This window comes from Lemur catta, chromosome 2 (genome assembly GCF_020740605.2).
Source record: "Lemur catta isolate mLemCat1 chromosome 2, mLemCat1.pri, whole genome shotgun sequence".
NCBI lineage: Eukaryota > Metazoa > Chordata > Mammalia > Primates > Lemuridae > Lemur > Lemur catta.
Window position 1 is genome coordinate 78,294,772 of NC_059129.1, and position 72,089 is coordinate 78,366,860.

At 38.2% G+C, this 72,089-nt stretch overlaps 2 pseudogenes; one reads left to right on the forward strand and one right to left on the reverse strand.

The window, feature by feature from the left end:
• Window positions 1-22,699: 22,699 nt before the first annotated feature.
• Window positions 22,700-47,984, reverse strand: LOC123632106 (annotated as a pseudogene).
• Window positions 47,985-50,862: 2,878 nt separating this feature from the next.
• LOC123632182 lies at window positions 50,863-52,096 on the forward strand (annotated as a pseudogene).
• The last annotated feature ends 19,993 nt before the right edge of the window (window positions 52,097-72,089 follow it).

Below are 72,089 nucleotides of genomic sequence, written 5' to 3' on the forward strand. Positions count from 1 at the left end.
GCATAGCTCCTTTCGTGACTTTGTTCTGAGTGTGACTTTAGCAGACTTTTCTGAAAGTTCAGACATAGAGTCTGTTTCTTTAGTTCTTCCAACTATCCCATAAGCTATTGAATCTTTGAATTTGCCTTCTTAAATTAGAGTTCTGTTCTATTCTGTTCAGGGTTCTGTTCTCTGCAATTGAATCCAGACCTTCAGAGCTTCTTTTACTGTTGCTAACCAAATATTTCCAGCTTTAAGAGGCATGCTCTCTTCCCAATGGAGCTATGATTACGGAAACAGATGTTGAGATGGAGATTGCCTATGTATGGCCTTGAGTGACTACAGTGAAGAGTCTTTTGAAGACCCCTCCAATGGACATGCAGCACAAGTGAAAATAAACCTTTTATTTAAGCTACTGAGATTTGGGGGAAATTTGTTACCACAGGATTATCCTGAAATGACATAGAACTTAGAACCTAAGAGCTGAGTGCTGCTTTAATAATAAAATACACTCTGAAATATGTGGCATCGACTTAACAGCTGGTCAGAGGGAATCAAGGAAACTATTACTGAAGTCTAGGGGAATGGAAATCCTTTTTTTTTTAGTAGTGAAATATTTGGTAAAACTGTTGTCTGTGGTAAATTGGAAGGCAAAAGACATATCTAACTTCAGGGAGGAGATTGAAAACAGATTATTACTGCTTATTGGTTGCTATTAGCTGGATTTGACATGATATTGTAAGAAAGAGATAGGTTCAGAGAAGAGTTGTCAGTTTATAACGATAAATAAGAGAGACTAGAGAGTCTACAAATTCAAGGATTTGTAAGGTTGGAAAAGGCAACTGCTTCTGAACCCAAACAATGAAAGATAAAATTGATCCTTTGAGCGACAAAAATCTCTCAGAACTCAGCTTTGAAGCAAGGATCAGATCACTGATCATGGATTAGTGTGTGGTGCCTTGTAATTCCTTTCAGTTAGAACAAATGGCTCAAGGTAACTTAAATTGGTTTAGGGGAAAAGGTGTAACTCTCACTGCTAGGCTCAGGGAACCTAATTGATGGGGGGAGGAGAGAGAGAGAAAGAAAAGGAAGAGGGAGAGAGAACAGAGAAGCAGTGGGGCAGAAAAGCACAGAAATATGTCTAGAAAGGAAGCATGAGAGTAGGTAAGAAGTCAACTAAGTTTAATTTTGTAAGATACTTTTACTGCTAAAAAAAGCTCCTACCTGGATTGAATGTGATTGTAGCTATTTGAGACTTAAGATGACTGTTGGACTTTACCATTTATAGGCAAAAAGTAGGCTGGGAAAGCTGCTTGATTTCTAAGGCAGACATATTCTTCAATGCCTACTTCAGACAAGCCAAAAGAGGACCTTCCCAAAAGGAGAATCCAAGAATCATGGAGATCAACGGACAGGGGAGCCCTTCCTAGAGAACCCAAATGGACATTTCACACCTCATGGGTAGGGAGTTTAAAACTTCTGCCTAGTCTAACATCAAAATTGTTTCAAGCTAATGACTGCCGTGTGTTTTCCATTCTTCCTATTTTTAATGTGTTTTTTGAAGTTATCCTGACTCTATTTTAACACTAAAAGTGTGTGTGTGTGTTTGGAGAAGGGCAGGTCTCTGGATCAAGAGAAGATACACATGGACCTATTGTAGAGGCTACTTGCACATTATCCCCTAACATAAAGACTACCATGCATCCCAGATATCCTGGACTTTGAGGTTGATGCCATCACTGAGACTTTTCAGTTATCATCCCTTGGAAGAAGGTGAGTGGATGCATTTTGTTTGCAGGAAGGAGGGTAAAAGAAATGTTTCACACCCGGTAGAGAAGACTCTGATAGTCATTAGTACTATTCACCAACTGTTTCTGCTTTACTCGTTCATGATAGGATTGTCCTCCCCCTCCCTCTCTTTTATTTTTTATTGTTTTTTAAAATATAATTTTATGAGGTACAAATGCAATTTTGTTACATGTGTAGATTGTGTAATGTTCAAGGTAGAACTTTTAGCATACTCATCACCCAATGTAACTGAGGTTAAAGTCTGAAAAAGGGCAATGAAATGTTTTGCAAGTTGTCTCTTTAGAACCCCCCACCCTTTTAGGGGAATTAAAACCTGCATTCCTTCCCAAAGCCAGTAATCAAAGGGGCAGAAAAATGTTGTTTCCTGTTTGTTTCCTACTATCTTAAACCACAGGAGATGGCTCAACAGAATTGTCTGGACGAGGGTCACAAAATCATAGTCACTGGGGATAAGGTCAACCAAAACCACCAATTAAAGTTAAACAACAATAGCCCGAAGCCATGATACTGGTCATATAGACCTGAGCACAACTGCCAAAAACTCCCCTCTAAAAAGCCCTGTATTTCTGCTGAAAGACAAGATGGCAGTCTTTTGAGACACTAGTCTACCACCCTCCTCACTTGCCAGCAAGTTAATAAACTTCTCTTTCCTTTTCCTCAAACCATTTGTCCTCATTCATTCTCATGTATTAGTCCTTGGGGACAAATACTGAACTTTCAGTAACACAAATAATGTACATTGTACCCATTAAGTCATTTCTCATCATCCACACCCTCCCTCAACCTAACCCTTCTGAGTTTCCATTGCCTATTCATTCCACTCTCTATCTCCATGTATACACATTTTTAGCACCCATTTATGAGTGAGGACATGTGATATTTGCCTTTGTGTGTCTGGCTTGTATTGCTTAAGATAATATCCTCCCATTCCATCCATGTTGCTGTATAAGACATGATTTCATTCTTTTTATGGCTGAATAATATTCCATTGTGTATACATGCTGCGTTTTCTTTAGTCAGTCATCCATTGATGGACACATAGGTTGATCCCATATCTTTGCTCTTGTGAATAGTGCTGCAATAAACATACAAATGCAGATATCTTTTTAATATATTAATTTCATTTCCTTTGGATAGGTACCCAGTAGTGGCACTGCTGGATCAAATGGTAGTTCTATTTTTAGTTCTTTGAGAAATCTCTGTACTGTTTTCCACAGAGGTTATACTAATTTATATTCCCACCAATAGTGTATAAGCATTCCCTTTTCTCTGCTTCATCACCAACATCTGTTGTTTTTTGTCTTTTTAATAATAGCCATTCTTGGGCTTAGCATGGTGGCTCATGCCTGTAATACTAGCACTTTGGGAGGCCAAGCCAGGAGGATTGCTTGAGCCCAGGAGTTCAAGGCCATAGTGAACCATGATTGTGCCACTGCACTCCAGCTTGGGCAACAGAGTGAGACTCCATCTCTGATAATAATAATAATGGCCATTCTGACTGGTGTAAAGTGATATCTCATGGTTGTTTTAATTTTAATTTCTCTGATGACTAGTGATGTTGAGCATTTTTCATATACCTGTTGGGCATTTATATGTCTTCTTTTGAAAAATGTCTATTCATGTCCTTTGTGCACTTTTCAATGGAATTATTTGGGGTTTTTGTTGAGTTGTTCGAGTTACTTGTAAATTCTGGATATTAGTCCCCTGTTATATGAATAGCTTGCAAATATTGTATCCTATTCTGAAGGTTGTCCATTCACTCTGTTGATTATTTCTTTTGCTGTGCAGAAGCTTTTTAGTTTAATTAAGTATGATTTGTCTATTTTTGTTTTTGTTGCCTGTGCTTTTGTGGTCTTAGTCATAAATTCTTTGCCTAGACCAATGTCCAGAAGAGTTTTCCTTAGGTTTTCTTCTAGTATTTTTGTAGTTTGGGGTCTTATGTTTAAGTTTTTAATCCATTTTGAGTTGATTTTTGTATATGGTGAGATAAAGATCCAGTTTCATTCTTCTGCAACACGACTATCCAATTTATCCAGCACCTCGTCCACCAACTCCTCTTTTAAAGTTAGGCATAACGATATAACTAGTTTTGGCTAATTAAATGTGAACAGAAGTGGTGTATGTCTTTTTTGAACACCATTTTTAATTGCTGTAAAAATATATAACATAAAATTTACTGTCTTAACCATTTTTTAAGTGTATAGTTTAGTAGTGTTAAGTACACAACATTGTTGTGAAACAGATCTCTGGAACTTTTTAATCTTGCAAAACTAAAACTCTATACCTATCAAACAACTCCTCTTTCCCCATGCCCCAGTCCCTGGTAACTAACCACTCTACTTTCTGTATCTATGAATTTGACTGTTCCTTGTCCCACGTATGAGTGGACTCATTCAGTATTTGTTTTTGTTTTTGTTTTGACTGGCTTATTTCACTTGGCAAAATGTCTTCAAGGTCTATCCATCTTGTAGTATGTGAGAGGATTTCCTTCCTGTTTTAAGGCTGAATAATATTCCATTGTATGGATATACCACATTTTATTTATCCATTCATCCATCAATAGACATTTAGGTTGCTTCTATCTCTTGCCTATTGTGAATTGTGCTGCTATGCTGAGCATCATCATTAAGAGTGAGTATGTGATTCACCATATTTGCTTTTTCCTGCTGCCTTGAGTAAGGAGGCACATACCAGATGATCTTCTCTTAGCCTGGGTCCCTCAATTATTAAAACGAGCGGAGCTCCTGGCTAACCCAAGATGGACATGGAGAGTGAGTGAGATATAAGCTTTTGTTATTTTAAGACACCAAGATTTTGGGATCCTTTTCTTTCCCTAGTAAATACTGATGAGTTTTTCACTTTTAAGACTAAAGTGTGACTTCCAAAGTTTATAGAAAAGAAATTTTGTCAGAGACTGCCATAATGGGAAGGCTGCTATATATTTGAGTGCTGTACTTCTTTTGTGTTGCCTCAGTTTACAACTTCTTACAGTTTTGTTTTTTTTTTTTTTTTGGCCATCGCCATACTCATGACTTTTTTTTCTTTAACTGGCCAAAGCCTAGAGAAATGCCAAATCCTCTTTTTTTTTTCATTCCCTATCCATTTATCTTGTTTTCTATACTCTACATTGACCACTTCTTTGCGCCATGTGTATTTGATAGGATTAGGCTTGGCTATGAGCATCAACCCCCCAAATAACAGCGGCTAAGAAAATAGAAGCTAATTTTTTTCCCTCACATGAAAGACTCAGAGTTGATACGGTGGTTCCATGACCAAATGGGACATAGTCTCCTGTCTCTTTGCTCTTTTACCCTCATTATGCACCTTCCATGGCTTAATTAAAGATGCCTGATCCACATTCATTCCTTATACGTGCATTTTGGCTGGCAGGAAGGACTAAGAGAAATAAATGCCTTTCCTCTATAAGGTAACTTCCAGAAGTTGCCTATGTCACTTTCAGTTCCATCCTATGGTAGAATTTAGTCACATCAAACACAGCAAAGGAAGCTGGGAAACATGGTGTTTATTCTGGGTAGTGATAATTCCAGCTTTTAGTAAATAATGTGGAGATTCTGCTTGTGAAGAAGAGGAAAATTGATATTGCAGTGTAAGTAGCTGTGATAGGCAGAATAATGGTCCCCCAAAGACGTCAACTTCCTAATTCCCAGAATATTTCTGTGAATATGTTACCTCTCATGGCAAAAATATTTTTCAGATGCAATCAAAGTAAGGACCTTGAGATGGGGAAAGTATCTTAGATTATCCACGTGGGCCCGATCTAATCACATGGATTCTTAAAAGCAGAGAATTTCCACAGCTGTGGTCAGAAGGGAGCTATGACTACAGAAAGAGGGTCAGAGAGATTCTGTGTGAAAAGAACTCAACCCACTATTGCTGGCTTTGAAGATGAAAGGGGACCATGAATCAAGGAATGTAGGTGGCCTTTTGAAAACAGAAAATTCAAGGGAACAGATTTCCCCCTAGGGTCTCCAGAAAGGAATGCAGCACAGCTAACAGTGAGATCCACGTTGAACTTGTGACCCACAGAACTGAAAAGTAATACATTTTTGTTGTATTGTACCACTAAGTTTATGGTAATTTGTTATGGCAGCTGTAGAAAACTAATGCACTAGCAGTCTCAGCCACAGTGACTCCTCTGGCCACTCAAATATCTGCATACTCTTCTTTTCACACATAGAGCAAGCTCACCTTCTGTCCAAGGAAGAACCCCATAAAATCCCATCCCTCTCTTCCAGTTATGGTGTCTAGCTGGAAGTCCAAGACCTCCAGGAAATGTTCAGTCCTTTTCATCAGGTCTGCATGTGGCCAGATTATCTGCTCCCCAAGCATCTAATGTACTGCAATGGGATAGAAAAGCTTTGTTCTCTAGCACTAAGTTCCTTGACTGGCTCATCTGGAAGCCTTGATGACAGGTTCTCCTCTTCGGGAGGATTTGCCATGGGAGATCATGACTTATCAGAACACACAACTTTAGAAGGATACATACTCTGCCAGGCTAGCTCTAGGCCTTGATAACCTGTGCCCCACACAGAATCACCATACGGGGACCTTAGAAGCTAGAGGTCCTCCCTAGATTTTTGATCTAGTCCAAGCTTTTACCCTACTTTGGCAATCCTCTTCCTGGACCAAAGAGAAAAGTCTCTAATGAGGTTGCACATCTGCTTTTGATCCTAAAAGAAAACTATAATAAATTTTAGCTTGACGGTGAGGATCAACTGACTTTATGGCAGAAAGATTTAAAGAGACTTAGCCCCACACAATCTGAGAATCAGCATTGTCCCAAGTGTTGGGACCCATTTGTAAAAAATCCATATTGGCTGCTTTCCCCTGTATGGAAACTCCCTTTAGAGTAAATTGCCCAATGTGTCAGTGTCTTTAGACTAGAGAAGTAACCCTCACCTCAGATGCTGACGTGCTCCTTCTTCCTTATGAAATATATAACATCACTGTATCCTGTTGATTTTTTCTCTATGACAATGGCAAAATTAAAATAAATGGCATTCTGCTCTATTTAGGATATAGACTATTGTGACAGTCACTTTCACCTTTAACTGGAAAAAAAAATAAGATAAACTAAAAAAATCATTTTAAAAAAGCCAGCTACTGAATGCAAAAAATTCTAAAGGAACTAAATTCAAGACAGGGGACAAATCCTAGATATTTATATAAATACATAATAATGATAGCAATGTAATCAAATTTTTGAAAAATCACTCAGAAGTGTTTTTTCCAGCAAAACAATCAAAAAATTAAATTAATTTCTTAAAAATTATTTTTAGGAAACTTTAGACTTTTGCTGTATATGAAAATGAACTTTTAACTTAGTTGCTAAATTTTATTCAGATATTGTTGACTTTTTAGCACCTAATGTAACTAATAATGGATCAAATAATTTTCACCAAATTAAATAATAAAATGTAAACTGTTTTTATTTAGCTTTCAAAGCCCAACTCACACAAAAAACCATGAGGAACAAATATAAACAGCATGCACAAGGCCAACACCAACCTATAGCTGTTCGCAGGCCACTTCTCAAAATATGACTTTGAGGTTGAGCAATTGAGCAAGAGAAAGTCCTGGATCCACAGTCATCTATGCAACACAGTTTTGTAGCATTGGTCTGGCATGTATTTTGTGACCTTTCATGAATTCAGTGTCACTGATGCTCATGTGATATCCCCCCAAAACCCAAAACCCAAAACCCAACAAGGGGAATTAAATAGTATTAAGTAATGAGATTTTGTCAGATAGGGCTGAGTTTTGGATGGCCACAATACCATTGTAATATTGCAAATTTTTTAACATCCCCCAAGTAATAATTTTTGCCGAATTGGGTACAATAGTGGTCCCACTGAGAATGCATAATGTAAATGAATTTAAACCACTGATAGTGTATATTTATAAATTAATTTTTGAGTATGTATTTGCAAGAAAGATATATTTTCCCTTGAATTGTATAATTTAATTTTTGTCTTCTTACATGGAATTTTATATGTGCAAGGGATAACTCTCCCTTCCCCTCAAATAAACCATTTTTCTAATTTGATTGCAGAAGTTAGTAACCCAAAGCTCATTTAATAGAAATTCATTTTGGAGCATACTTTTCCTAGGGACCTCAGGGATCAGCTTGTGCCATCGTGTCCAGCTGGAGGTCTTTGAATAATTAAAAAAGTAGTAATGGGGTGTTGTGAGCTATTTTCAATATTTAAAAATGCCTAGATAAAATCATACTCTTGCTGGAGTTTTTTTCCCTAATATGCTCAGTCATATAAGTTTTTGTTCCATAAAAATGGAACATCAGTTACCTGAGGAGACTGACATCTCCTAGCCCAATTGCCAACCCTGCCTTCTGCCTCCGACAGCTTCCCTTTTTTTGTTTACCACCATTCCTAATCCCCCTTAGAGATTTGTCAGAATTTTTAACAGAACAAAAAATCAAACAGTTATTGTTCAATAAGTGAATTTTTCTAAGCGTAGTATTTTGAAGCTTAAGATTCATAGTTAAAAATTATTAACAGGAGAGCTTAGTAATGAAAATGTTTCAACTTCTTATCTAGTTTAAAATTCTACAGAGGTATACAGAGGTCAAATGCATTTTCCAAGGTCATGCAACCGGCTAATAATAGAGGCAGGATTAAATCCCAAATTTTTTGACTAAAATCTGTTATACTTTTCTCCACATTAATTGTCCTCAGCATGGACAGCATTAAACACTTGTACCCTAAGTGGCATGAAGGCCATTTTCTGTGGAGAGAGGTTAATGTCTGCCTTCACACCCTAAGGCTTGTGAGAGCCAATTGTGCCTGCTTGTGTACCAGGGTGTTGTGTTCAGCCCAGAGCACAGCAGAAGACTGGGAGGCAAAATGCTGGTGCAGCATTTTTGACAGACCCCAAAAGGAAGCCTGTGTTTTCTGTGACCACTGAGTTGTGCTGTGATAATTGTGGTTCACAATGATGTCCCTAAGGCACTGCAAGTTCCCAGGATGTGATCTGATGTATCAAAGAGTAATTATATTTAGAACACTTTTAGCATTCACTATATGTGATAGCATTCTAAGGTGATAATATGACAACTCTCACACAATTTGTTTAATTGGATTTTAAAATATGATTTCTGGAATACAATTTAATAGAAGATTCCAGGTCTTGAGTCATATTACTTACTTCAGTTTATACTTACATTGGTTTTACTTTTGCCTCATCAAGACTTTGCTGATTACTATGGTGTGGTTCTCATTGATTTTTTTACTTCTTTGCACCACTTGAACTCTTTAAAACACAATTAATTCATAAATTATGCATTCATTCAATAAATTTATTGAGCACCTACTATGTGCCAGACTTGTGCTAGATACTAGGGAGATATTGGTGGAAAAAAATAATTGTAAAGCTTAGAGAATATAAAGCTTATAGCACAAATAAATATAAAATTACAGTTGTGATGAGTGCTATTGAAGGGAGGGTATGACTGTTTGACAGTTTATTAAAAGCAGATTTGATGAAATTGGGGATAACCTTAAAGGATTCCTCGAGGAAGGAATGATTAAGCAAAATTCTGAAGAAATAGCCTTTAGGTAAGCAAAGAAGGCAGAGAAGAAGCTTCCAGGAAGAACAGCATTACAAAGTCCCTGTGGCTTGAGTGTGGTTTAATGAAATAAAGGCCAGTGCTGCTGGAGTGTGGAGAGGGATGGAGGATGTTGTATGAAATGATGCTAGAGTTTGGAGCAGATCATGCATGATTTTTAGGCAGTGTTAGGCATTTTGGCTTTATTCTGAGAGCAGCTGAAACCATTGGAGGAAGTTGGGTGATCAGGTTTATGTTTTAGGAAATCATCTGACATCATTGTGAAGAGCAGATCAGAGAGGCTGCAAGGAGATATTGAGACTTATTAGAAGATATTTTAGAAATAGGGGTGATAAATGATAATTACTTTGAGCATGAACTCTCAATGGGGATGATATCTTCCTTGATAGGGAAAAATTGGTTCATAGGGGGGCAAAAAAAAATCTTAGCTATTACCATAGTTTGTGACTGATAAAATTATATTCCTTAGAATTCAATTTCCATTGTTGGGTTTTGGTGTTGTTTTGAGGTATTTTGAGCAGCGCTGACATTGAATTCATGAAAGATACACAAAAATGTATGGAAGATCAGTGCTACAAAACTAGGGAGAATAGATGGCTGTGACTGGAGGACTTTCTCTGGAATGATTATTTCATATTGAAGTCATATTGCAAGAGATGGTCTTAGCGTGGCTCTGGACTACTATTGGCCATCTTGTGGATGCTGTTTATGTTTGAGCCTCATGCTTTTGGGTGTGCATTGGGCTTTGGGAATTAAACTAAAATAGTTTATGTTTTATTATGTAATTTGACAAAAGTTAATCAGCTCATCACTCATTTTGTCAAATGCTAAAAAGAAAAACTGTCAACCATATCTGAATGGATATCTAGCAGCTAAATAAGTTACCAGATTTTCTCATATCAAGCAAAAATCAAAAGTTAGTTTCACTAAAAATAATTTTTAAGACATTAATTTAAATTTTTCAATAGTTTTGCTGGGAAATACAATTTGAATGATTTTTAAAACCTTGATCCCCTTGCTCTTATTGTATATTTCTCTAAATTGTTCATTTGCATATATAATTTGATATATTATAATTTATTTAGGCATATAAATTATATTTAAAGGTACTTAGCATATGCAGTTTTAAAGTTAAATGTTGATAGTTTTATCACTTTTAATTTACTTTTTAACTTGAAAACTTTACCTAGTCATTCTTAATCTTGCATTGAATAAATCATGGCTATACAGTATATCAGTGTTATTAACATTTCACAGGTGGGGCAATTAGAAAAAAAATCTAAAAATGCTTTTTTGGAGTGACAATGAAGAAAAGGCTGATAAACACTTGTTTAGCTAGAGTAATGGAAGTACAGAACAATGGGCAATGACACAGACTTTTTTGGAGATAAATCACAAGGCTTCAGTGATGAATCTGATTTGGAGAGTGAGAGAAGGTAAAGTGTTACATATGACTGCTAGGTCTGGCTTAAACAACGACAGAAGGTTCTGCCAGCCACCGAGATAAGGAAGCACTAGAAGAGCACCAGGAGTTTGTCATTTGTTTGTTTATTTTGTAGGACCTGTTAGTGTGTATGTAGATTGTGTTTGTGTGCACATGTTTAATAAAAGGGTCTTGGACGTATTGACTTTTAGGTACCTGTGGTAGGCAGAATAATGCCCCCGTCAAAGTATTCACAACCCAGTCCCTGGAACCTGTGAATAAGTATTTTACATGGGAAAGAGGAATTAAGGTTACAGATGGAATTAAGGTTGTTAATCAGTTGACCTTAAGATATTAATAGTAATCACAAGGAAAACCACTAGGAAAATAATTCAGAAGTAGATAGTAAAAGATAACTACTATAAGGGAATTAAAATGGTACACTAAAAATATCTAACACAAAAGAAGACAGTAATGGAGGAATTGAGGAACGAAAAGACACAGCACATAGAAAATAGCAAAATAACAGATGTAAGTACTATTTTATCAATATTAAATGTGTAAATGAATTAAATTCTCTGGTTAAAAGACAGATTGGCCGATGGATTTTTAAAATGTGATTCACTTATACACTGCATACAAGAGACTCACTTTAGATCCAAAGGTACAAATAGGTTGAAAGTAAAAGGATAGAAAAGAGATACCTGGAAAAATGACCAAAAGAAGCCTGTAGCAGCTATATTAACGTTATACAAGTGGACTTTAAGACAAAAATTGTTACTAGAGACAAAGATGGACATATTATAATTATAAAAGTTCAATCCACTGGCAGATACAACAAATATAGACATATGCATATGTACCTAACAGACACTTGATATACATGAACTAAAAGCTGACAAAATTGAACAAAGAAATAGAAAATTCAACAATAATTAGAGACTTCAATACCCCACTTGCCATAATCAATGGACGAGAAGAAAGAAGATCAGCAAGGAAGTAAACTTGAACATTATAAACCAACTATGTGAGTTGACCTCACAGACATCTATAGAACACTCCACCCAACAGCAGTATGCACATTCTTCTCAAATACTCATGGAACATTCATCAAAATAGACCATATGTTAGGCCATTAAACAAGTCTTAAAATTTTGAAATAATTGAAATCATACTAAGTATGTCTTTTTGACCACAATGAAATGAAATTGAAAATCAAAAACAGAAGAATATTTGGAAAATTCACACATATGTGAAAATTAAACAACATACATCTAAAGAACCAATGATTCAGAGAAACCACAGGAAATTAGAAAATACTTTGGGATGAATGAAAGTGAAAACACAGCATATCAAAACTTATGGGATACAGCAAAAGCAGTGATCAGAGAGAAATTTGGAAAACAAAATTTTAAAAAAGTAGTATCTTAAATAAATAAATTTACACCTTAAGAAAAAAGAGCAAACTTATCCCAAAGAAAGGAGAAGAAAGGAAATGATAAAGAATAGAGCTAAAATAAACAAAATAAAGGAAGAAAAATAAGAAAATCAATGAAACCAAAAGTTGGTTCTTTGGGGAGATCAACAAAATTGATAAATATTTACCTAGACTGACCACAAAAACAAAAGAGAGAAGACTCAAATTATGAAAATCGGGAAAGAAAAGAGGGGGACATTACTATTAACCTTACAGAAGTAAAAAGGGTTGTAATGAAATACCATAAATAATGATATGCCAATAAATTAGATTACTTAGATTAAAACAGACAAATTCTTAGAAAGACACAAACTACCAACGCTGACTCAAGAAAAAATATAAAATCTGAATTGACATCAATAAAAGATTGAATCAGTAATCAAAAACCTCCCATCAAAGAAAATGCTAGGACCATATGGCTTCACTGGTAAATTCTACCAAACACCCAAAGAAGAATTGGCAGCAATCCTTCACAAACTCTTCTAAAAAATAGAAGAGAAAGGAATACGTCTTAACTCATTCTGTGGGGCCACTATTATTCTGATACCAAAGTCAGACAAAAAAACATCATAGGAAAACTACAGACCAATATCCCTTGAGAATCTTCAACAAAATACTAGTAAATAGAATCCAGCAACATATAAAAGGAATTATATGCTATGACCATGTGAGATTTATTCTAGGAATCCAAGGTTGGGTCAACATACAAAAACGAATCAATGTAATACAGAATATTATAGAATAAAGGGAAAACACTTCACATGATCATTTCAATAGATCCAGTAAAAAGCATTTGACCATATGCAACAACCTTTCATAATAAAAATTTTCAACAAGCTAAGGGTAGAAGGGAACTTCCTCAAACTAATAAAGGTCATCTATGAAAAACCCACAGCTAACATCATATTTATAGTAAACAACTGAAAGCTTTCCCCCTTAGATCAGGAAAGCCAAGGATGTCTGCTCTTACCACTTTATATTCAACAGGAGAAAAAAAGGCATTCAGATTGGAAAGGGAGAAGTAAATTTATCTCTATTTGCAGATGTCATAATCTTATATATAGAAAACCCTAAAGAATCCACACACACAAAAAAAAAAACCATTACAGCAACAAACAAGTTCAAGTTCGCAGGGCACAAGATCTATATACAAAAGTGAGTTGTAGGCCAGGTATGGTGGCTCACACCTATAATCCTAGCACTCTGGGAGGCCATGGTGGGAGGACTGCTTGAGGTCAGGAGTTTGAAACCAGCCTGAGCAAGAGTGAGAACCTCTCTCTACCAAAGGTAGACAAAATTAGCTGGGTATGGTGGCATGCACCTGTAGTCCTAGCTACTCAAGAGGCTGAGGCAGGAGGATCACTTGAGCCCAGGAGTTTGAGGTTGCAGTGAGCTATGATGATGACACTGGACTCTACCCCAGGTGACAGTGAGACTGTCTCAAAAAAAAAAAAAAAAAGTGAGTTTTAATTATATACACTAGCAATCCAAAAATGAAATTAAGAAAACAGTTCCACTTACAATAGCATGAAAAGAATAAAATACTTAGGAATAAATTTAACCAAATAGGTGGAAGACTTATACATTGAAAACTATAAGACATTGCTGAAAGAAATTAAAACAGAAATAAATGGAAAGACACCCTGTGTTCTTGCATTAGAAGCTTAATATTATCAAGATGACAATACCCCTCAAATTAATTACAGATACAATACAATCTCTATCAAAATTCCAGCTGTGTTTTTTTTTTCAGAAATGGACAAAGTGATCCTAAAATTCCTGCAGAATGCAAAGGAACCCAGAGTAGTCAAAATAATCTTGAAAAAGAACAAATTTGGAGGATGCATACTTTCTGATTTAAATGCTACTTCAAAGAAACAGTAATTCAAACAGTGTAATAGTGGCATAAAGATAGACAAATAAACCCATCCATGTGTGGTCATTGATTTTTCACAAGGGTAATAAGACCATTCAATAAGGAAGACATAGTCTTTTCAGCAAATGGTACTGGGACAACTTGATACCCACTTGCAAAAGAATGAATTAATCAGAATACCTCAGTTCCCAACATTTCTAGATAAAGGAAATTTACTATGACATGTTTGTAAAAGGCAAATAAACTAGACATCTCCCTCACGTTCTGATTTTAATAGAAGTCTTCCATTTTAAAATGTGGCAGTTATAAAATATCTGTTTTAAAGTTTAAAAGAAAAACAACAACAAAAAAGACCTAGAAAAAAAGCTTTAACCCTTTCATTTTTATTTTGAGGTTAATAATTCTGCTCATTTTCTAAGTTTATAGATCCATTACCAATGGAATAAACATTCAAACGGGAGTGTTGAATATTGAGAAGGCGAGATCTTTTTTGAGGAAGCAGACGGTGAAACAAGACACTCGGGATGACTCTGGGCAGAGATAGAGGACTTCTGCCAAAGTCCTTTCCTGCCTGTTACAGTCCACAAATATGTGTGTGGTTGCAGTTGAGCTTCCCTAAGGCCCTGTTCCATTCCAGAGGCTGATAAAAAATGTGACCATTTAGCTACAAATGGAAATATCAGAGTATACAAAGCACAGCAACCAGGAAAGCGTCCCAAGGAAATCACTCAGCAACAATCAGAAAGTTAAAAACAAAGCAACATGGTAACCAAAACATAACCCAGGCAAACTGTGGAGCCAAGGAAAGAAGGAAACACTCCAGGCAGGGTGAAGATGCTCTGTGTTAGATTCAATTCAACAGTCACCAGACTTGTATTAATACTTTTGCACTCACACGTAGCGGATACCTACTGTGTACCAGTGCTTTGCCAGGACCTGGAAATTCAAAGTTAAATAAGAAATAGTCCCTGTCTTCAATGAAATAATGATATTATGTACTTTTAAGCCCCAGCAGTACAGTGTGGTAAATGCTAGGGTAAAGCATCTGCAATGTGCCATGGTGGCACAGAAGAGTTGGGGAGTTTGGGGGTATGTTTGAGATGTCTTTGGGATTTTTGAGTAGAGCTGTTCATTTGGCAGATTTATAGGCCAGAGGCTGGAGTAGACAAGCTGAATGGTCGTATAGATATAGGGATGTGTATAGATAGTAGCTGAAGTCACAGGTTTGGGGAAAGTCATGAGGGTATAATGAAAATAAGTGTGAAACTCTAGGGTGCATGGAAATTCTGAGATGAGGAAGATGCAAGGAGGTAGAAGTAAACTAGGGAAGCAACAGAAATGGCAGGAGAGAGCACCAAGAAGTAGCCCATGCTGCACAGCACTCCAAAGTATATGTTGAATTTGGAAAGGAGGTGGTCATTGGGACATTCATTAGAGCAGCTTAGGGCAGTGCTGGGAGGAAGTCCATGAAAATTTAGGAAAGAGGGAGAACAACTGAAAATATTTTCATGGCATTATAAAGAAAAATCTAGCAAGCTTTGTATTTGAATAGCACACTTGGATACAGGCTTCAAGCAGCTATTCTAGTAATCATTTTAGGTTCTATTTTAACTCTTTGAGCACTTTTCCATCATTCACATGAAATCTATGGTCAAACCCTAAGAAGCCAGGAGAGAGAGTATGAAATGAACAGACACTTTGAGTAACTATCAGGTGCAAGATCTTTTATATACATGATTTCACTTAAATCCCACAAAACCATTTCAAGAAGTTTTCATTTGTAGTTTAAGATTCAAAGGCATGATAAAAGTGAGGTATGAGTTGGTAACATTGCCTACTAAACTCAACTCTTATTATGTTGCTTTGATTTTAGAGCCTCAGCCTTTCATTTCTCTTGTTTATGGCTCTCCCAGGTTTTGAAAAGCCTTGGGACATTGGCTGTCTGTGATCCACCTGAATACTTCTTTTAGAGTCTACCTCCCTTCTCTTGCAAGCTGCATTATAGGAGCATCGCCTACCTCCAAGCTACCTGCTGTCATCGGTTCTCCTAGCTCGTCACTTAGCTGATCTCTCTTCTGCTAGTCACAAGGGATCCTCAGACTTCAACCTCTTTAATCTTTTTTTTTTCTCTTTTAGTCATAAACCGAAAAGATCATGTGGATTTACCTAGAACCTGTATGGAGTCCTTCCATGATTTTAGTCTGACTGGAAAGATGTACTCTGAGCAAGAAAGATGTTTCATATCGGGTTGAACTGTATGAAACTGCCATTTTTGAATTTCAGAAAAATTGAATGTCAGTAGTTCCATATAGGCTTTAGGTGATCACCTGAGCTTTGTTATGGACTGGATGTTTGTGTTTCCCCAAATTTCGTATGTTAAAACCCTATCCCCCAAATGGGACGGTGTTAGGAGTTGGTGCCCTTGGGAGGTAAATAGGATTAGATGAGGTCGTGAGGGTGGGGACCTCACGAATGGTGTTAGTGCCCTTATAGGTGTCATGAAAGAGCTTGCCTCTCCTCTCTGCCCTTCACCATGTGAGGATACAATGAGAAGCTGGCAGTCTGCTGTCTGGAAGAAGTCCCACACCAAAGCCTGACCATGCTGGCATCCTGATCTCAGACTTCCAGCCTCCAGAACAGTGAGAAATAAGTTTCTGTTGTTTATAAGCTACCCAGTGTATGGTACTTTTTATAGCAGCCTGAGCTGACTGACACTGCTTCATGGAAGAAGTGATGGGAATATTGATTCTTGGTGCTTTTCTTTGATTTAATGTTTATGCAATTTTTGTGTATTTTAGTTCTATTTTAAAATTTGTTATTTACATATTGTTAAGGTCAGTTGACTCTTTTAATGTCTAGGAGAGGTATCAACTTTTGTAAAACAGGACCCCAAAATGGTATAGATTAACTGAGGCTCCTCTTTAAAGCTCTCTATTTTTTTGAGGGTACATATCTAAGAAGCTGAGTTTTTATAGCATGGTTTTTGAGATAAGACACTATCAAGAACTGGTCTTTTTAGTCCACATGTGGACGGCTCCAGGCACTTTAGTCAGATCTCTGTGTTGCCGAATAGTGTACTTTATACAAATTCATATCTGGGGCTAAACCTCAACCCATTTCAATTTCTCAAGCAACATGTGAACAAAAACCATATTTACTTTAAATATTACAAGCTTTGTGTTCATGTTGACTTATAATATTAAGATTAAATCACATAGCCAATGCCTACTTTTTATTTGGTTTAAAATTTCATTTAAATACTATCTTATTTCCTAGAGGCTTAGACTCTTAAATCAGAAGGTCCATTTTATGTTATACTCTAAAATCGAGCTATTAGATTTAAAAGTTCACCAAACATGAACAGAATGCTAATACCACTTTCATATGATTCTGAAGTAGAATAAAAGAACCTCAAACTGGAAGGTCATTAAATTCAAATCCCATGTCTTTATACTTAAAGAGTCTATAAAACAGGTCTTCAAGCATAAAGGTATAATGGTTAATGTAAATATTCCTTATACTTTAAAAATATCTAATTCATCTAAATATAACTTTAATCCATTTGTCCTAACTGTAATCTTTGGTTCCATTATAAACATATTATATTTAATTCACTTCCAATTGATAATTCTTCTAATTTTTTAGGAAAACTCTGATTTCCTTCTAAAGTCAACTTCCTTATATGATTTTGACAGGTAAGGCTCTTTGGGGGGGAACACACAATATCCTTCTATTCCCACTTTTCCAGCATTGGCATTGAATCTAGAAGGAAAGAAATAAAAAGACTGAAATATCTGTGAAAAATTCCAATGTAGAGTTATTTAAGAAATGTTTTCTTATTAAGAAATTCAGAAACAGCTGGGCGCGGTGGCTCACGCCTGTAATCCTAGCACTCTGGGAGGCCGAGGCGGGCTGATTGTTTGAGCTCAGGAATTCGAGACCAGCCTGAGCAAGAGTGAGACCCCGTCTCTACCAAAAATAGAAAGAAATTATATGGACAGCTAAAAATATATATAGAAAAAATTAGCTTAGCATGGCAGCGCATGCCTGTAGTCCCAGCTACTGGGGAGGCTGAGGCAGTAGGATCGCTTGAGTCCAGGAGTTTGAGGTTGCTGTGAGCTAGGCTGATGCCACGGCACTCACTCTAGCCCGGGCCACAGAGGAGACTCTGTCTCAAAAAAAAAAAAAAAAAAAGAAATTCAGAAAAAGAATGAATTGGAAAGATGAATGTCTAATTGACTGTAGAAATGGTCATTTGTTGAAAGTAAGACAAATCTCCATCAAAAGAAGGAAATGGTTGCATATGGTCTAATAGTTTTGTAGCAAAACTCACAGGTATTACAAGGACAGAACTGTGAAATCATACATATCCAGTTTCAGTCTGGAAAGTAACTGGGCTAGGTAGGTGAAGGCTGAGGGTTGTGGCCTATCAGAGAATATGGCCTCTCTAATGGTTTGGGAATGGAGTCTTGTACCAGAATTTAAAATCCTTAGTAAATTGCCAAAATTGAGAAACAGAGAAGCCTTGGTGATGGGCACTGTTAGTTGAAGGTTGTCATGGAGCAAATACAACTGGGTGAATAAGACGAGATTCTAAAGGCATAAAAGGAGACAGCGAGGGCAAGCCTTGCCTTTCATATCTGTGCCCTTATTACAGAGTGGTGTAGTCAAAGAATGTTAGAGATGCTTCTACCGTCCCATTTTCAGATGACAAAATTAAGCCTCAGAGAAGAGCTATTTGGTGGTAGAACTGAGATTTGAACCAAGAAACTCTGTTCCCAGTTGTGGGGGACAATTTGTATTATTTAACATCACCTATTATGTTCTCATTAGTTATTGGTAAGGTACTATTATAATAAAAGTGATGCTGTAGTTTCATGTAAATCATACAAATGAATAACATCATCATTATTACTATTTTTACTGAGCATTTGAAAAGAAAACTCTTGCATCCACCCCAGATAAAAGACTCAAATAATCCCCTAGAAGCCTGAGGACCAAATTCTAGATCAGACTTCTAAACTGGCTTGATTCCTTATCCAGCTCCTGGCCTCCAGCTTTCTTAGCGGAAAATGATTACTGACCCTCCTCCATGAAGGCGTATTGACAGAACGTAGGTTTTTTTGCCCCTCCATTGGATGTTGCATGGAGAGTCGGTGCTGTCAGTCTTCTTTGCAAGCGAGAGGCCACGATGGGAAGAGAGGGGCAGGTACCTCCAAATCCTTGGATTTTCCTAGTTCCCCTTTTGTAAGTCCTCATGGTTGTGTGCAGTCAGCCGGGCCCCCGAGGCAGGCCATTGCCCAACATCTTGGCAGTACTCTTAGCAGCAGTGCTCAGCTCCGAGGGACCAACCCAGTTAGTGGTAGCTCCTCTTTGTTCCTGGTGACAGGGCTTTCCTGGGGCTGCTCCAGTTGCCAGCCAGAGCTGCTAAGCAGAAGCAGCTCTATCAGAGTCTTCCAAGTCCCAAGCTCCAGCTCCTTCAGTGACAAGACAGCTCTCCATTATTCTTTCTAAAGACTCTCATGTCCCAGTTCCTACTGAATCTAGCAGTGTTTTGCAGTCTGTGGATGTCAGACGCCTGGGAAGTCATTGGATTGCTGCTAGAACAAGCGAATCAATACGTATATGAAATCTGTCTATAAATGAAATAAATAATAATTATTGTGCTATATATCCTATACTGTGCCAAGTCCTTTGCATACATTATCTCATTAAATCTTTACAACAATGCTATGAGGTAGGTGTAAGGATCACCCCCATTTTACAGGTAAAAAAACTCAGCCTCAAAGAGATTAAGCACATTGCTTAAGATCATGAAATGAGGAAACAGATAAACTGGTTTTTAAGCCCAGGTCATTTAAATGCCTAAGTATTATATAATTTATAGTAGATTTTTGTTATTTTTGTCTTTTCACTATTTTTCTACACTGAAAGTACCTCAACTACCAAATGACTGGTATGTGATATGGTATTTTTAAAGAGCTCTTTCAAGGATCTTGCTCAAAGGTTTTTAAAAATATGGTAGAGAAAAATGACTTTGTAAATCAATGTAACATCATATTTTGTTACCTACGATGTAATATCGTATTTGCCCCTGCTCTTTTAGCAGCACTCTGCTGTTCCGTAGGCAGGGACCCCACCACGGATTGTTCCCTTGAATCAAACAAGCAACAAGACACCTCTCAAGATTTTGAGTTACATTAAAATTGTAAATTCTGACACAAAAAAATGAAATAAAACAAGGTAAAATTAGCTTAACTGGTTGGCTATTTCATTCATTTGTTTGTTCACCCATTCAGTAAATTTTTACTGGCTCCTACCAGACATTGTGTTAGGAGTTAGAGTTGGAACAGCCTTGGAGTAAGCAATGGCGTTTGTCAACTGCAAGAACATGTGATACCTGACTAGTTACTTTGCGTGTTAAAACTCTTTCATTCTTTGTTTTTTATATTTATATTCTAGATACCCTCACACAAAAGAAATTACTTAGCAAACACAAAACTTAAGAAATATAGATCCATTAGAATTTCACTGTAAAGAATCATCAGGTTCTACTTGGTCTACACCTGAGGCCTGTGAAACTTCAGTCCCTGGGGGACCTTGGATACCATGACTGCTATCTAAATCTTTGAATCCAGTTTAGCACCTTACCGTGGCGGGACTCTCCTTGGGCACAAAGTGGGGGGTTACAGGGAAATTTCTCAAAAAGCCTTGAGTTCTTTCAATTCTAAAGAAAAACTATGACGAATAGATTTTTGGGAAATTCTATTTCAAATTTCTAGATTAGAATTAGAAGATAACATAGGAGAAATTTAGGGAGCTTTTGCCTTCCTAGAAATCAGCATCAAGACAGACTTGCTGGCTGGGCACGGTGGCTCATGCCTGTAATCCTAGCACTCTGGGAGGCCGAGGCGGGTGGATCATTTGAGCTCAGGAGTTCGAGACCAGCCTGAGCAAGAGCTAGACCCCGTCTCTACTAAAAATAGAAAGAAAGTATATGGACAGCTAAAAATATATATAGAAAAAATTAGCTAGGCATGGTGGCGCATGCCTGTAGTCCCAGCTACTCTGGAGGCTGAGGCAGGAGTATCTCTTGAGCCCAGGAGTCTGAGGTTGCTGTGAGCTAGGCTGACGCCATGGCACTCTAGCCCAGGCAACAGAGTGAGACTCTATCTCAAAAAAAAAAAGACAGACTTGCTGCTATATGTCCCACATCTAAAAATTGGGTTTGGCCACTGGGCCTGCATGCCTCTTTCTCTGAGTCTGCATCTCTTTCTCTAACACCTTGGCAGTACTGAAGCCCTGCTATCTGCTGGCAGACTTGCCTGGTGCTATCTGCTCAAGTCACCTGTCCTAGAGCCTCCATAATCAGGCTCTGCCTGCTTGGTTATGTAGTGATGAATACTCTGCTCGGCTTACCTTTCACTTGGATGTTGCTCTGTCTAATGATAACCATTTTTCATTCATTCCACAAATATTTATTGAGTGTCAGGTACTGTTCTAGGACTTGGAAATTGGCTGGATACTTTCCCCTGTAGCTAAAAATTCTATCTTTAGGTCCTAATTCTGTATCGTCTGCTGTCCCACTGCAATGAAGGGAACCCTCCTGTTACAGGAGACAGATTGTTTTCAGAAGAAAGGAAACATGACCGAGAGCAAGTACATTTTACTAGCATAAAATTAGAGATCAAAATCAGTTGAGGCTTGCAAAAATTCAAGGAACAATAAACATAACTTTTCAAGTTTATTTTAAAAAGAGGAACAAGGAGGCAACAGGCTATTGGGTGGAGTCCAGTCAGCAGTGATCTATTGTTGAAAGATTACTTAGGAAAGACCAAGACCTTCAACCTCAGCTTTTAGGGAGGGGAGAGTCAGGACAGGAGAGACTCCTTAGCAAGACAAAGAGAAGCTCAAAGTGGGAAAACATAATTATACTCTGAATAGTTTTCCAATTCTGATAAATTCCATTCCAGTGTTCTGTGAAAAATGTTCAAATTACATTGCTGATCTAATCTGTAAAGAAAGTAGAACTGTAAGGAATGGTAGAAGTGCCAGTAAGCCAGGCATGGGTAAGCACCTTTCCTATTTTCAAGAAGTAGAAGAAGGGAGATTTTGCATAATAAACAACAGTGATGAGTTGTTGGATTTTTTTTTTGAATATAAATTATGTATTAATAGACAAGGCCTGGCTGGGCACAGTGGCTCATGCCTGTAATCCTGGCACTCTGGGAGGCCGAGGCGGGTAAATCGTTTGAGCTCAGGAGTTCGAGATCAGCCTGAGCAAGAGCGAGACCCCATCTCTACTAAAAATGGAAAGAAATTATATGGACAACTAAAAACATATGTAGGAAAAACTAGCTGGGCATGGTGGCGCATGCCTGTAGTCCCAGCTACTCGGGAGGCTGAGGCAGGAGGATTGCTTAAGCCCAGGAGTTTGAGGTTGCTGTGAGCCAGGCGTACACCACGGCACTCTAGCCTGGGCAACAGAGTGAGACTCTGTCTCAAAAAAAAAAAAAAAAAAGACAAGGCCTAGAGACATTTCTTTTGGGATACGAACAGGGTATGGCCATGGCAGCCAGTGGTTTTGATGTGCTGACCTTAGACAGGAAGGCCTCAGAAGTGGCATGGCCCTCTGTAGGCAAGAATCTTCTTCAGTTGTTCCAGGTCTTCACGGAGCTTGTTGTCCAGACCATCGGCCAGGACTTGGCTGTAATTTCCATCTTTCACATCTTCTGTCTCTTTGAGAACTAGTCTGTGTTCTTGTACTGGCCTGGATTTAGCAAGATGGTGACCACACGTGCTACCTCACCCTCAGTGAACTCTCTAACCTCTTGATGAGGTCAATGTCTATTTTCCTGAATACCACATGAGCATATTTTTGCCTCACATCCTTAATGGCCGTGATGGCAAACGCTATTTTCTGCCACCCATTGATGTTGGTGTTGAGTAAAGTCATCCTTTGGTGTGTGTGGTAGATTGGTTCTGGAACCCCTAGTGGATACCAAAGTCCGCAGAGGCTTAAGACTCTTCTATAAAATGGGGTAGTATTTGCATAAAACCTATGCACATCCTTCCGTGTACTTTAAATCCTCTCTAGATTACATATTGTTAGAACCGGTTTCCCTCAGCCCCAAGAACAGAGAGGCAGAGTCACCGAGGCTGCAAAAGGCAAAAGAGTTTATTGGCTAGCTCGAGCTAGGGTCCAAGTCCCAGAGCACGAACACAGTGGCCTCTCTATGAACCAGGACCCCACCCTGGAGTAAAAATTAAGCTTTTATACTCTTCAGTAGGTTACATACGCTGGGCACACCATCCCCCTCCCTCCCTTAGTTCATTTGCTCCTTCAAGAGTGGCTGATCATGTTGGCTCCTGATTGGTTGGCTCCAAGTTCGTGTTGGCTTCTGATTGGTTGGTTCCAAGTCTCGGGACCTTTTAGTTGTTATCAGCGTCATTTTGGGGATGGGGAGGACCTGCCTCGGGGAAACCGAAACTTAGGCCTATTCCAGGAGGTCCAGCCTGTCATGGAGTCACTCCTGCTCTTTTTCCTGTTTTACAATATGATACCTAATACAGTGTAAATGCTATGTAAATAGTTGTTATACTGTATTATTTAGGGAATAATGACAAGAACAAAAGTCTGTTCATGTTCAGTTCAGATGCAACCATCCATTTTTTTCCCCTGAGTGTTTTTGATCCACCGCTGGTTGAACCCACGGATGTGGAACCCACATATACGGAGGGCCAACTGTATTTGCAAAATGTACTGGAATTTATCAGGGATTATTAGAGATATGGCAGTAGAATGTAGGACTCCTATGGAAGAGAAATCTTGGATTTTTATTTTGTTTGGAAGCTTCTAGATTAGGAGTGGGCAAACTATGGCCCACAGGCCAAATGTAGCCCATTGCTTATCCTCGTAAGTTTTATTGTAATGCAGCCATGCCCATTTATTTACATATTGTCTAGGTCTGCTTTCAGTCTTCAACAACAGAATTGAGAGGTTGACCACAGGGCCTAAAAAAATCTAAAAATTTACTGTATGTCCCCTTGTAGAAAACTTTGCTTCTAGGAAAAAAAAAAAACTAGTGGGCACTAGGCACTAGAACTTGAGTTTACGAAGAATAGGTATGTCTAATGAAACAATTTTTTAAAATCAGTTTTTCCAGATAGATAGATCAGGGAAATATCATTCACATTAATCATCTGGTTGTCACTGAAAATTCAACCACCATTTCTTGAGTGTTTACTGTATTACAAGCATTGGAAATATAAAGAATTGTATGCTAGAGGAGCCACAGACATAAGGGAATAATTCCAAATAAAATAGTATTTGCTACGAAAGAAGTATGTCTAAAATGGTGAAAGAGCTCGGGGGTGGGGGATGGGGGGAGGGTGGAATGGGGAGGGGGGCAGTTTACCAACCTGAAGAAGACAAAGGGCAAGTCGAATACTGAAGAATGAGCAGGAATTAGTATTGAGATTCCAAGCAGAGAGATCTGCTTCAGCAGTGGCAGAAAACACAAGGTAGCATGTTTACTGGAAGCATAAAAGTCAGTGTGATATTATCATAAAGTGCAAAGTGGGAAATGGCAGGAGATGCAGGTTGAAGCCAGGTTCAAAGAAGGAATTTTTTGCCATGCTGATGAATCTGAACTTTATTATAAAAGCAAAGGAGAACCACTGAAGCATTTTAATTGCTGGAGTAAAACTGTCAGATTTGCAAATTATGTGAGCCCCTTTGGCAACAGTGTGAGTCAAAACAGGAAACAGGGAGTCTGGCTCAGGGGTTATTGATAGAATCCAATCAAGAAGAGGTTACTGCCTGGACTAGGGTAGTGATGATAGGAGTTGAGAGGAAAAATGTATTTGAGAAATATAAGATGTAAAATAGGCTGTCAACAGAAAAAAGCCAAACTCTTTAAAATAATTTTAAAGAGATTTATTCTGAGCCAAATTTGAGGACCATGACCCGGAGCCACACCCAAGAAGCCTTGAGCAAGTGGACTCGCTGTGGCTGGGTTACAGTTTGGTTTTATACATTTCAGGGAGACAGGGGTTACAGGTAAAGTCATAAATCAATACGTGGGACTCATACATCGGTTTGGCCCGAAAAGGTGGGCCATCTCGAAGCAGGGGCTTGCAGGTTATAGGTGGGTATAAAGATTCATTGGCTTGTAATTGGTTAAAGATATGAAGCTTTGTCTAAGGGCTTGGAATGTTTTAATATAGTTGCTGTTTATCAGAGATAAGCCACAGGACATAGATTTGTTGTGTAAACTGAGGGCCTGTAGGTTTGTCATGCATACCCTTAGGCTTGTTAATGGGTTACAAAGGATGTCCCCAAGAAGGAAGAGGGGCATGATGAAGCATGTCAGACCTCCCTCCTCCTGGCAGACAATTTAGTTTTAGGATATTCCTTTGGCCACGAGGTGATCCATTCAGTCAGCCGGTGGGGGGGTGAGCCTTAAAATTTTATTTTAGTTCACAAGGCATAATTTAGTAACTGATTAGATTCAGTGATGTGAGAGTATGATAAATCTAGAATAATGCATAGATTTCTGGCATGGTACCTAGATAGGTAATGTTATTAATTGCTGACATGGGGAAATCAGAAGAACGGGTTTGGGTGTGGGAAAGGTAAAGAATTCAGTTCTGTATATGGTGATATGAGGAACCTGTAGTTTATCTATTTGGAGATTTCCAGCAAGCAGTTACACATATGAGTTTCAAACTCAGGGGGAAATGGAACCCAGCAGCCATCAGTGTACAAATAGTGATTAAAAATGCAGTAGGAAGGCCGGGCGCGGTGGCTCACGCCTGTAATCCTAGCACACTGGGAGGCCGAGGTGAGTGGATAGCTCGAGGTCAGGAGTTCGAGACCAGCCTCAGCAACAGCGAGACCCCATCTCTACTAAAAATAGACAGAAATTATCTGGCCAACTAAAATATATATATAGAAAAAATTAGCCGGGCATGCTGGCGCATGCCTGTAGTCCCAGCTACTGGGGAGGCTGAGGCAGTAGGATCGCTTAAGCCCAGGAGTTTGAGGTTGCTGTGAGCTAGGCTGACGCCATGGCACTCACTCTAGCCCAGGCAACAAAGCGAGACTCTGTCTCAAAAAAAAAAAAAAAAAAGTAGAAGAGATGTGGATTAGAAAATCATGGATCCAACTGGAACCATCAAGAAATCCAATATTTTCCATTGATAAACAGAGGAGGAGTAACCTATGAAGGAGACCAAGAAAGAACTGCCAGAGAATCAGGAAGGGGGCTCATTTTCCATAAATTACTTATAAAAAATGAATAAATACGGCCTGTAGAAAAGGACAATCAGGCAAATTGAAACTAGTTGAGTGAGCATATCTCCATACCCAATGTCACTGTGGAGGCAGGGTGCTACTGGAGAGAAGCAGACCCTCCATTGTATTCGCCATTTCAATCAATGTCTGAGATAAAAGGCAGACTCTTTAAATGTTTGGATTATGTGAAGCTGAGAGAAATAGAAAACACATTGGCTAAAAGAATTAAGATATGAGAAGGTCTTGACTGGCTAGAGTCACAGACTCATCTAATAAAATAAAATGTAAAAAGGATTAAATTTTCAGTGTCACAAGTACACGTTGGGGGTAATAGGACTTAGCCATTGATTGTAGAAGAAAAAAATTATAGGAACTAGTTGATAATTAACTTAATGTGGGTCAACAGCAAGAAGTGGTTGACCAAAAGAGGGAAGATTGTCAGGTTTCAGTCTGAAAGTCGGTTCTTGGTGTGCTCATGGCCAAAGAATGACCAGACACACCAAAGTTAGGCAAGCACAAATATGAGGTTTATCTAGGAGAGAAAGATAGGATTATAGGGCAAGAGCAAAGTATAGTTTTACAAGACACAGAAAGGAATAGGGGCCTGGGGCTTGGGCGGGGGGAGGGTGCAACTTAAGTTCTGGGAGGGTGACGGGAGGAAATGTATGGTGAATAAAGGTTCTCTTGTTATGCAGATAAGTCTCTCAGGTAAAAAAAAATTGTCTGGAGCAGCCTTCTTCCTGATATAGATACTTTACCAATGTAGATTTCCTTTATAGATGTAAATTCCTTTTATAAAAGGACAGCTTTTCAGAGCTACTCCTGTGTCTGCAGTTTCTCAGAATAACCAGCTCAAAATATGCCAGAAAAGTATATTTTGGGGTGGTATATTCTAGTCTGCTACAGTCATATTTTGAGGTGGTGTATCCTGAACCCCCAGCAGTTTTTAGCTGGGGGTTCAGGATGCATTAGAATCATCTGGGAGTAGTGTTTTTCAAAATACACGTGCCAAAGTACTTCTTTCCCAAGGTTCTGATAATCCTTTTGGGTTGGGGTTCTGATGCACCGTCCTATTCCAAGTGGGTTGAGAACACTGGTCTAGAATCACTCTATTCTGCACTGTTCAGACCATACCTAATGTCTTTGAATTTGTTCTGGCTGCCTCTCTTTAAAAAGGCTGTAGATTAAAAGTCTCAAACTGATGGCCACATGCTGGATCTTTGGTCTTGGCGGAGGAGGACCAAAAAAGTGAAATATTGTCAGTAGTAAAAAAAATTTTTTTAATTTCACATAATCTTGATTTTCAGATTCTTTTGAAAACTGGTAGGATCTGGCAAATCTGAGCTCACCTTGCCCCTGCAATAATCAATTGGAGCTAAGTAGCTGCTATTCCTTTTAGAGCAGGCCTTGTATTCTCCAGTCCTTAGTTCATTTATTTGTATTCCCAGATAAGCCCTTATAGATGCTTGAGTTGGCTACCCCAATGGACCAGGCTCTAGGAAAGGGAGCAGGACGGTGGAAAAATCTTAAAGTCATGTCATTTAAGGAGTGCTTTTAAGTAGCTGGGATATTAGAAGAGAAAACTCAGGAGGGTTCTTCACATTTTTGGACTGTTGTCATAATGGAAAAGGAATTGGATTTCTTTGGGCCAAGATAAAGAACTAGGACCACCAGGTAGAAACTACTGGGAGACAAATCTGGACTCCATATCCCAACTAATTTTCTAATGAGGAGAACTGGCTAAAGAGAAAAAGGTGCACGTAGAGATAGTGAGTTCTCAGTCGTGGAGATAAGTTATGCTAACTTTCCTCTGTGGGATGAGGCAGGGGTGAACTGCAGTCAGGGTTGGAGTTGGGTGTGGAACCTGATGGCATTTGACCAAGGGCCTTGGTGTCTAGAACCCAGGGGCAGTTACGGAAAACTGGTTCCTAATGAAGTGTTAGATCATAACTTAAGGGTAGTTTGAGTTCAAGTCACCAATCCAAGAAGAGCAGGACAGCGGTAAATGGAGTGGAGACAGGGAGCGCAGTTTGGAGCAGATGGTAGTGAGAAAGTGGCCTGGGATAGTTCTTGAGCTTGGGGGGCATAAAAGGGAAGACGTGGGGTGGTGCTGGCAAAATTAACTCAGGTCTTTCCATCTTAGGTACAGGTGGGCCAGGAGTGCTAAAAGACCCCTCAGCCCTGAGCTGCAACGTGGGTGATACCCAAGCATTAAATGAAAATATGTGCGTAGGATGGTAAGACAGAGCATGTGTTGTCCTGGAGCTAGACTTCTTCTTGAGTCCTGAAACCACTATTCAGTCTCTCTGTGCTTCAGTTTTTTCATCTCTAAAAATGAAGAAATGAACATTATGTCATAAGGTAGAATTGTGAGGATTAAGTGACATAACCCATGTAAAGTTTTTATGAGTGTTTGGAACAATACACAATTACATAAATACATCATAATATATTGAAGCAGTTTTATCTATTATATAGCATTTATGTTGCTCCCAATCCTGGCTGTTACTGCAAGCTTGATTTTTTGATATATTGACAAAAATTGCTTGAAAGTCACAGCAATAAACATTTATAAGAACACAGAATTAGTAATATTTTTCCAGATTAAAGGGAGTAGGTAATCCAGAACTTTCTTTGAATGGGTTAGTGATCTAGCTCTCTGATGCCAACTCATTGGTCTAACATATTGTATAAAAATCAAGAACAATGCATTGTACTTTGCCAGCATGAGAAATTCACAAAACAAAGCATTTCAAAAAAAGAAAAAACTATTAAAAATAGTTCTTCTAAAAGAGATGGCACAAAAATCTTTAGTAGTTTTTATCACTAGTCTCAAAACCTAGTAATAAATGGACAATTAAAACTGATGAAGGCAAATTTATAGATTACTGCACCCCACAAAAGCAGAGTATACATTTTTTTCAGGTTGCACACAGAACATTTACCAAGGTAGACCATATACTGGGCCATAAAAGTGTCTCAATAAATTTAAAAGTATTCAGGTAACACAAAGTATGTTCTCTGACCACACGAAATTAAATTAGAAATCAATTACAGAAATAGCTGCAGAAAATTCTGTGACTATTTGGCTGGCATCAACATACTCCTCAATAATCCATATGTTGAAGAAATCGAAAAGGACAGGAAAAAGTATTTTGAGCTGATTGAAAATGAAAACACAACATATCAAAATTTGTGGGATACATTTAAAGCAGTATGTCTGGGAAAAATTTTTAGCACTAAACGTTTATGTTGGAAAAAAGAATGGTTTCAAATCAATGTAAAGAATCTAGAATTGCCAAAACAATTTTTAAAAAGAGTAAAGGTGGAGAATTAACAATACTTGGTTTCAAAACTTATTATAAAGCTACGGTAATTAAAACTGTGATATCTTGTACCCCCGTAATATTCTGAAAAAACAAACAAAAACCTGTGATATCACTACTGCACTTGACTAGTCTTAAGAAGAAAAACAAAAGAAAAAACACCTATGGTATTGCGGAAGCAGGAGGATCACTTGAGCTCAGGAATTTGAGACCAGCAGAGCAAGAGCAAGACCTATCTTTACTCAAAATAGAAAAATTACCCAGGGCGGGGAAGGTGGGGCCTGTAGTCCCAACTACACGTGAGGCTGAGGCAGGAGGATCACTTGAGGCCAGGAATTTGAGGTTGCAGTGAGCTGTGATGACGCCACTGTACCCTACCCAGGGTGACAGAGCAAGACTGTGTCTCAAAAAACAGAACAAACAAACAAACAAAACTATGGTATGACACCAACATTATCCATAAAATTAAAAGTGGAGAAACTTGACTTCATCAAAATGAAAAACTTTTGCTCTTTGAAAGACACTGTAGAAGCCAAGGGAAAACTCCTTTGCCACCTGAAGGCTCATTGAAAATCAACTGACAAAAGGCAGATTCAGGAGAAAAGGATACAACATTCATTTTAATGTGTACAGCACAGGGAAATTACAGGAGAAGGATTACTCAATAACCCAATGGGTTACAGGTGCTTATATATACTTCTTCGTGGGGGAAAAATAGGGAATGTGGGTAATTTTAAGGGGGATAGTAAATAACTTTTAGGGGAATTCAATGAACTTGGAGAACATGTAATGGCCTGGGACAAAGTCTGTTGGGCCTGCAGAGCAGTGTGACAGAAGTCTGTCTGTCCACTGGTGTTGACAGACTTCAGTCTTTCTTCCTGTGATATGAGTTAAGTTTAAGAAAACAGGGAATGCAGTTGTGTTTTTCTTTGTGAGGTCTGTGAACTAGGTAGATTAAGGAACCTCAGAGAACAACTTCATCCTGTGCTTTGGGAGAGACAGAGGATTTAGAGATGGGAGGTGGAGGAGACCTTGGGGCTGCTTCCTCAGTCCAGCATGTCAAAGTGCCATATTTTGGGGTATCGATTTCTGAGCCCCAACACTCCCCTATCTGAAACTTCCCTAGAGGTTTTACACACTAAAAGCTGAGTTGGTGGCTGTGGGGAGAACAATCAAGTTAGTAGCTAAATGGAGAGGATCCCATTAAACTAGTCTCTCATTTCTGGGAATAGTCTAGTCCAATTAAACAGTTATATCTCATTTTTGAAGATGGCATTGTATATAGGCTTTCAAAGCTGGGCCTCTATGTATGATGCAGGCAAACAGGACTTTAATATGAGATGTTTTTATGGAACCAGAAGGAAAAAAATGTCAATGTCTGGCGCAGTCTACAAGCTCGTCCTTCTAGAGTCTGGAGGGCAGTCAGCAGAGACCAGTGGCAATCTGACAGATTTTATTGGATTGTGGTTTGTGTGTAAAGTTTGTCCAAATATAAACCATTACAGTGATTTTTTTTTCTTCAAAGCCAAGTTGACTAGCTTAGCTTGTAAGGCCTCAGGAAAAAAACAGCTTTAATTTCAGGGAGTCCAAGTCAGAAAAATGAGAAAAAAATTTGGAAATGCTAGTTTTCAGATTTGTAACCAGCAAAGAATTCAAGATTCTGTCCAAATTGTAGGCAACTAATAAAAACTCAAAAACAATAAATAGGGCTAGAATCTAATAACAGGTGCATTTTTACGTTTTCTTCTGAAACATAGTTTTTCTCTTTTTCGTGTCCCATTTCTACCAAAGATATTTAATGACAAGACTAATTTGTTTGTAAAATAAGTTTAGTTTCATTAACTTGGCCTAATTATTTACATAAATCTCAGTAAGAATAGTGATTCATCATATAGGCCCTTTTTAAGTTGGCCTTGTTAGTATTTTCATAAGGAATTTCATATAGGCTTTTTAAAGCCTTTTGTGGCAAGGAAGCCAAGCCAAGCATTTGACCACCCTCAAACTATGTCTGTAATGTCTGTATAAATTGGGTGAATTTGTCTCATCTCAAAGTCCCTCAAGTATCTTGAGGTTCCTATCCTGTTGGAAGTGACGTTACTTTCTATAAGGAAATCCTGTGAACAGAGTATTTAAGGTATCACTCCAGTTTTTCCAAAGGCTTCTATTGGCTTCATAATGCCAACCTCAGTTCCTTAAAGCTGTCTTACCATATCTGAAAATATGACATTGCAGTCAAAACTTCGGTAAAATAGCATTTCCAATTGTGTTCTAACAAGAACAGATTATTATTGAACATATGCAAATAACTATATTGCCATAAAATAAAAATACTCATGATAGTTTCTGAATTCTGGGGTGATCAGGTAGAGAGAAAGGCAAATGTTTCAATTTTGTTCACAAAAGTATATTTTAACCAATTGTTGTAAAGCTTAAAAGAAAAAAGTTTCCTTAATTTTGGAAAACAAAACATAAAGAATCTGCAATGTTTCAAACAAAAAGTTATAAAAAAATTATTTCAGTCTAATGTAATTAATTCTTATTCTGCTGTATGTTAGGGTAGCAATTTTATGAGTCTATTTTTTTTCCATCACAGTTCTAGAAATTTTTACCCAGTCCAATGATATAATCTCAAAGTTGTCAGAAAACTGTATTTATCAGAGTTCTTTTCATCCTTTCTATGAACCTCACTGAAGACACAACACTTTAGGATTTGAAGAGTTTTCAGGAAAAAAAAACATGAAAATAAAGCAATTAACTTTAGACAACAAGACTTAAATAGCCATTGTTAAAGATGCAATCGACAAGGATATTTCGTTATTTTCTGTGGCCTACAACAATTTAATATAATAGGCATAATTATGACTGATAACATGTATCAGGACATAACAGATTTTTTAGACTCTCAGACAATTTTGAAACACATACTTCAATAGAATATCTATATAAATACAACTTACAAAAAGGTTAAACATCATTTATTATTTGACAGTGCTTCCCATACAATTTAACCTATCAAATAAGCCTATTTATTATTTCTGTTTTGGATGCTTCAGGGCCCTCTGAAACATCCCAAGTTAGTTTACAGTCAAAAAGACTTAATTTTAGATTTTGAAATTTGATTTTGGGAAGCCTTTCAAATATGTCAAAGGTTTAAAAAAGTCCATCAAAATAGGAAAGGTTAAAACACTCAATCAAAATAGAATCTCAGATCATGGTGAAGTAATAGCCATTCATTTAACCAAAGTGATAATTAAAAGATTTCAAAAAGCAAAAATCTTTACTCTTTGTTAGAGAGGAGATTCATTTTTCCAAGTAAACAAAAGCCTACTAAAGACAGCATGAAGCACACAGAATGTTTCTCTCTCCCTTCCTTTTCTTTCTTTGCAGTTTACTCAAAAATTGAACAAAAATCTTTTATTATTTCTTCATCAATCCTACATGAAAATGTTGTTTAAAAAAAACTAAGGCCGGGTGCGGTGGCTCACACCTATAATCCTAGCACTCTGGGAGGCTGAGGTGGGTGGATCACTCGAAGTCAGGAGTTCGAGACCAGCCTGAGCCAGAGCAAGACCCCCGTCTCTACTAAAAATAGAAAGAAATTAGCAGCCCAACTAAAAATATATAGAAAAAATTAGCCAGGCATGATGGCACATGCCTGTAGTCCCAGCTACGTGGGAGGCTGAGGCAGAAGGATGGCTTGAGCCCAGGAGTTTGAGGTTGCTGTGAGCTAGGCTGATGCCCGGCACTCTAGCCTGGGCAACAGAGCCAGACTCTGTCTCAAAAAAAAAAAAAAGAAGAAAGCCAAATTCTAATTTTGTATTAATGGGTTTTTTTGTTTGTTTGTTTGTTTGTTTGTTTAATACAGGGTCTCACTCTGTCATCAGGGCCAGAATGCAGTGATATCATTATAGCTCACTGCAACCTCAAACTCGTGAGCTCAAGCTATTCTCTTGCCTTAGTCTCCCAAGTAGTTGGGACAACAGGCATATGCCACCATGCCAGCTAATATTTTTTTGTAGAGATGGGGTCTTACTCTTGCTTTGGCTGGTGTTGAACTCGTGATCTCAAGTAATCCTTGAGTAAACTTGAGCCTCTCCTTTGTTCTCTGCAGCACTTCCCGGTGTTTCCCAGGCTGCAGTCCTCAACATTGGCCCAAATTAACTCTCTACGTTAACTTTGCCTCAGTTTCCTTTTTAGGTTAATAGTCTCAATCAAGGTTGTTTTTTTAAACAAGAACAAACTCATGCATGCCTCCTTTTGAGTTCTGGGCTCGGGTTTCACACTTGGTTGTTTTGGGGGCTGTCAGGGTTCATTAACTTAATTGTTTAGTAACATCTTTGGTGGCTGAAGACAGCCTCCCAGCTATGCTCTCTCACTCAGGACTGAACTCACCTGTAGTCTAGGCTGCTACAGCCTTTTTCCCGGTAATGTTAGAAAGTACAGGAAATCACAAGACTGTGAGCCCTCTGGGGCAGAAACTGTCTTTCAACTTCGTGATCCTGGAATTATCTTACCCAGGACTTGGTAAGCTCAGGTGTGTGTGTGTACGCTGAAATGAATTGAGTGGAAACACCAGGTTCTGAATTACATACGGCTGTTATATTTACTAACAGGTTTATTATTTTGGCACAGAATTTTTTTATTCAAATAATATTATTTTTTTCTCTGTGAGAGCTGAAGTGGAATCAAGGAAAGCCTCATATGTTAAATAGATTCTTTTAATTTAAAGTAAGGGTCAATAGGAGAGGCATAGGTTGTGGGTCTTGGCAAACAAAGCCTCCAAGGCTGTCACTTTATTCAAATAATTTTTTTTTCTCTGTGAGAACTGAGGAGAAATCAAATTAAATAGATTCTTTGAATTCAAAGTAAGGGTAGCACAGAATTAATTTTATAAGGAGCCTGTAACTCAGGTAACTTTTGCTTTCGGATCCAAGGTGCATAGTCTTGATAGCAGGTACATTACCTACTCAAATTTCTGACCTTTTGCAAGTCCCTGACAAATGATACTGACATGTTTTGGCAACCGAGAGTGAGTACCTAGGATCTTGGCCTGTACCCTACGTCTCACCTTTCTGCACTGCAAACTCCTAACTCTCTAGTTTATAAACCTATAGTCAGGCTGGTTGTCTAGAACTTCCTGCATCCATCATATAATGCTGCTGTACTGCCCGACACGTGCTTCTTGACGCAGTGTCTACCGGCAACTCCCTCCAAAACTAAACTTTAGCAGCACAGGTTAAAGTTACCTTCCCAGTGATTCTCAACCCTGGCTGCACAGAGGATCACCTGAGGAGATTTTTAAAACACTATGCCCACCCCTGCTACCCAACAGACCAATTAAACCAGAATCCCTGAGGGTGACCCCTTGAGCATCACATTGGTTGGTTGTTTAAAGCTCCCCAGAGCATTCTAATGTGTAGGCAGTTGAGAACCACTGCTAGGTTGAAGATCAGTGGTTTTTGTGTAAAAGTCAAGTCAGCACTTTTTTGTGTGTGTTTCTTTTTCTTTCCTTCTTTCTTTTTTTTTTAGAAATGGGGTTTCGTTCTTGCTCAGGCTGGTCTCAAACTCCTGAGCTCAAGCAGTCCTCCCACCTCAGCCTCCCAGAGTGTTAGGATTACAGGTGTGAGCCACTGCACCTGGCAAAAAGTCAGCACTTTCTTTAACATGTCTGGAAAAAACCTACCTGATTGCTTTTGTTTTACCTTTTGCAGTTCTGCAATTACATGCCCCTGAAAGGCTAAGTTCTCTCATTGGTTATGTACAGGTCATGGCGGTTATGGGAAGATTTATCTTATAACTAAGAATAAAATGAAACTTAATTTCTGTAGGAAATTGCATTGTACCCTATTGTAAATTACACCTTTCATTGGGAAATTATGAAATAAGATTTTGGCATTGACTAAAATAACATGTCTAATTTTAAAAATTACATAATTAAAAGATAATTAGTGGGCTAGGTAATAATTTGGCTAATTGCAATGATTAAATGATTGCTTCCATAATGTAAATTGCTTTTTACCATAGTCAGTGATCTAAAATATTTTCTAAACATCTAGTGGTATTTTAAACATTAGCTTATTTTATGAGTAAGTGACCTATGTTTGGTTAATGGACTCCCTGTGACCAATTGTCAGCTGCACCAGACCAGTCAGCCGGAGCTGCCTCGGCTAAGCAGGTTGGGGTCCCCAGCTTAGCTCCAAAGGGGCGGGGAAAGAAGTCTGTGCAGGTGCTTGAAGCTCACTGTTGTTGTGCTAGAGATTGTTTTTGTTTTTAAGAAAACTCTGAGCCTCAATTTCTTCATCTGTGAGGAGGGGATGACAAAGCCACCTTACTGGATTATTCCTACAATATGCATAGTAATAAAGCTCTTAATGTAATAAGAAATGATAGAATTATTATTTTAAAAATTATTTTCTTTGCACCAGAGGTTTTTTATGCTGCTCCTGGTCTTTTATTTGGCTGGCCATAGAAAGGACCTATGGAGACACGGGGGCACTGCAGAGTTGGCTAAGTCACTGGATTCTGGATGACAGCGAGCTGCTGCAAGGTGGAATGGCAGGGAGGGGTAAGACGAGTTTATCCATAATGGTTCTTCCTCCATTGAGCAGAGCTGGGGAACTGGGAAAAGCCTAAGTCTGTAGGGAGAGGTTTTCCTCACATCCTCACATTCAGCATTGAGAGAGAGCACCTGGACTCCACAAACCTAGCTTCATAGATCAAACCCAGTAAGTGATGCCAGCAGATGTAACTGTGGAATTCAAACCATTATAACAAATATTCCTACATAGATTTGAGGTCTATTTTCTGCTGGCTGTGTTTTTCTTTCTTTCTTTCTTTCTTTCTTTCTTTCTTTCTTTCTTTCTTTCTTTCTTTCTTTCTTTCTTTCTTTCTTTCTTTTCTTCTTTCTTTCTTTCTTTCTTTCTCTCTTTCTTTCTTTTCTTCTTCTTTTTTTTTTTTTGGCAATGTTTTTACTTCCTAATTTTCTTTTTTTCTGACATTACACACACTAATTGAAATTGAGCCAGATGCTCTGCATCCAAGCAGGGAAGAATGAGGTAACTTATTGTTGAATCACAGAATTTAGGAGTGGAAAGGTTCATCTAGATTTGTGCTTTTAAACATGAGTTCTCATCTCCTGAATTCCACGGAAGTGACTCAGGGGCTGACGTGGTAGGAGTGGAGGGGAGAGCTGGGATCAAGTGGATGGGGCTCCACATACAACCCGCCTTTTTCCTTCTTCAGATTAAGGTATGCCACTATGCTCTGTTTTATATATTAGGATTTTTGAATAAAATTCCACTTGCAAATAAGGATTCTAGTCCAAAAATGAAAAAAAAAAAAGTTGGGAAACCAGAAAACCAGAGAATTAGTTAACTCTTCCATTCTATAAATGGGAGTCTAGAGTGATAAAGTGATTTGTTTGGAGTTACATATGTAAAAAATAGTGGAAGTAGGACTGGTAATTAGTTCTCTGATTTTTCAGTCCAGGGACATAGTCTCTTGTATCACATTGCCTCTTGAAAGGTAAAAAAAGGCAGGTTGGATCCATGACATATTTTCTAGACCACAGCTCTGCACACATTGCAATAGAAATCTTCAAGCAAAGTGAAAGGAAAGCAGCAAAATTTCAGCATCTTAATGGTGGACCTATCACACTGAAGGAAACCATATAAAAAAAAGGACACAGAAAAGGCACATTTTATCTTCATTTCTTTCTTACGTTGGAAGCTTCTACTGTATTGCTGATTAAGCAACATGACTTGGGGTAAGGCACCTTGGAGACCACACAAATATTTTTATGTCATTATTATTAATAGAAATGGGTAAAGATCTTGTAACGGATCAGTTTCATGGAAGATCCTCAGGATAATATTATAAAGAAATGCAAGTGAGTGTATTTCTCACTACTGAAGCTTAGAACCCCTTATTTGTGATACCATCTTTGTCTGGTACCCAGTTATAGCATTAGTGGGTAATCAATATTTACCAGAAGGATGCACCTTACTCTGAGGTATTTAATGGAATCCTGCAATTCCCATCCACCATACTCCATGCCCTCTTTTTTCTGGCTCATCTGTCAGTCTATGTAAGATCGCTCTTACTTCAGTATCCTCCAATATAATTTCAATCACCCCCATAAACCTACCTTCCATTAACATGCAACTAAGCAAAGTAGTGTTTGGTTCTCCCCATTCCCAGTTCCAAACAGACTGCTATTCATAAGCTTTTCCTATGTAAAAATTCTAGCATTGCTGAGGAGAAGACATCTTCTATTTGTAATGCAGATGAAAGAAATGGGTGTTGAATGGAAAGAACAAGGCAAAACATCTGCACAGGTGGAAAGAAAAGTGGTCAAATTTGGACAAAGAAATAAAACTCAACCATTGATGAGTTTTTGAGTAATCAGAACTAATAAAATTACCTAATTCTCTAGTTCATTATGATGGTGCTGATATAGCTACAGGATCTGGGGCAGGATTGCTGGTGGAAGCCAGAACACATAGTAAGTATATGTCCCATTTAGTGCCAGATTGCATTTGGGAAGTTTGCAGGTTATGATTGCTAAACCTCCATCTAGATTCTTCTTTAATTCAATGCCACTTAACATTATTATAATTGGGAATGTTAAGAGTTTTGTTTTTGTTTGTGTGTGTGTGTGTGTTAAAAGGAATAAAATACAGGCAAAAGGCAATCATGTTGTTAGTGAGAAGCATTTACTATAATGTGGTTTTGGTTGTTTTAACATTACGATTTCACTGAATTGACCTTGGTTATTAGACCAGTTGAATAGAGACATATCACTCTAACAAGGGAATAAAAGCATCATTAAAACATAAAATTTAAGCATATACCATCTAACTACCTCTCTGTAGTTAGATGTAATTGCAGTTTTCCACCAAAGAATTTGTGGAGAATTAAAATGAAAAACGCTTGGGAAAATAGCACCAAATGGATGGAAAATATGAAATTAATTATCTCAATATCCAGAAAATCTGTTTCTCATAAAGAATTGGATCTGTTGCACTTCAGAATTATTTACATTGTCAGTGGAAGAACATCATGTGAAGAAGTATCTTTTGGCACATGAGCCAAGTAACACAGTGTTGGAAGAGGGTCCAAAGAGCTCATCCCATCTAGGCCTGTGTTGAACCACATGACTACTTCAACTGCTTGAAGTAAGTGGTTCCTGTCTACTTTGCAATACCTTTTCTTCTTTTTTCTTTTCCTTTCTCCTTCTAAAAACAAGCAACCAACAAAACAAAAAGTAAAGACCTGCTTTTCTCTTTGATTCTTAAAATTTCTTTAAAGAAAATTTTTTTCAAGATATTACATATTTCAAACATAGTTTTAGGTCTGTTTTGTTCTATTCCATGTAACATCAATACTAAGAAAAAGATTGAGTTATCAGCAATTTACCAAAATTTTCCCAACAGATATTAATTTACCTTAGCATCTCTGTGTATATCTGTATATCTATATATCTATATCTATATCTATGTATAAAAGTATGGGTTGACTTAAAGGGGGAATTAGTCAGAATTGAAAGCATTGAAAAAGGAATGTTATAAAGAAACTCGAGTGGGTGTATTTCTCACTACCATTCTTCACTTACAGAAGAAAATCTGAGTGGTGCTCATTTGGTTGCCATCCAGAAGAAAAGGAGTCTTAGTTGCCAGGCCTGAACCACTCAGATCGCATCAGACCTCTCATGTCTATTTTGAGATCATTGTGTCAGGATGACTTAGAGTGTAGTCATTAAACTGGAAATTCAATTGGCCCCTTGTTCTGATTCAGTACTTAGCAAGATAACTTCCGTTATTATTTGGATTTCCATGAAGCTCTGCCTACAAAGAGAAAATAAAGGTTACCCTGGACAGACCATAAAACATTAAATTGCAGTTACATCTAGAACCTCGGTGCAGGGGAGAGCAGCCTCTAGAAATACTTTCTGCTGTGGGTTGTGCATGGGAAACAGGTGATACCAATCCTGCTGCTAACTGGTAGTCCCAAGGCTCCCCACCTGGATGGGGCATGTGCAAGTGTACAACAGGGAACCAGACACTAAACTCTGCCCAGCCATGCATCTCCCTCAGGGAGTGTGCTTCTGAGGTGCCCCTAGAGTGGGCGAGTCCCCAGAGTTTTTGGTGAATTCTGTAGACGAGGAACCATAGTTCCTGCAATTATTGAGGCCAGGTGTGCATCTCGTCTTAGAAGGACTGAGTTCTCCCAGTGACTGGGATTTTCTCTCTGTAAAGCCACCAGATGGGATCTGCAAAGGTAAGGGTCCAGATGAATTTCTGATACATGTTGCTGTATGTCTGAAAGAGACCTAGAGTCTATAAATTTTTTCATGTTTAAGATTTTACACCTTTTTAAATTTTAAAATTGCTAACTTCTTTAATTTAAAATTTTATACTTTAAAAATGTTATTTTTGATTTTAAAAATCTCTCTTATTATGAGTAGGGGAGGGGGAATTTTGGGGGGAATATTTACCATTAATAAAGGTGGATTGGCTGGGAATTTCTGAATGGATCTGATTCAATTCCCTGACAAACAGGTGTTGTCTTCTACGCTTAACAGTCCTCCTACCAAGATGCATGCTTTCTGTTTGAACATATGGTCACAGTTTGATGATTTTTTTGGCTTGTACTTATTTATTTTTATTTATATCCTGTCAGAGTTAACTATCTCCAGGGAATATTGGTGGTGTGTTCAATGGAGAGCTAGAGAATGGCTCTGAAGATAGACATGTTTAATTAAATTAAAAATTCTCCAGCACATGCCTGTATAAGAGAGAAGCTGGTAATGCAGGCTGCTTCTTCCTGAAACAAATCTGGGGCAATTTAAATCTGTTTCTACTCGGGGCCAGTGTACTATAGTTATTTCTTTTCTGCTTACTGTACTGAGGTTGATGTTGGGAGAATGGGAGAGGGAAAGCAAAGAAAAAAAGACAAAGAAAAAAAAAGACTCGGCACCCACAAGTTGGAATGTATGATATGGACATGTATCTGCATTGTGTAAAACTATACATGTATTAGAAATAGGTGATGAATTAACAAATTAATCAATGCCTTTTCACTATCTAATAATGATCTGGTCTTAATACATTTTTTTTAAGTTTGTTGATGTAAAGGATTATTATGAGGCATGATTTCTTATTAGCAAACCACACTTGTAATCAGGAATAAATTCCACTGTTTTTTTTTTTTTTTTTTTTGAGACAGTTTCACTGTGTTGCCCCAGCTAGAGTGCTATGGCGTCAGTCTAGCTCACAGCAACCTCAAACTCCTGGGCTCAAGTGATCCTTCTGCCTCAGCCTCCCGAGTAGCTAGGACTACAGACATGCGCCACCGTGCCTCACTGATTTTTTTTTATATGTTTTTAGTTGTCCGGCTAATTTCTTTCTATTTTTAGTAGAGATGGGGTCTTGTTCTTGCTCAGGCTGGTCTCGAACTCCTGAACTCAAACGATCTACCCGCCTCGGCCTCCCAGAGTGCTAGGATTACAGGCGTGAGCCACCAAGCGCGGCCTACTCTTCTTACTGTAGCCTTTGAAACTCTCCTCACTTGAGTCCGATGGATGCTGCAGTGGGCTGCCCAGATGTCACTATCAGCAGGAGGCTTTTAATTCCCTGGCTGTCCCAAGTGTTGGGGGCTGCTGATGGCACGGCTGAGTTCCTCCCAGGGAGCAGCCCACAACTGGTTCAGAGCTCTCCATGGGATACGCTAGTTACAAGCCACTGTTGTATTGCAGTTTAACTCTCCACACCCTAGTCCCCACCTTACAGGTGTTGTTCTTGAGAGCACTTCACAATAAACCTTGGGCATGCATATCTCTGCCTCACAGTCTATCCAGAAACCCGACCTAACACAGAAGCACAGGTACATTTTATGTGCTAATATTTTAGTTAATATTTTTGTATGTGCATTTTTAACTGAGATGGGTCTAGCATCTTCCTTTGATATCCTATCAGGCTTTGGAATTAAAATTAATCTGGCTTCATAAAATGAATTGAGGAGACTTTTTTTCTTTTTTTTTCCATGGCCTGGAAATGTTTAAATAATATTGAAATCATCTGTTCTTTAAAGATTAAACCCATCTGGTCTTTGTGCCTTTTTTCATGATAGATTCTTAATCACCAGCCAACGTCTTCTACAGTGATTGGCAATTTAAGTAATTTATATTTGGTTAGGAAATTATTCACTTCCTCTGTGTTTTCAAATTCGTAGCCATAGAATTGCAAGCAGTAATCTCTTATAATTCTTTTAATCACGCCTATATCTGTGGTTTTGTCTCCTTCTCATTTTTAATCTTGCATATTTTTGCAAGTGCCCCCTCATGTGTATTTGCCATGTGCATTCTCTCTTTAATCAGTTACAGAGAGTTTATCTACTTTATCGGTCTCAAAAAAATAAAAGTAAAAACAGCTTTTGGGTTTGTTTATCCTTTCTGGTTTATTTTGGCTTGTTTTTGTTTTCTACTTTATTAATTTCAGCTTTTATTTATATTAATCATTTTTATTTTTTTCATTGTCTGTTTCCTAATTTCAGGTGATGAGTACAAAGTTTCTTTGTTTTTTCCCTTTTTCCTTTAATAATAAAATTTAAGGCAATAAATTCACTGTAAGTATAGCTTTTGCTGTTCTACTTTGTTGCTTTCTCAATAGTTTATAATTTTATGTTTTATTTCATTTTGATTCATGGATTAACATTCCAAAAGTTAAAATTTTATAATTTATATCTCATTTAATTGAAGTATGATTAAGGAGGGTAATTTTAAAAACATATGTTTTTCTTTATTTTATTTTTGACAACTTCAATTTGCTAAGCTTTTCCTTTTGGCCAAGTACATGATTGATTTTGTCAATGTTTCTTGAATCAAAGGAGAGAAAATGTATGTTCTCTACTGCAGTATAGAAGGGATTTAAGATTCTACATATATTTATTAAATGAAATTTATGATTTGTCTACTAAATGTATTCAACTCTGGAGGAACTCTACTTAATTCTCTCCTTAATTATGTTTTTATCAAGTTATCCTTGCATTTTTGATAATTTTTACTTTGCAGGCATAGTGTGGGCTCCATTCCAGACCACCTCAATAAAGCAAACATCACAATACAGAGTCACATGAATTTTTTGATTGCTCAGTGCATGTAAAAGTTATGTTTATACTATTATGTGGTCCATTAAGTGTGCAATTGCATTATGTCTAAAAACGATAATGTACATACTTTAACTAAAAAATGCTAATGATCATCTGAGACTTCAGTAAGTCTTACTCTTTTTGCTGGCAGAGGGTCTTGCCTCAATCCCAATGGCTGCTGACTGAGCAGGGAGTGGTTGCTGAAGGTTGGGGTGGCTGTGGCCATTTCTTAGAATAAGACAACGGTGAAGTTTGCCATATCAATTGACTCTTCCTTTCATGAAGGATTTCTCTGTAGCATGCAATTCTATTTGACAGCATTTTGCCCACAGTGCACCTTCTTTCCAAATTTGAGTCAATGCTCTCAAACCCTGCCACTACTTTATCAACTAAGTTCATTAATATTCTACATCCTTTGTTGTCATTTCAACAATGTTCAAGCATCTTCACCATGAGCAGCTTCCATTTCAAGAAACCACTTGCTCATCCATAAGAAGCAACGTCTCATTCATTTAGCCTTATCATGAGATTGCAGCAATTCAGTCCCATCTTCAGGTTCCACTTCTGATTCTAGTTCTCTTGCTATTTCCACCACATCTTTGGTAACTTCTTCCACTGAAATCTTGAACCCCTCAAAGTCATCTATGAAGTTGGAGTCAACTCCTTCCAAACTCCTGTTGGTTGATATTTTGTTGATATTTTGACCTCCCATGAATCACAAATGTTCTTAATGGCATCTGGAGTGGTAAATCCTTTCCAAAAGGTTTTCAATGTACTTTATCCAGATCCCTTAGAGGAGTCACTATTTATGGCAGCTGTAGCTTTACAAAATGTACTTCTTAAATAATAAGACTTGAAAATCAAAATTACTCCTTGATCCGTGCATGGGCTGCAGAATCTGCAGAATGAATATTGTTTTGGCAGGCCTGAAAACATTAATCTCCTTGTATATCTCCATGAGAGCTCTTAGGTGACCAGGTGCCTTGTCAGAGAGCAGGAATATTTTGAAAGGAATCTTATTTTTCTGAGCAATAGGTCTAAACAATGGACTTAAAATATTCAGTAAATCATGCTGTAAACAGATATACTGTCATCCAGGCTTTGTTGTTCCACTGATAGAACACAGGCAGAGTAGAGTTAGCGTAGTTAAGAGCCTCAGGATTTTTGGAATGGTAAATGAGCATTGGCTTCAACTTCAAATCACCACCTGCATTAGCACCTAATAAGAGAATCAGCCTGTTCTTTGAAGCTTTGAAGACAGGCATTAACTTCTCTTCTCTAGCTATGAAAGTCCTAGATGACATCTTCTTTCAGTAGAAGGCTGTTTTGTCTACATTAAAAATCTGTTATTTAGTGCAGTCACCTTCATCAGTGATCTTAGTAGATCTTCTAGATCTCCATAGATCTAGTTTGCTGCAGCTTCTCCATCAGCACTTGCTTCTTCACCTTGCACTTTTATGTTATGGAGACAGCTTCTTTCCTTAAACTTCATGAACAAACCTCTTCCAGCTTCCAACTTTTCTTCTGCAGCTTCCTCACCTCTCTCAACTTTCACAGAATTGAGAAGTTCGGATGTTGCTCTGGATCAGGCTTTGACTTAAGGAAATATTATGGCTGGTTTGATGTTCTATTCATACCACTAAAACTTTCTCTACACCAGCAATAAGGCTGTTTGGCTATCTTATTTTTTGTGCACTGGCGTAACACTTTTAATTTCCTTCAAGAATTTCTTGATTTCATTCACAACTTGGCTAACTGTTAGGATCAAGAGGCCTAGCTTTTGGCTTAGCTTGGCTTTCAACATGCCCTTCTCACTATGCTTAATCATTTCTAATTTTTGATTTAAAATGAGAGATGGGGAGACTCTTCCTTTCACTTAAACACTTAGAGGCCGTTGTAGGGTTATTAATTGGCCTAAGTTCAATATTGTTGTGTCTCAGGAAATGGGGAGGCCAGAAATGAGGGAGGGAGATGGGGGAATGGTTATTCGATCAAGCAGTCAGAACATACACAAGTTTTATTGATAAGTTTGCTGTCCTTACATGGACATGGTAGGTGGCACAAATATAATTACGACGGTAACCTTAAAGATCACTGATCATAGATCACCATAATGCATTTAATAATAATGAAAAACTTGAAATATTGTGAATATTAGCAAAATATGACACAGAGACATGAAATGAGCTGTTTGAAAAATGACGCTGATAGACTTCCTCAATGCCGAGTCGCCACCAATCTTCACTTCAATTTGTAAAACACACAATATCCGTGAAGCACAATAAAGTGAAGTGCAGTAAAACAAGGTATCCCTGTATAATTTTTGCTGCCATATTATGTGAGGTTGACTTTCACTGAAGTTTTGGGACTGATCACAGAGGAGGTTCATATTAGTAAATATTAAACATTCTTGTTCTTAGAAACCACTTTTCATCCCCCTGTTGGAAATTCCTCACTTTTTATTCTCTGAAGGCAACAGCTTTTGTTAGGCTATTTATTGCAGGCCCTTCTTTTATTCTCCCTACACATGCTTCCCCTCTCCTTGCTCGATGCTGGCCTGCACCTCCAAAATCTTACTCTCTTTGGCTGGTTAGCCACTTTCGCTTCCTTTCCTCCTTCCCAACCATGCTTGGGGCACTTTCATTCTTCTCATTTAATCTTCTGCTCAGGTGATGTTCCTGCATATCAAAACCCAATAATGACCATTGTATTGAGTCTTTAATCAATGTCCTTCTTTACTCTTAAGTGCCTTTACCCTTAAATCAACCTTGACTGACAGTAATATCATCACTCTTGCTTTCTTTTCATTTGCATTTGCTTGATATTTTTGATCTATTCCTTTATTTTTTTACATTTGCCATTCTTTTTGACCTGTATAATGACTATCTTCTCCTTCAATTTATGTGCTAAATTGTTCCATAGGGAAGTTATGGCTTGTTTTACCTCCAGAAAATGTTTGTGTGTATATGTGATTCATCTGAATCCTCCTGAACACATTTCCCTTCATCTTTCTCTTATAGCAGTTTTGTTTCACCATGAAAATTGTATCTATACTCACTAATCTTTCTCTCTCAGGCTTGTGGGCCCTAAGCTGGGTTTTTACATCATTGATGTGTTCTGGGCTGGTTGATGGAGCAGCCCAACTTGTGGCAGTATGGTGCGTGATGGATGGTGGCCATTCACCACATGGACTGGAAATGCAATGACAGGCAAGTTGCTGGTCTCTAGGGAAGCTACTAAAAGAAGCCTCCAGGGTCCCAAACTTTTCTTCCAGATTCAGAAATAGGAGGACTTAGCACACCTATTCAGCAATTTCTTGACTTTTTTGGTGGGTAGGGAAGCAGTCACCTTAATGTGGAGCATATACTATCTTTTGTCCAGGGTAAGCAGATCCCTGGGGCCCAAACTCTTCCAAATCTTCTGCTTTCTGATCTTTGTCTTGGGCAGTCTGATTCAGGTCTCAGCTTCCTGCCTGGCCCCAAAGGAAGGCCTCCCTTGGATGCTCCCGGAGCCCAAGGCCATGTTAACACCTATCTCTGCATTCCTTTAAACTGCTGTTTCGTTCAAGATAGATATGCAACCTGGACTTGCAGGTAGAGGTAGATAGCAGCAATCATGTCCTAGCATCTTCTTTTAGCACAAAAGACATTAATTTAGCAGGGTAAAACAGGGAAATGTTTTTATTCTAATCCCTCCCTTTTTTACCCTGTGGCTTAGTGATTTTATCCCACATTTGTATGAACCCCTCTGCAATATATACTAATGATGTTTTATTTTCTTGCACTATCAGTGGCCTCAGAGAAAACTGGTCTGATAGCCTACGACTGCCGATGAGAATAGTTTAATTACTTTAAATGAAAATTATTTTTTGTAGTTGTCTTCCAGCATTTGTTTGGTTTATATCAAATAACTTTAAATCACTGATCATTATGTTTAATTACCTAGGAAAATAGTTCGCACACCGTTCATCTTGGAAGTTTCTCCATGAAGTTAAATTGCTTAAAAATAGAAATGACATATACCAGATAGATAGATAGATAGATAATACATACAGATGTGTTGGTGTTGCCAGATTTAGCCAGAAACAACAATAACCAGAGTATCTAGTTAAATTTGAATTTTAGATGAACAATGAATAATTTTTTTAAAACTTTTAAACTTTTCCTTTCCTGAATTATACTTTGGTATTATTAATATCTCACAGGGCAGCATAGAGGAAACAAGTGAGAAAAATTAATATTTTTAGATTCTTTTTTCTTTATTAAAAGTCAATTTTATTTCTGGTATACACAAAGAGCCTATCAATCCATTTATTAAAAGGTAATTTTAAGTTATACTATCATATAGGCAATACAGTTCTGTGAGTTTTGGCAAATAGAGTATCTAACCATCCCCACAACAATCACCATCTCCAAAGTATTTCCTCCTGCTGCCTCTGTGTGGTGAGGCCCTCCCTACAGCTCCTCCCCAGGCAACAACTTACCGGATCTCTGTCACTATGGAATAGTTTGCATTTTCTGGAATTTTATATAAATAGACTTGTGTACTCTTTATTTTTCACTCAGCATAATTATTTTGAAATTCATCAAAGTTGTTGCAGATATCAATAGTTTATTCTTTTTTATTGCAGAGTATTAGGTTGGTGCAAAAGTAATTGTGGTTTCAGACCATGAATTTTAAATCATTATAACTAGGCTCAAACACATCTTTATTAAGCAAAATAGGAACCGCTGGCAACACGTTTGCCAGCGAGAAATAAGTTTGTGTATTCCTGTAGCATAAAAATCCGTGCTTCAGGATTTGATGAACTCTTGGAAAGCATTTCTGCATCCTGCTGGTTGTGGAAGCCTTTTCCCTGCAAAAATTTGTCGAGATGTTTGAAGAGGTGGTAGTGGGTTGGCGAGAGGTCAGGTGAATATGGCAGATGAGGCAAAACTTTGCAGCCCAATTCGTTAAGTTTTGAAGTGTTGGTTGTGCAACATGCGATCGGGTGTTGTGGAGAAGAATTGGGCCCTGTCTGTTGACCGATGCCAGCTGCAGGCATTGCAGTTTTTGGTGCATCTCATAGATTTGCTGAGCATACTTCTTAGATGTAATGGTTTTGCTGGGATTCACAAAGCTATAGTGGATCAGGCTGGCAGCTGAACACCAAACAGTGACCATGACCTTTTTTTGGTACAAGTTTGGCTTTGGGAAGTGCTCTGGAGCTTCTTCTCAGTCCAGCCACTGAGCTGGTCATCACTGGTTATTGTATAGCATCCACTTTTCGTGGCATGTCACAATCCGATTGAGAAATGGTGTGTTGTTGCATACAATAAAAGAAAACAACACTTCAAAACAACGATTTTTTTGATTTTTGGTCAGCTCATCAGGCACCTGCTTATTGAGCTTTTTTGCCTTTTCAATTTGCTTCACATGCCAAATGACCATAGAATGATTGACCTTGAGTTCTTAGGCAATTTCTCCTGTAGTTGTAAGGATCAGCTTCGATGATTGCTCTCAATTGGTCATTGTCAACTTCCGATGGCCGGCCACTGCGCTCCTCAGCTTCAAGGCTCTGTCTCCTTTGCAAAACATCTTGAACCACCACTGCACTGTACACTCATTAGCAGTTTCTGGGCCAAGTGCGTTGTTGATGTTGTAAGTTGTCTCCACTGCTTTATGACCCATTTTGAACTTGAATAAGGTGTGCATGGTCTGGGGGATGCACAAGCTTGTAGCTCTGACTCAGGTGGGGCAAAAGCAATATACGTAAGCTAAACATTTGTACCCCCATAATATTCTGAAATAAAAAAATATATATATTAAAAAAGAGGGCCGGGCACAGTGGCTCATGCCTGAAATCCTAGCACTTGGGAGGCTGATGTGGGGGGATCATTTGAGCTCAGGAGTTCGAGACCAGCCTGAGAAAGAGTGAGACCCCGTCTCTACTGAAAAAATAGAAAGAAATTAGCTGGACAACTAAAAATATAGAGAAAAAATTAGCCGTGCATGGTGGCACATTCCTGTAGTCCCAGCTACTCAGGAGGCTGAGGCAGTAGGATTGCTTGAGCCCAGGAGTTTGAGGTTGCTGTGAGCGAGGCTGACCCCACGGCACTCTAGCCCGGGCAACAGAGTGAGACTCTGTCTCAAAATAAATAAATAAAAAAGAAAATTGCTCGAATTTGCTTTTTGTCTGACATCATTTCCATAGTCTAAAATAAATATAAAATAAACAATAAGTCATTAACAAAAAAACATAAAGAGAGAAATGTGCATTAAAATGATGCATAACATAACCACATTTATTTAAGAATGTATTCCAATATCAAACAGCAAATTTCAACAATGCTGAAACCTCAATTACTTTTGCACCAACCTAATAGTTTTTCATTGTATGTATACCACAATTTCTTTATCCACTCATTTGTTGATGGACATTTGAGTTGTTTGCAGTTTGGGGCTCTTACAAACAAAGCTGCTATGAATGCTCATGCACTCATGTACAAGTGTACATGACATATGCTTTCATTTCTTTTGGGAAAAATGTCCAGAAGTGGAATGGCTGGATCACATGGTAAGTGTATACTTAGCTTTTGAAGAAACTACACAACAGTTTCTAAAGTGTGCCATTTTATATTCATACCAGCAGTTGTTCCACATACTCACTAACACTTGGGTGTGGTCAGTCTTTGACATTCTAACCATTTTGATAGGTTTGTAATGATACTGCATTGTGGTTTAAATTTGCATTTCTCTAATAACTAATGTTGCTGAGCATTTTTTCATGTGCTTTATTTACCCTCTTCTTTGGTGAGGCATCTGTTCAAATATTTTGCATGACCTTCTCTCAGCCTCTCCTCTCCCCCAGCCTTTTAAATTGGGTTGTTTTCTCATTATTGAGTGTTGAGAATTCTTTCGACATTCTGGATGTAAGTGCTTTACCAGATATATAATTTGTAAATATTTTCTCATGGTCTATAGTTTATCTCTTCATTCTCTTGACAGTGTTTTCTGAAGATCAGAAATTTTTAATCTTTATAAAGTCCAATTTATCAGTTTGTTCTTTTTTTTTTTGTTTTTTTTTGAGACAGAGTCTCGCTCTGTTGCCCGGGCTAGAGTGAGTGCTGTGGCATCAGCCTAGCTCACAGCAACCTCAAACTCCTGGGCTTAAGTGATCCTACTGTCTCAGCCTCCTGAGTAGCTGGGACTACAGGCATGCGCCACCATGCCCGGCTAATTTTTTCTATATATATTTTTAGTTGGCCAGATAATTTCTTTCTATTTTTTTTTAGTAGAGACGGGGTCTCACTCTTGCTCAGGCTGGTCTCGAACTCCTGACCTCGAGCGATCCACCCGCCTCGGCCTCCCAGAGTGCTAGGATTACAGACATGAGCCACCATGCCCGGCCTTATCAGTTTGTTCTTTTATGGATAATGCTTTAGATCATTTTGGTCTATATTCTATTTTGAGTTAATTTTTGTATATGTTGTGAAGTGTACATCAATGTTCATTTTTTTGCATATGTATATTCAGTTGTTTCAGCACCATTTATTGAAAAGACTATCCTTTCTTCACTCGATTGCCTTTACACCCTTGTTGAAAATCAGTTGTCTATATATGTATAAGTCTATTTCTAGGTCCTCTATTCTGTTTTGCTGATCTAGTTGTCTATTTTGAGGCCAATGCTTGTCTTGATTATTGTTGCTTAATAAGACTTGAAATCAGATAGTGGTTTTCCTCCAACTTTGCTCTTCTTTTTCAGTTTATCTTGGCTACTATGGGTCCTCTGCATTTCCCTATAAATTTTAGAATCAGTTTATCAATGTCAAAAAAAAGCTTGCTGAGATTTTCATTAGGATTGCATTGAATCTACAGATTAATTTATAAAATGAATACTAATCATTGATGATGATTATTGCAATTGTCCCTGCCTACTGGATGCCAAATGATTCTATTAAAACATGAGAATCAATGCACACTCAGCCCTGCATGGCCTGACAAATTTCCTTTTACACATATGCCTGCTGCGACAGCCTCTTGGGTCTCCTCCTACCTTCTCCATTTTCCTAGTCCCTGCAGGACTTCACCGGAATATTATTTGGAGAATGTCATAGAAGGTCTGTGCTCACACCTTCTAAGAATTGATGGTCACAATTACAGGAAGAATCCCATCCAAGAACAGACTTATCAACATGAAGAAGATGATGAAGATGTCTATCAAGGCTCCATGGAGGGTACTGATGAGCCCTGTGATGCCTACGAGGTGGAGCAGACCCCACAAGGATTCTGGTCTATTGTGAAGGCCCCCAGCCTGCTCTACAAGCATATAGTTGGAAAGAGAGGGGACACTAGGAAGAAAATGGAAATGGAGACCAAAACTTCTATTAGCATTCCTAACCCTGGGCAAGATGGAGAAATTGTAATCACTGGCCAGCACTGAAATGGTGTCATTTCAGCCCGAACTCTGATTGGTGTTCTTTTGGACACTTTTAGAAGAAAGCAGCCCTTTACTCACTTCCTTGCCTTTTTCCTCAATGAAGTGGAGGTTCAGGAAGGATTCCTGAGGTTCCAGCAAGAAGTACTGGAGAAGTGTTCCATGGATCATGGTGTTGATAGCAGCATTTTCCAGAATCCCAAAAAAGCTTCATCTAACTGTTGGGATGGTGGTGCTTTTGAGTGAGGAAGAGGTCCAGCAGACATGTGAGATGCTACAGCAGTGTAAAGAGGAATTCATTAATTCAATAATTCATTTCTGGGGGTAGGCCCTGGAAATAGAGATGGCAAGGATAGAATACATGAATGTTGATCTTGGCATGGTAGATCAAAGTCCACATGAAAGGTGGCTCCAGCAGGCTGCAGGAATTAGTTGATCAAGTGCTGGAATGTTTTCAGGCATCTGGACTAATAGTGAAAGTGGAATAGTGTGAAATTGCATGCTACATGAATACACTATTCAGGAAAGACCCCAATGCTGATGGCAGGTGCAACCTCTACACAGCAGATGGCAAATATATCTTCAAGGAAAGAGAATCATTCGATGGCCAAAACATTTTAAAGTTGTTCGAGAACTTCTACTTTGGTTCCCTAAAGCTCAACTCAGTTGACCTCTCTCAGAGGTTCACAGTAGACAGCTTTGGAAACTACGCCCCCTGTGGACAAACTGACTTCGCCTAAGATGGATCTTGGAAAGCAGGAGAAATTGAACATCCTCACAAGATGCTGAAGAAAATGGTCTTCATTTTAATGGCCAAGGAGGGATGTGGAAATTTGGATGGTGACCTTCCTGGGTGGTTCTCCGTGGACTCAACATTGCCTCTGTTGGCTGCCCACAGCCATCAAACTGTCAGCCAAGATGAGGAGAACTTGGCCTATAACCCTTGGCTTATTCTTTTTTCTTCAATTTTTTTTTTTTTTTTTTTTTTTGAGACAGAGTCTCGCTCTGTTGCCCGGGTTGGAGTGAGTGCCGTGGCGTCAGCCTAGCTCACAGCAACCTCAAACTCCTGGGCTTCAGCGATCCTACTGCCTCAGCCTCCCAAGTAGCTGGGACTACAGGCATGTGCCACCATGCCCGGCTAATTTTTTCTATATAGATTTTTAGTTGTCCAGATAATTTCTTTCTATTTTTAGTAGAGATGGGGTCTCACTCTTACTCAGGCTGGTCTTGAACTCCTGACCTCGAGTGATCCACCCGCCTTGGCCTCCCAGAGGGCTAGGATTACAGGCGCGAGCCACCGTGCCCGGTCTCTTTTTTCTTCAATTTTTTTTTATTGTGGTAAAATATATATGACTAAAATTTACTGCCTTAGCCATTTTTAAGCTTGCAGTTCAGTATTATTAAATGCGTTAGTAATGTTGTGCAACCATCACCACCGTCTCTGCAACTTTTTTCATCTTGTAAAATTAAAACTCTATACCCATTAAGCAATACCTGGCAACCACCAATACATACATACATAAATAAATAAATAAGCAAATAAATATAATATGAGGATCACTACTACTACTGATTGCTACTTGTTAAATGCATCTATATACCTGCTGCTAACAAAGAAATGTAAATATATACCATCTTGCCCTTTTTCAGTCAAAATAATACACAATTGAATATGCAAAAAAAATCCCCACTTAAAATAATCTTATCTTCACACAGGTGTATTAGAAATTTTTAATTTATCTGGAGGAGGACTGATACTTGTTGACACATAGGGGACTAGTAATTCCCAAGTGAGAACAACAACACAGAAAATATACAGAGTTGTAAGAGGGAAACACTGAAAGAAAGAATGGCAAGAAATTTGACGTGGGCAAATGTGAACATAAGATTTAACGTAAGAGTTCAAGGCTGCAGTGAGCTATGATTGCACCACTGCAATTCAGCCTGGGTGACAGAGCCAAACCCTATCTCCAAAAAAAAAAAAAAAAAAAAGATCTAACCTAGGGTGGTATTATGTAGGTTTAAAATGATTCCAAACACTTACATAGTTTGCTCCTTGACTGATACATGTTTTGCTGTGAAAAGAACTTGGAGTGAATTCTCCCTTCCCTTGAGAATGAGGCAATGAGACGTCACACCTCATCAGACTCCGTATGTGAACTATTAACCTCAACTACTGGACTTTAAAATAGGTAATAAACCCAAGAGTTTGACAGACACTTGAGAATTCAAGCTATGGCAGGGCAATACTCTGTCACCCACTTCTCTGAGAGCTCAGGCTGTGACCGGGCCGCACCCTGTTCGCCTTTGAGCTGGTCTCTGAAGCCTCGCCAGCCAACACTGGCACTGCCCTCTAGCGTCGAGGGAGCTTAAGTGTCTTCATGGAGCTCCACTGTGCTGTGTTGGTCAAACCAGCCTCTGGAGAACTGGTTGTATAAAGGTATACCTCAAACTTCTCATTAGACTTTACTTTCCATCCTAATTGAGCAACTAGACTTGGAGAATTTTGGCACTCACTCACTATGTGGTTAATGCAGCTCATCTGTCAAGTGTATTCCCTGTGAAACTTGATCTTGTTATTCTTCCCCTCCTAAAGGGTTCTTGTTATTCTCTCCCCCTTTTTGGTTTATTGTGGACCAAAGAAAAAAATTCTCTTGGTGTGGCAATAAACCATATGATTCATGAAATCATACTTTGCTCATCTCCTTATTTTAACCATATGAAACAAGAGGAGTTTTAAAAGGCTCAGGACTTTGACAGTGAAGCAAAAATGGATGAACAGGCAAAGTCAGGTTGTAAGAAGTAGAGGCATGTGTCCACATCAGAAGAGAGAAGTGTGGTTTGGTGATATGTGTAAGTTTTAAAGGACGTGCCTGAAATGGATAGTTGTGTCACAGTATTGGTTTCCTGATCCTTCCATGGTGATAACATTTAGCTAAGTACATGGTACCTTAGCTAATGACTACATTCCCCAGACCCTTCTATATGTAGGTGTGGATACTTAAGTGCTTGTCAGGGAGATAGGAGTGAAAATAATGTATGCAACTTCAGGATCGTATTCCTAAAGGGAAGGGTAAGTTTATCTTCCCCTGACTTCCATCCTTTGCCTCCAATGTTGAAGTGGTAGCAAGCCACTTGTGCCATGGGACAAGAGTGTTACTATAGGGCAGTGGAACAAGATAAAAAGAACCGGAGGCCTGACCACCTGGAACCATTAATATTGGCTGTGAAATGCTTATTCCCAGATTATTATGTGACGAGAAATACATTTTTTAAACAGGAGAAAAGCCATTCAAATGTATTGACATGTAAGTGCACAGGAGTCATAGAAAGTATGAAACTCCAAGAAATACATATCTAATGTGTTTGAGCCACTGTTAATTTGGGTCTATTTTTACAGCTGCTGCCAAGCCAGTACAAGGAAGGATAACTGCCCACTAGGAGGTTGGTAAAAAAGGTTCTGTTTAAAGTTTTCTGTATTTTAAAGCTTGAAATATTTGTAGTATGAGCTAATGTTCTATAGAATCACAAATTGATTCTATAGATCAAAATGATTGATTCTATAGATCAAATCAATTAATATCAAAATGATATTAATTTAGTGTTTACCTCTGAGAGTCAAATGATTAATAATATTCTTTTCACTTTGTAGAAAAGGGATGTGTCTCCAAGCAAATGTGGTGAATTTATAAAATATGGATTTTTTTAGTCACAAAGACCTGGCTTTGAATTGTGGCCCTACCACTTAATAATTGTTTAACATCAAGTGAGTTTCTTTACTTCACTTAACTTTGCTTCCTATCCTGTAAAATACCTACCTCCTGACCTTATTGTGAGGTTTATGTTAGATAATATCTAAAATTCTATGTCATAGATACAACTTTGATGATAACCTTTTTCCTTCCCACTCTAGTCAAGATACAGAGACCATCTACTCTGTAGTGAAGTATAAGTTATTAATTGAATAAGTTTGCTGTGCTTTGGACATAGCTGTGGTAAAGCTGCCACTTAATAAATGATATAGCCCATCATCAGTAGATTTGTGTAGGAGCTAGCTACTGAGATCTTAGATATATCCAAATGAGGATTGTCTTGGTACCAATAGTGGAATGAGTAAGTAAGTCTGTTACTTCTAAGTTTTATGCTTTACTGTCTGTATCAGTGCTCCCAAACCCATGTAAAAGGGATGAGGCAGGAAATACAAATTAGGTGGGCTTGGTGAACCCACGTGCATCTAATGCACGCAATGGAGGAAGCTACTGTCACTCAATATCTGAGGATTAGGAATGAGGTTTCTTGTTGCTCATTCCTGTAAATTTGCAAGGGAATTGCAAGTCTGAATTTTTATGTGGAATCTCCTGATTTTTTAAGTGTTTGTGCATTTTTGAAAAAGAAGAGTGTTTAGGTAGAATAAAACATGTCTGTGGCCACTAGCTTGTTGCTTCAGTTCTACGTATTGCTCACTTTGACCCAGACTGACTCTCCTCCACTGCAGCAGATGCATCTTTGAGAAATACATTGACTGTAGATGTGCTTAACATCAGCGTATTCACTTATCACTGTAGATCTTTGTGCTTTGAACCAGTGCTTCTTCAAAGTAAGATGCTGAGATTTTAATTTAAAAATTCAATTTTAATAAACTAAACATAAGGAAGATACTTCAATGCTACCCTGGTTTAAAGGATACCTGGAGCCAATTCTGTGTGTGTGTGGGAGGGGGGGTTTCCATTCACTCTGGGGAAGAAGATGATGTAATTAATATTTCTATGTTTATTTGGTATGGGAAGCCAAATACTCAAATGCTGAGTGCATTTTAAAAAATCAGAATCAGCAATTCAATTATTTTCTTTATTAGAACAGCCAGGAGTGAGCTTGTTAAAATGGATCTGCTTTGTCGTAGCCTGCTCTGCTGGCAGTGTCTAAACGAATTAAATGAGTCACGAGTCAAAGAAATCTCACAGGCGGCTTTAATCTCCTGTCAGAAAGAATAGCTAACTGAGTCAAACGTCAGTAATTTTTTTCTTGGCTCATCTTAGGGGCTTGTGTTCTTAGCTGCATATCTGTGGACTTGCATTTTAATCTAAAAATTGCACTCCTAATGTATTATTAAGACTAGAAATTTGGGTATCTTCTAAGTTAGTGATTTGCTAATTCTTAAAGGTCACCCACCTAAAAATGCCATCTCTCTTACGAAACTTGTGTAAGACAATTTCTTTATCACTCAGTTCTACTAGAACCAAGCCACAGTTATGTTTCCCGTCTTGGTAAGTCCAGCAAGTTCCCAAATTTCCATTTTGAGATTTTTCATTTCTAGTACACATAATAGAAACGTATGTATGTCAGAAGTGAGGCTCTGTCAAGAGAAATGTAGGTGGAATGTGGTTTTCTTATGTTTCATGTAAAATTCTCTGAAGGATCCAATGACTGAGAAATTGATGTCAGAGAGTGATCCAGAAACGAGGTCAGCCTTTTCTCTGCTTTAAAGGACCATTGAGCTATTGAGAATTTAGGTTACTACTATTCCATTCAGTTCCTATTTTAAGGACTAACATATTATGCTCTTCTAGGCAAGTTTTTTTAAGAAAAAGACCCTTTTATACCAGGTTGGGTCTTTCCAAAGGGGAAAAAAATATAGTCAGTAGATGCCACATGTTTATTTGGTTGAAAGCTGCAATGTTAAGAAATAACAATTGCTGACTCAAAAGTCTATAATGACCCAGAGTGCTACAAAGGAAAGTTAAAGCTTTCAGATTCATTTTAAAGACATCTTTGCTCTTAGAGTTTAGCAATTTGGTCATCACGGGCTGGTGGCTTCTTGATTACACACACAAAACACAACTACACATACGGTAATAGCTCTGTGTGAATATAAAGGTTCAGACACTTAAAGTTTCTGGAAAGCATGATTACCCATTAAGTAGGGACCACTTCCTGACCTCTCACCTGATTCATGAAGGTGCCCATAATAGGTTTCTGGTTTCTTGGCAAGCTTTTCCTCTCCACTCTCATTGGGTATTTTCTAAGTTAATACCTGTTTCTTAGCACCAGTGGTAGACTTCTATATTTTGGTAGGAATGCTCTCTTCTTTCTGCAAATAAGGATCTCCAATATTCCAACTTTGGAATTAAGTAGATCAAATCTCACCTTTGACCTACTTGTACTTAGTTTTATTTGGCCATAAAAAATATAGCAATAACCCATGGACCTACCAACCACTTTGAGAAATTAAACATAAATTTTAGCTCCTATATACCTCCCTTTATTCCTCCCCAGAGGTAATCATTGTTCTGGTGTTTAAATACAATATTACATATATAGTCCCCCAAAGCATACATAATATTTTGCATATTTTTATATTTTATTATATAAAATGGTGTCATATTCATGTATCCTCTTGAAAGTATTTACATATTTTATACTATAATCATTTCTACCCCAAAGATGAGAAGAAATTTTTCCTATAGATCTAAAAATCCTTTGTGTGGATTTTCAATGTGCTTCCCCTTGTAAACAGCAGTGTCAGTTCTTGACCACTTAAATACATATGTACACAAGTAGAAATACACAAGGGTATTTGTTGCAGCACTATTGAAATAGTAAAAACTAATAAATTATAGTCCTTACTATGCAGCAATGTAAAGAAATGAGGTAGATATATAATTACTGATCATAGGTAAGTCTCTAAGACATATCATTAAATAAAAGTAATTGTAAGACAAAATTAATGTTATGATACAATTTATGTTTCAATGTGATTTTTATATGCAGTGGCATTGTAAATAGTTTTGGAAGCATACATTGAAAGCTGATAACAATGATGATCTCTAGGATGGAGGTAGGAGGTAGAGGACTGTATGTCTGGTATTTGAGTTTTTACAATAAGAAAGTCATATGTTAATTGATTATTTAAAATGTAAATAGAATTTAAAGTACATAAAAATGGTCAATGTAACATTTTCAGGGCAGGCTAATAATACTGTGGCTTGAAGCAAGAAATTAAAACTATCTCAGCAAATGACTAGCTGAAATGACCTCAATGAGAATAAACTAACTGGGGGACTGAATTCAGTGTCTACGTAAATACCCACCCAAACCTCTTACATTTACAGAATGTGTATATGGATAACCATATCGGCACTGGCAAGCAAGAAAAGTCACCATCAGCAGACCAGAAATTGTGAGGCACACCCAGAAGAAAGAAATCAATGGGCTTGAATTGACAAGAGTTGAGGAAACCCAGCCTACATTATGTACATGAAGAAACCACTGAGAATATAAAACAAAATCCACTGAAATTCTAAAAATAGAGTGAAAAAAATACCAGGAACTGGACAGAACACTGGGGTAATAAAGAAAGTAATTAATAATTTAATTAAAATTGCAGCCTTGGCTGGGCGCGATGGCTCATGCCTGTAATCCTAGCACTCTGGGAGGCCGAGACGGGTGGATCGTTTGAGCTCAGGAGTTCAAGACCAGCCTGAGCAAGAGTGAGACCCCTGTCTCTACTAAAAATAGAAAGAAATTATATGGACAACTAAAAATATATAAAGAAAAAAATTAGCTGGGCATGGTGGCGCATGCCTGTAGTCCCAGCTACTAGGGAGGCTGAGGCAGGATGATCGCTTAAGCCCAGGAGTTTGAGGTTGCTGTGAGCTAGGCTGACGCCACTGCACCCTAGCCCAGGCAACAGAGTGAGACTCTGTCTCAAAAAGAAAAAAAAAGAAAAAGAAAAGAAAAACATAGTTAAAAGCTGGGCAAAGACAATATATGTAACCTAAACATTTGTACCCCCATAATATGCTGAAATAAAAAATTTAGAAAATAGAATTAGATATAAAATGCCAAATGTTATCCAGAGAAAAATAGAAGTAAATAGCAAAGAAAGAACTCATTTGGGTTTGATTTGATTACATAACACAGAGTTCTTTAAGAAAATAGACTGAATTCACATTTTAAAGTCATGTCCTTCATCCCATTGAAATGACAGTTTAAATTTTCAAAATAAAACACATAGTAACTCTGGAAATCCAGGAGGATGTACCTGCAGGGCAGGGCAGGTAGGAGTTTCTGGAGCACACAAAGCATGACATACAAGTAGATCAATGATGAGACAACAGAGTCAAGGGACTGGTACAGAAGCAAAAGTGATTGCTCCAAAAGTGAATTTCCCTGGGAGAATTGCAGAAGAATCTTACCCCAGAGGCTGTGTGGACTGACTGGCAAAGGAGCAGCCTGTAGACACTTGGCCAACGACCTGGGTCAGGAGCAGCCGTCCATTTACTGCTGGCTGAAAGCACATGAGCAATCCTCTAACCTGAGAATTCTGACCAGGGAGACTCAGATACCTCAGACTACTAACAGCTGTGTTGCTGGGGGTGGGTATGAGAAGTCCCTATAATAACATTAGCATTGGAAATAATAGCTAATACTTATTTATTTTTAATTTCAAAATGTTAATTAAGGGCTACAAATATTTTCTTTACATGGATATCTTGTATAATGTTTAAGGCAGGGTTTTTGGTGTGCCTATCACCAGAATGGTGTTCATCATACTCAATATATTTAATTGATGACATTCTTTTGTCAGTGCCACTCTGCTTTTTTTTTTTAACTTTATAACACATTTTAACAGTTTATAGAGTTAGTCTCCCCCTAATTACTCATTTTAAAAATGTTCTTAGAGATTTTTGCTGTTTGTCTTTTTAGTAACTTATTTAAGAGTTTATTTATCCCCCAATTTTAAAAATAGTGTATAAAGTCAACTCCAACTTGGCTATTTATTTATTTGTTTGTTTAGAGACACGGTCTTGGGTCTCGGGTCTCGGATTTCTCTCTGTCACCCAGGCTGGAGTGCAGTGGCATGACGGTAGCTCACTGGAACCTTGAACTCCTGCCTCCTGGCTCCAGTGATCCTCCTGCCTCAGCCTTTGGAGTAGCTGGGACTACAGGTGTGCACCACCACACCTGGCTAATTTTTTAAAATTTTTGTATGGACGAGGTCTCACTATTTTATCCAGGCTGGTCTCAAACTGCTGGCCCAAGTGATCCTCCCACCTCGGCCTCCCAAAGTGCTGGGATTACAGGCTTGAGTCACCATGCCTGTAATTTTAGCATTATGGGAGGCCAAGGTGGGAGGATCACTTGAACCCAGGAGTTTGAGGTTGCTGTGAGCTAGGCTGACACAGTGGCACTCTAGCCCGGGCGACAGAGGGAGACTCTGTCTCAAAAAAAAAAAGTGAAAAAAGAGAAGACAAAATTGCCTCTGGATCCATTTTCTAAAAAGTCAAATATGGTAACGTCTTGTATTTTTTCCAGAAAAATTAAAATTGAAAAAAATCATATTTCAGTGAAACATGAACTCTTACATCATTTAAGTTAATTGAATTAGAAGATAAGTTAATATGTGAGCCATTTATCTTCCTGAAATAAATTTAAATCCTGAATATGCCTCCTTAATTACATTCCTCCTAAGGTTTAAATCAAGGTGATAGCTTTCAGTTTAGGTTCAGTTAGGTTCATAGCAGCATCAAAAGGGCTATATCCAGCATATTCACAACCAGAGATAGATTTCCATTGTGTATTTGGTAAAATCAGGCAATATTTTGGGAGTTCAAAGGAATTTTACAAGTCCTAGAGCCATATAGGTTTTGTCCTGAGTAATGGATCATCCTAGTTTGTATCAGGTACGTTTTTAATTAAATTTATTTATGCCCATGTAATTATTTTGAAGGAAATGCAATGAAGCAGAATTTTAATGATACAGTGTGTTTGAGACAGAGAGTGTGTGTGAGAGAGAGAGAGAGACAGAATGAAAGAATGATAGAATGAGACCAGGTTATTTAAAGGTTGCAAAACATATGTACTCATATCTAGGGAGATATATTACTGAAACTGCCTTTCTTTGTTCTGAGCTAAAAAAAACCACTTTAGTGACTCTTTTCACTTATGTTGCTGGAAGATAAAGGGGAATCAATTTTTGTGAAGGAAAGGTTTAAGGAGATGACTTTCCCCCTTAGGCTTGGAATTTTGGCTGTGAGGGCAGATGGCATCTGGCTTTCTACCTTTCAAAACTATTACACTTGAAGGTTACTAGAGAAAAAGAAATTGGTCAAATTTGCATAAAGGCCAAGGAGCTTTTTGGGAGGAATAGGAAGGAGACCCTGAAACTTGCATTTCAATGTCACTACAGTGTTTCTGATTACTGAGGTGCCCTAGTCTAAGGCCAGCTCTCAGTAAGAACCACAGAAGACTCCTGGGGAAAGCTTCTGGAAGAGGAAAGGCTGGAACTGGTGCCTGGCACTCAAACCTGGGTTGATGTGGGAACCACATCAGATCATAGCCTGTATACAGTGATCCAAGCATCTTGGGTGAGGCCAGTGCGTGCTCCCTGCATTTGTACGTGATTAAACTCCACCGCTGTTGCTGAAGAGCCCTACCTGAAAGCCCAGGGTGTGGCGCAACCACAAACCAGGCAGAGAGGCAGGAAGCTGTTTCTCTCTTCTCCAGCATGAAGAAGCCACTCTCAGAGAAGTGGTGACAGTGTGGGCAGGGCCAACTCAAGTGTTGCTGGACCTAAATTTGTAACATGTTGACTTTCGCCTTTAAGAGTCAAAAAATAAAAAATTCCACATACAAAGTCACCAAGGCCGCTCCCAGGGGCCACAGAAGGGCCCTATGCAGGTGAGGGACCCTGAAGCTTCAACTTGGTTAGTTTCAGAGAGGCGGGCCTCCGAGAGGGGCTTCCCTCTGCGGTGGAGGCCTGCCCAGGGTGCGGAACGACTGCCTTCTAGCATGGTGCCGTGTGGCAGAGAAGGGGCCTCTGGTAGATAAATGAGATGTTTTTATTTTTCTCTCGGTGAAGCCTAGTAAGAAGGACAGATCCCTAGAGCTCAGTAATGAGGAGGGAAAATAGACATTCTTGTCATAAGGAGGATGGGAAGGCGTTCAGTAATATTATTTTGAATATGAGAAATTTTCTGGGCTCTAAGCTGGCAAAACAGAATATACCTATGCATTATCCAAATGCCTCTGAGATTAATTATGTTCTTAATAAATAATGGAAATCAACTGAACTATTGTAATAGCAATCTGTCAATGAGTATAAATGTGTTTCCACAAAATTTTTAAATGTTTCTCTTTCTGATACATTATGGCCACTCCTTTGATTTCAAGTATTGCCTTCATGTTGGTGATGTGATTTGCAGCTGAGTGCAGGTCAGCTCTGCCTGCTGTGCTCATCCTCTCAAAGCATCCTTTTCTTTTTTTTTTTTTTCCCATTTCCCAATTAATATTAATATATCCATAGCTACCCCGCCATCCATCCAAGGTGTTGTAAAATTATAAACTATCTTTCTAGTTTCACTTTCTTCTTCCTTTTTTGTTCTCCTTAGCCCAGGAGTTAACTAAGCCCAGTTGAATTTATCTCCTAATGTCTTTTTTTTTTTTTTTTTTTTGAGACATAGTTTCACTCTGTTGCCCTGGCTACAGTGCTGTGGCGTCTGCCTAGCTCACAGCAACCTCAAACTCCTGGGCTCAAGCGATCCTTCTGCCTCAGCCTCCCGAGTAGCTGGGACTACAGGCATGCACCACCATGCCCAGCTAATTTTTTCTATATATTTTTAGTTGTTTGGCTAATTTCTATTTTTAGTAGAGACGGGGTCTTCTCTTGCTCAGGCTGGTCTCGAACTCCTGAGCTCAAATGATCCACCCGCCTCGGCCTCCCAGAATGCTAGGATTATAGGCGTGAGCCACCACGCCCAGCCCTCATGTCTTTTCTATTCATTGCCTCCTTGTACCTCAGTATCACTTTTAGAATCTAGACCCCTGTTCTCTCATTGCTGGAATATTGCAGTATCTTCCAGCTCTTCATTATTGTCTTTCCCTTCCAAAAATTTCTCCATAATGCCACCAGAGGAGCTCTTCTAGAGCACAAATATGATCATGTCATCATCTGCACAAAAGCCTTTGTTGGTTCTTCAATCCCTAGCACAGGATCTTGCCCATCAGGGGGCCTATGGAAACACAGCCACTTCTGTTGGCAAAGTTTTACTTTTGATTAGTGAATTTTCAATGCCCATGAGAAAAAATTGGAGTTGTAAGTGAAATTCCAAGACCACCTCTTTTATTTCTTCCTCTTCTTGTATGTACTCTACATGCAAATACCACAATTGTTTCTTAATTCGTTATTCCCCTTTCTGGTACTCTTTTCTGCTTTTATTCTTTTTCCAGAAGTCTTATCTCTCATTCTAATAGTATTTAGCTTCTTTGTGCTCTTCTTCTCAAATTGTGTTTTTCATAAGGAAAAAAAAAAATCTAGTTCTGGATATTAACCACCCTCTTATTTCATTTCTTTTTGAAAGGTCTTTATATTCCAGAAAGCCATTGGCAATTTGAGTTCAGCAAAAATAAGAAATGGTTTTTGACATAGAGTAGAATCTGCTTGCATCTGGCTTAAAGAACTAAGAGGGGAGCTATCTTCTGAGTTGTAAGTGATGTTTAAATTGCTCATGAAAATAGAAAAGTCTTGGCAGAGAAACCAGATTACTGTAAGGGCATAATGGTGAGAGAGCTTTTGTCACATGAGATAGTTATCATACGAGATTATAATTCTGCTAGTTACTAGTGATTGAAGTATATCTGTGTAGTGAAATGTGGGTTAATAGCTGTAGTTTATTTTCCAATACAGAAATGTCAGAATTTAAGTGGGCCCCAAAGGGCCATGGGAAGCTGTGTCTTCTAAAGGAAAAGGTATTGAATGAGGATAACTGACTTGGTTCAGGATTACCAACAGAATTACTTTCTTGAAGGCTGGCTTAACTCTTCATTTCTCTCGTAATGTACACACCGAATGCAGAGCTTACAGAGTACTGACCAGGATTTGCGTGAGCGATCAAAAGGAGCAAAGAAAAGAAGAGATGTTCCGACATAACAGATAAATAAATAAATGTTTAAAAACCTGCCTTGTTTAGATGTCATATCTAATTTTAATGGTCAAATGAATACTATCTTAATTTTTGTTTTAGGAATATATTGATTGTATGCAAATGAAAAAGTAAAAGCACTCAAAATCTTTCCTTCTCTTAACATTGCTTTAGAGGACATAAACATTCAGGGAATTGGCAGCATTTTAATCCAACCTACACAATCCACTTTTCATTTTAATTAAGCCACAAAATATTTTGAAAGCCTACTATATGCAGAGTATTATATGTAGTACTGAAAAGAATGCAAAGCTATACCAAAGCTGTTGTGACAGAAAAAAGAAAAATGAGAAAATGTATGTAGGGGTTGTTTGTAAGCTATAAATAATATATAATTGTCAGTTTTAATTATTATCATTATTATTATATAGGCATCATGTCTCCTGGGACTCACAATCTATTTAGGGATATAGATGGCTAAATAATTAATGCTAGGAAGGCTGGAATGAGTATACAACCAAATTTTATGGTAATCATAAAGGGAAACAAAGTTAATTCTATTTAGAAAAATCTGGAAGGTCTTCTTAGAAGTAGCATATAGACTACAGTTGACCCTTGAATAACACAGGGGTTAAGGGCACCAATTCCCTGTGCAGTCAAAAATTTGCATATAACTTTTGACTCCCCTAGAACTTTCCTAATACCCTACTATTGATTGGAAGCCTTACCAATAACATAAACAGTCAATTAACACACATTTTGTATGTTATCTGTATTGTATACTGTATTCTTACAATAAAGTAGGCTACAGAAAAGAAAATGTTATTAAGAAAATCATAAGGAAGAGAAAATATATTTATTATTTATTAAGTGGAAGTGGATCATCATAAAGGTCTTCATCATCTTTATATCGAGTAGGCTGAGAGGAGAAGGAGGGGTTGGTCTTGCTGTCTCAAGGGTAGCAGAGGTGAAAAAGGAGGAGGTGAAAGGGAGGCAGGAAAGGCAGGCACATTTGGTGTAACTTTACGGAAATACATTGTATTACTTTTTTGCTTTTTTGTTTCTCTAAAAATGTTTCTGTATGGTACCAATACTTCCACAGTTTGCTTTCATTTCAATGTCCATATCATAGAAGGGTCCATATTGTAAAAGAAGTCAAAGGCAGACTTGAATGATCAGAATCCTTTTGTCAGATTGTCTAATGTCAATCTGTCTTCTGGTACTGCTTCTTCTACCTCTTCTTCCTTGTTATCTGGCACTGGTTTGGAAGCACGCATCTCCATCAGTCATCTTCTGTTAATTCCTCTGGTGTGGTGTCTATTAGCTCTTGAATTTCTCCAAGATCCATATCTTAAAACCCTTCACCCCTCACCTTTGTTTCCTACCCGAAATCCCTTTCATGATTTCCTTGGTGGTTTCTGTTATAAGCCCTGTGAAGTCATGCACGACAACTGGACACAGTTTTCTCCAGCAAGAATGTATTGTCTTGGGCTTGATGGCTTTCACGGCTTTTTCTGTAACAACGATGGCATCTTCAGTGGTCTCACCCTTCTAGACTTTCATAATGTTTTCTCTACCAGGGTTCTCCTCCATAATGTTGACAGTTTTTTCCATAGAGTACTATGTATAATGAGCCTTAAAGATTTTTATAACCCCCTGATCTAGAGACTGAGTTGGAGATGTTGTGTTTGGTGGCAAGTAGACTACTTCAACACCTTTGGTGCTGAACTTGTGGGGTTCTGGGTGACCAGGGACATTGTCCAATATCAAAAGAACTTTAAAAAGCAGTCCCTTGCTGGCAAGGTACTTCCTGGCTTGAGGGACAAATCATCAATAGAACCAATCCAGAAAAATGGTTCTCATTTCCCAGGCCTTATTGTTGCAGAACTGGAGGCCTGGTAATTGGTGTTTATCTTTTCCCTTCAAGACTCAGGGGTTAGCAGCTTTATAGATAAAGGTAATTTGTATAAAACAATAGTGTTAGCCTTATCCCTTCCTGCCTTAAATCCTGGTGCTCACTTCTATTCCTAACTAATGTTTTTTGTGGCTTCCCCCCCCCCCCCCCAGAATAAGGCACTTGTATCTGCATTGAAAACCTCATCAAGCAGGTATCTTTTCTCCTCAGTGATTTTCTTAATGATATCTGGGAACTCATTTGCTGCCTCTTAGTCAGCAGAAGAGGCTTCTTCTTTTGTCTTGACATTTTTTAAACCCAAAACTCTTTCTAAAATTATCAAACCATCCTTTGCTGGCATTAAATTCTCCAGCTTTAGATCCTTCACTTTTATTTTACTTTAAATTGTCATATAATGGCTTCACTTTTTCTCGAATGCTGTTCTAGTCTATAGGTATGCCTTTCTTATAGGGATCTTTCACCTACATAAAAGCATCATTTTCAATACAAGATACAAAGTTATTTCTCAAAAAGGGTAAGGTTTTCACAGTGCACTGGAGTAGCTACAGCAACGGCTTTGTGAATTTCTTGTTCTTTTCTTTCTTTTTGCAATAGTCTTTACAATTGGATATATTTTGAAATGAGGGCAACCACAGCTGCAGACCTCAATCTATAGTATAAATCAAGCAACTCAACTTTTTATTGTAATATCTTGACTTTTCTCTGCTCAGAAGCACATGCAGTATGACTAGTGGTACTTCACATAGATCCCATGGTGTTATTCAAGGTTATGGTATTGCACCAAACAACAAAAAATATGCAAGAACCATGAGAGATCACTTTTTACTGTGATATGCAATTTATGGGAGAGACAAACCACTCATGCGAAGATTAGCTTCACACAGTGTGATTAAAGAGGAAGATTTATCAACCATGGCCTGCTTAGCCTCATCACTGAAGACAGATCAAATGTACTCTCTGCCTTGGTTCACAGAGAATGGCTCTAGAGGACTACAGGCACAGAGGTTGAGTGGGGTTCTGGACAAATCAGATGCTCCTTCTAAAATGTCAACTAACAAAAAAGCCAAATTAACTTTGTTATATGTATTAAATATATATTGTGTTTTATAGATATATATATATTGTTTTGTACGTGTGTGTGTATGTGTGCACGTGTATAAAACATGGCCAGAGCAGACTGCTTTTGCGGTCAAAAAGTGGTCAAAGCTTTTCAACCTATATGGGACAATAAACTGATTCAAGAAGCAGGTATGTGCCACATACTGTTTTAGTCACTGAATGGCTTTCCATTTTAAAACTCTGAAGGTTTTTGGCTTCATGTGATAAAAAGTTATAATCTGTTTTATTCTATATAAGTACAGAATTTATATACTTAACATATGTAGAATTCTACATATTAATTTAACAGAAGAAGGTATAGAGGTTGTTCACAGAATTTGATAATACAAAGATGAGAGAGAAAGAGAGGCCAGTTAACCAATTAAGCAGGGCATTATAGGTTCCCCTCAGTTTGGCAGAACTCCCCAATCAATTTCTTCAGGGTACCCATGAATTAATAAGCCTCTTAGGAACTGATACACAATAACCAGACTCAAAAGGAATTAATGCACAAATCAGAGAACAATTTCATTTTTATTATGAGAGATACTTCTTTCTAGTTACCATAATACATATATCCACTTTCCTAGATACTCCTTTCTGGTACCAGGTGCTAGGGAAGTAGAATGATCACATATACGAGTTAGGATAGGTTTGGCTGTGTATATCAGATAACTACCAAACACAGTGTCTTAATCAATGTAGAAATTTATGTTTCTTTAACATTAAAAAAAAATCTGAGAATACACAGCCCAGCATTGATATGACTTATGAGGTCATCAGGGATCTAGTGTTCATCTCTTTGTTCCCCCATCTTCAGCAAGTAATTTCCATCTTTAAAATGGTTTGAAAGCCCAAGATGCTAAAACTCCAGCCATTACCTCCATATTCCATGGAGCATAATGGAGAGAGGTAGGGAGGCAAAAGAGGTATAATATGGATTATACCACATTTACTAGAACTAGTGATCATAACTGGTACAAAAGTCTGAAAATTTTAATCTTTAAATGCATGCATGCATTTAATGCTCTCCTAAATTAAATCAGTATTTTGCTACTAAGGAGAAAGGGGGAAACAGATGTTGGAGAAAGCAGTTTGCAATCTCTGCTCACCATAGCTGTCTCAATCTAGTTGTCTAGTTCACATTTCAGTGTTTCTGTATTATATTAACATTGATGTATGTAGTATTTTTGCCTGAAAACCCCATATTAAATCAGTAGAATTTCTTATTGATATTTTAAAATGTGGTAATTATATCAACTTTCTTGGTGATAACAGAATCAGAGCACAGTGAGTTTTGTAGCATATTGTAGAGCCTTGTGAATTACCCCTATCCTACAAAAGGTAATACCATCTTCAGGATTATAATATTTGGGTCTGCCAGACTCAGAGTGCCTATTCCATGAGAGAGAAACCATCCAACTTTTTGCCTTTGGAGCTTCCCTTTTCTAGAATCCTCTCATCTTGCCTTCTAAGAAGGTGTCCAGTAATAGAAATCTTCAGCTATGGTTATGACCTCTCTGCTCTGGTCCTGTCTCCCTGTGATTACTCTCTTGTCATCTTGACTATTGCCAAAGTTTTCCAGCCAGGGTAAGTTAAATCATCTCTTAGGATACAGGACCTCTACAGATGGCTATTTTCAAATCCATTATTTATTGATTTTTAACTAGTTTAATTACCAAGAGTCACCTCACTTCCTACTTATGGGGACATCAGTCTTTTTCAGGTACAGGCATACTTCATTTTGTTGCACATCACTTCATGGCAATTCACAGATACTGCATTTTTTACAAATTGAAGATTAGTGGCAACTCTGCATTAAGTCTATCAACACCATTTTTCCAACAGCACCTGCTCACTTTGCGTCTCTGTCACAATTTTGGTAGTTCTCACAATATTTGAACTTTTTCATTATTATTACATCTATTATGGTGATCTGTGATCAGTAGTCTTTGACATTACTATTGTAATTGTTTTGGGAGTGCTACGAGCCATGCCCATGTAAGACAGCAAATTTAACTGGTAAAAGTTGTGTGTGTTCTTATTGCTCCACTGACTGGCCCTTCCCCCATTCTCTCTCCTACTCCTCTAGTCTCCCTATGCCTGGAGACACAACAATGTTGAAATTAGGCCAATTAATAACCCTACATTGACCTCTGAGTGTTCAAGTGAAAGGAAGAGCTGCATATCTCTTTAAATCAAAAGCTAGAAATGACTGAGTTTAGTGAGGAAGGCATGTTGAAAGCCAAGATAGGCCAAAAGCTAGGCCTCTTGTGCCAAACAGTTAGCCAAGTGGTGAATGCAGTGAAAAAGTTCTTGAAAGAAATTAAAAGTGCTACTCCAGTGAACACAAGAATGACAGAAAAGTGAAATTGCCTTATTGCTAATATAGAAAAAGTGTTAGTGGTCTGGATAGATGATCAAACCAGCCACAACATTCCCTTAAGCCAAAGCCTAATCCAGAGCAAGGTCCTAACGCTCTTCAATTATGGGAATGCTGAAAGAGGTCAGAAGCTACAGAAGAAAACTTGTAAGCCAGCAGAGGTTTGTTTATGGGGTTTAGGGGAAGAAGCCATCTCCATAACATAAAAATGCAAGGTGAAGCAGCCGGTGCTGATGGAGAAGCTGCAGCAAGTGATCCAGAAGACCTAGCTAAGATCATTGATGAAGTTGGCTGCATGAAACAACAGATTTTCGTTGTAGAGAAAACAGCCTTCTTTTGGAAGAAGATGCCATCTAGGACTTTCATAGTTAGGAGAAGTCAATGCCTAGTTTAGAAGCTTCAAAGAACAGGCTGATTCTCTTATTAGGGGCTAATGCAGATGTGACTTGAAGTTGAAGCCAATGCTCATTTACCATTCCAAAAATCTTAGGGTCCTTAAGAATTATGCTAAATCTACTCTGCCTGTGCCTTATAAATGGAACAGCAAAGCCTAGGTTAGATGATAGCACATCTGTTTACAGCATGGCTTACTGAATATTTCAAGTCCATTTTTGAGAACTACTTCTCAGGATAAAAGATTCCTGTCAAAATATTGCTGCTCGTTGACAATGCAGCTAGTCATCCAAGAGCTCTCTGGTGGAGATGTAAAAGGAGGTTAATGTTGTTTTCTGCCTGTGAACAGAACATCCATTCTGCAGCACGTGGATCAAGGAGCAATTTTGACTTCCAAGTCTTTTTATTTAAGAAATACATTTTGTAAGGCTATACCTGCCATAGATAGTAATTCCTCTGAGGGATCTGGACAAAGTACATTGAAAACCTTCACCATTCCAGGTCACCATGGGAGTCACCATTCTAGATTAAGAACATCTGTGATTCATATAAGGAGGTCAAAATACCAACATTAACAGGAGTTTGGAAGAAGTTGATTCCAGCTTCTTGCATGACTTTGCAGGGTTCAAGACTTCAGTGGAGGAAGCCACTTCAAATGTGGTGGAAATAGCAAGAGAACCAGAAACGGAAGTAGAGCCTGAAGATGTGACTGCATTGCTGCAATCTCATGATAAAACTTAAATAGATGAGGGGTTACTTCTTATGGATGCGCAAAGGAAGTAGTCTCTTGAGATCGAATCTACTCCTGGTGAAGATGCTTGAACATTGTTAAAATGATAATAAAGGTGCTGGTGGTGCGTGGTGAAAGGATAAAAAACTAAAAAAGAAAAAAAAAGTAAAATTAAAGAAAATGATAATAAAGGATTTAGAATATTACATACATTAACTTAGTTGATAAAGTAGCATCAGGGTTTGAGAGGATTAACTCCAATATTGAAAAAGTTCTACTGTGGGTAAAATGCTATAAAACAGCATCACATGTGATGGAGAAATCTTTCATGAAAGGAAGATTAAATTGATGTGGCAAACTTCACTGTTGTCGTATTTTCAAAATTTGCCACAGCCACCCCACTCTTCAGCAACCACCGACCTGATCAGTCAGCAGCCATCAACCTTGAGGCAAGAACCTCCACCAGCAAAATGACTGCGACTCAGTGAAGGCTCAGATGATTGTTAGTATTTTTTAGTGATAAAATTTTTGTTTATTTGTTTATTTATTTATTTATTTATTTATTTATTTATTTATTTATTTATTTATTTATTTATTTTGAGACAGAGTCTCACTCTGCTGCCCGGGCTAGAGTGCCGTGGCGTCAGCCTAGCTCACAGCAACCTCAAACTCCTGGGCTTAAGCGATCCTTCTGCCTCAGCCTCCCGAGTAGCTGGGACTTCAGGCATGTGCCACCATGCCCGGCTAATTTTTCTATATATATTTTTAGCTGTCCATATGATTTCTTTCTATTTTAGTAGAGACAGGGTCTCGCTCTTGCTCAGGCTGGTCTCGAACTCCTGAGCTCAAACAATCCGCCCGCCTCGGCCTCCCAGAGTGCTAGGATTACAGGCGTGAGCCACCATGCCCGGCCAATAAATTAGTTTTTAATTGAGATATGAACATTGTTGTTTTTAGACATAATGCAATTACATATCTAATAGACTACAGAATAGTGTAAACATAACTTCAATATGCACTGAGCATCCAAAAAATTCATATGACTCTTTATTGCAATATTCTCTTTACTGTGTGGTCTGGAATGGAACCCACAGTATCTCCAAGGTATGCCTGTACTTCTGACATGGGCCAACTTCCTTAACCCAAAGAGAAGTTGTCTATAGACATAATTTGGAATAAATTTTCATTCACTCTTTAATTTCTGATGATATACAATTCACACCTTCAGGTGTGAAAGGAAAAGATAAAGATGTACATTAAACTTTGTGGTCTGTTTCATAGCATTGCTTAAGAA